This window comes from Ambystoma mexicanum, chromosome 4p (genome assembly GCF_040938575.1).
Source record: "Ambystoma mexicanum isolate Mex_15411 chromosome 4p, UKY_AmexF1_1, whole genome shotgun sequence".
Classification (NCBI taxonomy): Eukaryota; Metazoa; Chordata; class Amphibia; order Caudata; family Ambystomatidae; genus Ambystoma; species Ambystoma mexicanum.
Window position 1 is genome coordinate 1,941,923 of NC_090927.1, and position 72,089 is coordinate 2,014,011.

Here is a 72,089-nt window from a genome sequence, read left to right on the forward strand (position 1 = left end):
CCCATCCTATCTAACTGAATGTTACAGTACAGAATTCCATTTATGTAAGGTACCCATCCCATCTAACAGAATGTTACAGTATAGAATCCCATTCATGTAAGGTACCCATCCCATCTAACAGAATGTTACAGTATAGAATCCCATTCATGTAAGGTACCCATCCCATCTAACAGAAAGTCACAGTATAGAATTCCATTCATGTAAGGTACCCATCCCATCTAGCAGAATGTTACAGTATAGAATCCCATTCATGTAAGGTACACATCCCATCTAACCGAAAGTCACAGTATAGAATTCTATTCATGTAAGGTACCCATCCCATCTAACTGAATGTCACAGTATAGAATTCCTTCATGTAAGGTACCCATCCCATCTAACAGAATGTTACAGTATAGTATCCCATTCATGTAAGGTACCCATCCCATCTAACAGAATGTTACAGTAAAGAATCCCATTCATGTAAGGTACCCTTCCCATCAAACAGAAAGTAACATTATAGAATTCCATTCATGTAAGGTACCCATCCCATCTAACTGAATGTCACAGTATAGAATTCCATTCATGTAAGGTACCCATCCCATCTAACAGAATGTTACAGTATAGAATCCCATTCATGTAAGGTACCCATCCCATCTAACAGAATGTTACAGTATAGTATCCCATTCATGTAAGGTACCCATCCCATCTAACTGAATGTCACAGTATAGAATTCCTTCATGTAAGGTACACATCCCATCTAACAGAAAGTCACAGTATAGAATTATATTCATGTAAGGTACCCATCCCATCTAACTGAATGTCACAGTATAGAATTCCTTCATGTAAGGTACCCATCCCATCTAACAGAATGTTACAGTATAGTATCCCATTCATGTAAGGTACCCATCCCATCTAATAGAATGTAACAGTAAAGAATTCCATTCATCTAAGGTACCCATCCCATCTAGCAGAATGTTACAGTATAGAATCCCATTCATGTAAGGTACACATCCCATCTAACAGAAAGTCACAGTATAGAATTCTATTCATGTAAGGTACCCATCCCATCTAACTGAATGTCACAGAATAGAATTCCTTCATGTAAGGTACCCATCCCATCTAACAGAATGTTACAGTATAGTATCCCATTCATGTAAGGTACCCATCCCATCTAACTGAATGTCACAGTATAGAATTCCTTCATTTAAGGTACCCATCCCATCTAACAGAATGTTACAGTATAGAATCCCATTCATGTAAGGTACCCATCCCATCTAACTGAATGTTACAGTATGGAATTCCATTTATGTAAGGTACCCATCCCATCTAACAGAATGTTACAGTATAGAATCCCATTCATGTAAGGTACCTATCCCATCTAACAGAATGTTACAGTATAGAATCCCATTCATGTAAGGTACCCATCCCATCTAACAGAAAGTCACAGTATAGAATTCCATTCATGTAAGGTACCCATCCCATCTAACTGAATGTCACAGTATAGAATTCCATTCATGTAAGGTACCCATCCCATCTAACAGAATGTTACAGTATAGAATCCCATTCATGTAAGGTACCCATCCCATCTAACTGAATGTCACAGTATAGAATTCCATTCATGTAAGGTACCCATCCCTTCTAACTGAATGTCACAGTATAGAATTCCTTCATGTAAGGTACCCATCCCATCTAACAGAATGTTACAGTATAGTATCCCATTCATGTAAGGTACCCATCCCATCTAACTGAATGTCACAATATAGAATTCCTTCATGTAAGGTACCCATCCCATCTAACAGAATGTTACAGTATAGAATCCCATTCATGTAAGGTACCCATCCTATCTAACTGAATGTTACAGTACAGAATTCCATTTATGTAAGGTACCCATCCCATCTAACAGAATGTTACAGTATAGAATCCCATTCATGTAAGGTACCCATCCCATCTAACAGAATGTTACAGTATAGAATCCCATTCATGTAAGGTACCCATCCCATCTAACAGAAAGTCACAGTATAGAATTCCATTCATGTAAGGTACCCATCCCATCTAGCAGAATGTTACAGTATAGAATCCCATTCATGTAAGGTACACATCCCATCTAACCGAAAGTCACAGTATAGAATTCTATTCATGTAAGGTACCCATCCCATCTAACTGAATGTCACAGTATAGAATTCCTTCATGTAAGGTACCCATCCCATCTAACAGAATGTTACAGTATAGTATCCCATTCATGTAAGGTACCCATCCCATCTAACAGAATGTTACAGTAAAGAATCCCATTCATGTAAGGTACCCTTCCCATCAAACAGAAAGTAACATTATAGAATTCCATTCATGTAAGGTACCCATCCCATCTAACTGAATGTCACAGTATAGAATTCCATTCATGTAAGGTACCCATCCCATCTAACAGAATGTTACAGTATAGAATCCCATTCATGTAAGGTACCCATCCCATCTAACAGAATGTTACAGTATAGTATCCCATTCATGTAAGGTACCCATCCCATCTAACTGAATGTCACAGTATAGAATTCCTTCATGTAAGGTACACATCCCATCTAACAGAAAGTCACAGTATAGAATTCTATTCATGTAAGGTACCCATCCCATCTAACTGAATGTCACAGTATAGAATTCCTTCATGTAAGGTACCCATCCCATCTAACAGAATGTTACAGTATAGTATCCCATTCATGTAAGGTACCCATCCCATCTAACTGAATGTCACAATATAGAATTCCTTCATGTAAGGTACCCATCCCATCTAACAGAATGTTACAGTATAGAATCCCATTCATGTAAGGTACCCATCCCATCTAACTGAATGTCACAGTATAGAATTCCATTCATGTAAGGTACCCATCCCATCTAACAGAATGTTACAGTATAGAATCCCATTCATGTAAGGTACCCATCCCATCTAACTGAATGTCACAGTATAGAATTCCATTCATGTAAGGTACCCATCCCTTCTAACTGAATGTCACAGTATAGAATTCCTTCATGTAAGGTACCCATCCCATCTAACAGAATGTTACAGTATAGTATCCCATTCATGTAAGGTACCCATCCCATCTAACTGAATGTCACAATATAGAATTCCTTCATGTAAGGTACCCATCCCATCTAACAGAATGTTACAGTATAGAATCCCATTCATGTAAGGTACCCATCCTATCTAACTGAATGTTACAGTACAGAATTCCATTTATGTAAGGTACCCATCCCATCTAACAGAATGTTACAGTATAGAATCCCATTCATGTAAGGTACCCATCCCATCTAACAGAATGTTACAGTATAGAATCCCATTCATGTAAGGTACCCATCCCATCTAACAGAAAGTCACAGTATAGAATTCCATTCATGTAAGGTACCCATCCCATCTAGCAGAATGTTACAGTATAGAATCCCATTCATGTAAGGTACACATCCCATCTAACCGAAAGTCACAGTATAGAATTCTATTCATGTAAGGTACCCATCCCATCTAACTGAATGTCACAGTATAGAATTCCTTCATGTAAGGTACCCATCCCATCTAACAGAATGTTACAGTATAGTATCCCATTCATGTAAGGTACCCATCCCATCTAACAGAATGTTACAGTAAAGAATCCCATTCATGTAAGGTACCCTTCCCATCAAACAGAAAGTAACATTATAGAATTCCATTCATGTAAGGTACCCATCCCATCTAACTGAATGTCACAGTATAGAATTCCATTCATGTAAGGTACCCATCCCATCTAACAGAATGTTACAGTATAGAATCCCATTCATGTAAGGTACCCATCCCATCTAACAGAATGTTACAGTATAGTATCCCATTCATGTAAGGTACCCATCCCATCTAACTGAATGTCACAGTATAGAATTCCTTCATGTAAGGTACACATCCCATCTAACAGAAAGTCACAGTATAGAATTCTATTCATGTAAGGTACCCATCCCATCTAACTGAATGTCACAGTATAGAATTCCTTCATGTAAGGTACCCATCCCATCTAACAGAATGTTACAGTATAGTATCCCATTCATGTAAGGTACCCATCCCATCTAACTGAATGTCACAGTATAGAATCCATTCATGTAAGGTACCCATCCCATCTAACAGAATGTTACAGTATAGAATCCCATTCATGTAAGGTACCCATCCCATCTAACTGAATGTTACAGTATAGAATTCCATTTATGTAAGGTACCCATCCCATCTAACAGAATGTTACAGTATAGAATCCCATTCATGTAAGGTACCCATCCCATCTAACAGAATGTTACAGTATAGAATCCCATTCATGTAAGGTACCCATCCCATCTAACAGAAAGTCACAGTATAGAATTCCATTCATGTAAGGTACCCATCCCATCTAACTGAATGTCACAGTATAGAATTCCATTCATGTAAGGTACCCATCCCATCTAACAGAATGTTACAGTATAGAATCCCATTCATCTAAGGTACCCATCCCATCTAACTGAATGTCACAGTATAGAATTCCATTCATGTAAGGTACCCATCCCATCTAACTGAATGTTACAGTATAGAATCCCATTCATGTAAGGTACCCATCCCATCTAACAGAATGTTACAGTATAGAATCCCATTCATGTAAGGTACCCATCCCATCTAACAGAAAGTCACAGTATAGAATTCCATTCATGTAAGGTACCCATCCCATCTAACAGAATGTTACAGTATAGAATCCCATTCATGTAAGGTACCCATCCCATCTAACTGAATGTCACAGTATAGAATTCCATTAATGTAAGGTACCCATCCCATCTAACTGAATGTCACAGTATAGAATTCCATTCATGTAAGGTACCCATCCCATCTAACTGAATGTCACAGTATAGAATTCCATTCATGTAAGGTACCCATCCCATCTAACAGAATGTCACAGTATAGAATTCCATTCATGTAAGTTACCCATCCCATCTAACAGAATGTTACAGTATAGAATCCCATTCATGTAAGGTACCCATCCCATCTAACTGAATGTCACAGTATAGACTTCCATTCATGTAAGGTACCCATCCCATCTAACTGAATGTCACAGTATAGAATTCCATTCATGTAAGGTACCCATCCCATCTAACAGAATGTCACAGTATAGAATCCCATTCATGTAAGGTACCCATCACATCTAACAGAATGTTACAGTAAAGAATCCCATTCATGTAAGGTACCCATCCCATCTAACAGAAAGTAACATTATAGAATTCCATTCATGTAAGGTACCCATCCCATCTAACTGAATGTCACAGTATAGAATTCCATTCATGTAAGGTACCCATCCCATCTAACAGAATATTACAGTATAGAATCCCATTCATGTAAGGTACCCATCCCATCTAACAGAAAGTAACAGTATAGAATTCCATTCATGTAAGGTACCCATCCCATCTAACAGAAAGTAACATTATAGAATTCCATTCATGTAAGGTACCTATCCCATCTAACTGATTGTCACAGTATAGAATTCCATTCATGTAAGGTACCCATCCCATCTAACAGAATATTACAGTATAGAATCCCATTCATGTAAGGTACCCATCCCATCTAACAGAAAGTAACAGTATAGAATTCCATTCATGTAAGGTACCCATCCCATCTAACTGAATGTCACAGAATAGAATTCCATTCATGTAAGGTACCCATCCCATCTAACAGAATGTTACAGTATAGAATCCCATTCATGTAAGGTACCCATCCCATCTAACTGAATGTCACAGTATAGAATTCAATTCATGTAAGGTACCCATCCCAAATAACAGAAAGTAACAGTATAGAATTCCATTCATGTAAGGTACCCATCCCATCTAACAGAATGTCACAGTATAGAATTCCATTCATGTAAGGTACCCATCTCATCTAACAGAATGTTACAGTATAGAATCCCATTCATGTAAGGTACTCATCCCATCTAATAGAATGTAACAGTAAAGAATTCCATTCATCTAAGGTACCCATCCCATCTAGCAGAATGTTACAGTATAGAATCCCATTCATGTAAGGTACACATCCCATCTAACAGAAAGTCACAGTATAGAATTCTATTCATGTAAGGTACCCATCCCATCTAACTGAATGTCACAGAATAGAATTCCTTCATGTAAGGTACCCATCCCATCTAACAGAATGTTACAGTATAGTATCCCATTCATGTAAGGTACCCATCCCATCTAACTGAATGTCACAGTATAGAATTCCTTCATTTAAGGTACCCATCCCATCTAACAGAATGTTACAGTATAGAATCCCATTCATGTAAGGTACCCATCCCATCTAACTGAATGTTACAGTATGGAATTCCATTTATGTAAGGTACCCATCCCATCTAACAGAATGTTACAGTATAGAATCCCATTCATGTAAGGTACCTATCCCATCTAACAGAATGTTACAGTATAGAATCCCATTCATGTAAGGTACCCATCCCATCTAACAGAAAGTCACAGTATAGAATTCCATTCATGTAAGGTACCCATCCCATCTAACTGAATGTCACAGTATAGAATTCCATTCATGTAAGGTACCCATCCCATCTAACAGAATGTTACAGTATAGAATCCCATTCATGTAAGGTACCCATCCCATCTAACTGAATGTCACAGTATAGAATTCCATTCATGTAAGGTACCCATCCCATCTAACTGAATGTCACAGTATAGAATTCCATTTATGTAAGGTACCCATCCCATCTAACAGAATGTTACAGTATAGAATCCCATTAATGTAAGGTACCCATCCCATCTAACAGAATGTTACAGTATAGAATCCCATTCATGTAAGGTACCCATCCCATCTAACAGAAAGTCACAGTATAGAATTCCATTCATGTAAGGTACCCATCCCATCTAACAGAATGTTACAGTATAGAATCCCATTCATGTAAGGTACCCATCCCATCTAACTGAATGTTACAGTATAGAATTCCATTCATGTAAGGTACCCATCCCATCTAACAGAATGTCACAGTATAGAATCCCATTCATGTAAGGTACCCATCCCATCTAACAGAATGTTACAGTAAAGAATCCCATTCATGTAAGGTACCCATCCCATCTAACTGAATGTCACAGTATAGAATTCCATTCATGTAAGGTACCCATCCCATCTAACAGAAAGTCACAGTATAGAATTCCATTCATGTAAGGTACCCATCCCATCTAACAGAATATTACAGTATAGAATCTCATTCATGTAAGGTACCCATCCCATCTAACAGAAAGTAACAGTATAGAATTCCATTCATGTAAGGTACCCATCCCATCTAACTGAATGTCACAGAATAGAATTCCATTCATGTAAGGTACCCATCCCATCTAACAGAATGTTACAGTATAGAATCCCATTCATGTAAGGTACCCATCCCATCTAACTGAATGTCACAGTATAGAATTCCATTCATGTAAGGTACCCATCCCAAATAACAGAAAGTAACAGTATAGAATTCCATTCATGTAAGGTACCCATCCCATCTAACAGAATGTCACAGTATAGAATTCCATTCATGTAAGGTACCCATCTCATCTAACAGAATGTTACAGTATAGAATCCCATTCATGTAAGGTACCCATCCCATCTAACAGAAAGTCACAGTATAGAATTCCATTCATGTAAGGTACCCATCCCATCTAACTGAATGTCACAGTATAGAATTCCATTCATGTAAGGTACCCATCCCATCTAACAGAATGTTACAGTATAGAATCCCATTCATGTAAGGTACCCATCCCATCTAACTGAATGTCACAGTATAGAATTCCATTCATGTAAGGTACCCATCCCATCTAACTGAATGTCACAGTATAGAATTCCATTTATGTAAGGTACCCATCCCATCTAACAGAATGTTACAGTATAGAATCCCATTAATGTAAGGTACCCATCCCATCTAACAGAATGTTACAGTATAGAATCCCATTCATGTAAGGTACCCATCCCATCTAACAGAAAGTCACAGTATAGAATTCCATTCATGTAAGGTACCCATCCCATCTAACAGAATGTTACAGTATAGAATCCCATTCATGTAAGGTACCCATCCCATCTAACTGAATGTTACAGTATAGAATTCCATTCATGTAAGGTACCCATCCCATCTAACAGAATGTCACAGTATAGAATCCCATTCATGTAAGGTACCCATCCCATCTAACAGAATGTTACAGTAAAGAATCCCATTCATGTAAGGTACCCATCCCATCTAACTGAATGTCACAGTATAGAATTCCATTCATGTAAGGTACCCATCCCATCTAACAGAAAGTCACAGTATAGAATTCCATTCATGTAAGGTACCCATCCCATCTAACAGAATATTACAGTATAGAATCTCATTCATGTAAGGTACCCATCCCATCTAACAGAAAGTAACAGTATAGAATTCCATTCATGTAAGGTACCCATCCCATCTAACTGAATGTCACAGAATAGAATTCCATTCATGTAAGGTACCCATCCCATCTAACAGAATGTTACAGTATAGAATCCCATTCATGTAAGGTACCCATCCCATCTAACTGAATGTCACAGTATAGAATTCCATTCATGTAAGGTACCCATCCCAAATAACAGAAAGTAACAGTATAGAATTCCATTCATGTAAGGTACCCATCCCATCTAACAGAATGTCACAGTATAGAATTCCATTCATGTAAGGTACCCATCTCATCTAACAGAATGTTACAGTATAGAATCCCATTCATGTAAGGTACTCATCCCATCTAATAGAATGTAACAGTAAAGAATTCCATTCATGTAAGGTACCCATCCCATCTAGCAGAATGTTACAGTATAGAATCCCATTCATGTAAGGTACACATCCCATCTAACCGAAAGTCACAGTATAGAATTCTATTCATGTAAGGTACCCATCCCTTCTAACTGAATGTCACAGTATAGAATTCCTTCATGTAAGGTACCCATCCCATCTAACAGAATGTTACAGTATAGTATCCCATTCATGTAAGGTACCCATCCCATCTAACTGAATGTCACAGTATAGAATTCCTTCATGTAAGGTACCCATCCCATCTAACAGAATGTTACAGTATAGAATCCCATTCATGTAAGGTACCCATCCCATCTAACTGAATGTTACAGTACAGAATTCCATTTATGTAAGGTACCCATCCCATCTAACAGAATGTTACAGTATAGAATCCCATTCATGTAAGGTACCCATCCCATCTAACAGAATGTTACAGTATAGAATCCCATTCATGTAAGGTACCCATCCCATCTAACAGAAAGTCACAGTATAGAATTCCATTCATGTAAGGTACCCATCCCATCTAGCAGAATGTTACAGTATAGAATCCCATTCATGTAAGGTACACATCCCATCTAACCGAAAGTCACAGTATAGAATTCTATTCATGTAAGGTACCCATCCCATCTAACTGAATGTCACAGTATAGAATTCCTTCATGTAAGGTACCCATCCCATCTAACAGAATGTTACAGTATAGTATCCCATTCATGTAAGGTACCCATCCCATATAACTGAATGTCACAGTATAGAATTCCTTCATGTAAGGTACCCATCCCATCTAACAGAATGTTACAGTATAGAATCCCATTCATGTAAGGTACCCATCCCATCTAACTGAATTTTACAGTACAGAATTCCATTTATGTAAGGTACCCATCCCATCTAACAGAATGTTGCAGTATAGAATCCCATTCATGTAAGGTACCCATCCCATCTAACAGAATGTTACAGTATAGAATCCCATTCATGTAAGGTACCCATCCCATCTAACAGAAAGTCACAGTATAGAATTCCATTCATGTAAGGTACCCATCCCATCTAACTGAATGTCACAGTATAGAATTCCATTCATATAAGGTACCCACCCCATCTAACAGAATGTTACAGTATAGAATCCCATTCATGTAAGGTACCCATCCCATCAAACTGAATGTCACAGTATAGAATTCCATTCATGTAAGGTAACCATCCCATCTAACTGAATGTCACAGTATAGAATTCCATTCATGTAAGGTACCCATCCCATCTAACAGAATGCCACAGTATAGAATCCCATTCATGTAAGGTACCCATCCCATCTAACAGAATGTTACAGTAAAGAATCCCATTCATGTAAGGTACCCTTCCCATCAAACAGAAAGTAACATTATAGAATTCCATTCATGTAAGGTACCCATCCCATCTAACTGAATGTCACAGTATAGAATTCCATTCATGTAAGGTACCCATCCCATCTAACAGAATGTTACAGTATAGAATCCCATTCATGTAAGGTACCCATCCCATCTAACAGAATGTTACAGTATAGTATCCCATTCATGTAAGGTACCCATCCCATCTAACTGAATGTCACAGTATAGAATTCCTTCATGTAAGGTACACATCCCATCTAACAGAAAGTCACAGTATAGAATTCTATTCATGTAAGGTACCCATCCCATCTAACTGAATGTCACAGTATAGAATTCCTTCATGTAAGGTACCCATCCCATCTAACAGAATGTTACAGTATAGTATCCCATTCATGTAAGGTACCCATCCCATCTAACTGAATGTCACAGTATAGAATCCATTCATGTAAGGTACCCATCCCATCTAACAGAATGTTACAGTATAGAATCCCATTCATGTAAGGTACCCATCCCATCTAACTGAATGTTACAGTATAGAATTCCATTTATGTAAGGTACCCATCCCATCTAACAGCATGTTACAGTATAGAATCCCATTCATGTAAGGTACCCATCCCATCTAACAGAATGTTACAGTATAGAATCCCATTCATGTAAGGTACCCATCCCATCTAACAGAAAGTCACAGTATAGAATTCCATTCATGTAAGGTACCCATCCCATCTAACTGAATGTCACAGTATAGAATTCCATTCATGTAAGGTACCCATCCCATCTAACAGAATGTTACAGTATAGAATCCCATTCATCTAAGGTACCCATCCCATCTAACTGAATGTCACAGTATAGAATTCCATTCATGTAAGGTACCCATCCCATCTAACTGAATGTTACAGTATAGAATCCCATTCATGTAAGGTACCCATCCCATCTAACAGAATGTTACAGTATAGAATCCCATTCATGTAAGGTACCCATCCCATCTAACAGAAAGTCACAGTATAGAATTCCATTCATGTAAGGTACCCATCCCATCTAACAGAATGTTACAGTATAGAATCCCATTCATGTAAGGTACCCATCCCATCTAACTGAATGTCACAGTATAGAATTCCATTCATGTAAGGTACCCATCCCATCTAACTGAATGTCACAGTATAGAATTCCATTCATGTAAGGTACCCATCCCATCTAACAGAATGTCACAGTATAGAATCCCATTCATGTAAGGTACCCATCCCATCTAACAGAATGTTACAGTAAAGAATCCCATTCATGTAAGGTACCCTTCCCATCTAACAGAAAGTAACATTATAGAATTCCATTCATGTAAGGTACCCATCCCATCTAACTGAATGTCACAGTATAGAATTCCATTCATGTAAGGTACCCATCCCATCTAACAGAATGTCACAGTATAGAATCCCATTCATGTAAGGTACCCATCCCATCTAACTGAATGTCACAGTATAGAATTCCATTCATGTAAGGTACCCATCCCATCTAACAGAAAGTCACAGTATAGAATTCCATTCATGTAAGGTACCCATCTCATCTAACAGAATGTCACAGTATAGAATTCCATTCATCTATGGTACCCATCCCATCTAACAGAATGTTACAGTATAGAATCCCATTCATGTAAGGTACCCATCCCATCTAACAGAATGTTACAGTATAGAATCCATTTCATGTAAGGTACCCATCTCACCTAACAGAATGTCACAGTATAGAATTCCATTCATGTAAGGTACCCATCCCATCTAACAGAATTTCACAGTATAGAATCCATTCATGGAATGTACCCATCCCATCTAACGGAATGTTACAGTATAGAATCCCATTATCCCATTCATGTAAGGTACCCATCCCATCTAACAGAAAGTCACAGTATAGAATTCCATTCATGTAAGGTACCCATCCCATCTAACTGAATGTCACAGTATAGAATTCCTTCATGTAAGGTACCCATCCCATCTAACAGAATGTTACAGTATAGAATCCCATTCATGTAAGGTACCCATTCCATCTAACTGAATGTCACAGTATAGAATTTCATTCATGTAAGGTACCCATCCCATCTAACAGAATGTTACAGTATAGAATCCCATTCATGTAAGGTACCCATCCCATCTAACAAAATGTTACAGTATAGACTTCCATTCATGTAAGGTACCCATCCCATCTAACAGAAATTCACAGTATAGAATTATATTCATGCAAGGTACCCATCCCATCTAACTGAATGTCACAGTATAGAATTCCATTCGTGTAAGGTACCCATCCCATCTAACAGAATGTTACAGTATAGAATCCCATTCATGTAAGGTACCCATCCCATCTAACGGAATGTTACAGTATAGAATCCCATTATCCCATTCATGTAAGGTACCCATCCCATCTAACAGAAAGTCACAGTATAGAATTCCATTCATGTAAGGTACCCATCCCATCTAACTGAATGTCACAGTATAGAATTCCTTCATGTAAGGTACCCATCCCATCTAACAGAATGTTACAGTATAGAATCTCATTCATGTAAGGTACCCATCCCATCTAACTGAATGTCAGAGTATAGAATTTCATTCATGTAAGGTACCCATCCCATCTAACAGAATGTTACAGTATAGAATCCCATTCATGTAAGGTACCCATCCCATCTAACAAAATGTTACAGTATAGAATTCCATTCATGTAAGGTACCCATCCCATCTAACAGAAAGTCACAGTATAGAATTATATTCATGTAAGGTACCCATCCCATCTAACTGAATGTCACAGTATAGAATTCCATTCGTGTAAGGTACCCATCCCATCTAACAGAATGTTACAGTATAGAATCCCATTCGTGTAAGGTACCCATCCCATCTAACAGAAAGTCACAGTATAGAATTCTATTCATGTAAGGTACCCATCCCATCTAACTGAATGTTACAGTACAGAATTCCATTTATGTAAGGTACCCATCCCATCTAACAGAATGTTACAGTATAGAATCCCATTCATGTAAGGTACCCATCCCATCTAACAGAATGTTACAGTATAGAATCCCATTCATGTAAGGTACCCATCCCATCTAACAGAAAGTCACAGTATAGAATTCCATTCATGTAAGGTACCCATCCCATCTAACTGAATGTCACAGTATAGAATTCCATTCATGTAAGGTACCCATCCCATCTAACAGAATGTTACAGTATAGAATCCCATTCATGTAAGGTACCCATCCCATCTAACTGAATGTCACAGTATAGAATTCCATTCATGTAAGGTACCCATCCCATCTAATTGAATGTCACAGTACAGAATTCCATTTATGTAAGGTACCCATCCCATCTAACAGAATGTTCCAGTATAGAATCCCATTCATGTAAGGTACCCATCCCATCTAACAGAATGTTACAGTATAGAATCCCATTCATGTAAGGTACCCATCCCATCTAACAGAAAGTCACAGTATAGAATTCCATTCATGTAAGGTACCCATCCCATCTAACAGAATGTTACAGTATAGAATCCCATTCATGTAAGGTACACATCCCATCTAACAGAAAGTCACAGTATAGAATTCTATTCATGTAAGGTACCCATCCCATCTAACTGAATGTCACAGTATAGAATTCCTTCATGTAAGGTACCCATCCCATCTAACAGAATGTTACAGTATAGTATCCCATTCATGTAAGGTACCCATCCCATCTAACTGAATGTCACAGTATAGAATCCATTCATGTAAGGTACCCATCCCATCTAACAGAATGTTACAGTATAGAATCCCATTCATGTAAGGTACCCATCCCATCTAACTGAATGTTACAGTATAGAATTCCATTTATGTAAGGTACCCATCCCATCTAACAGAATGTTACAGTATAGAATCCCATTCATGTAAGGTACCCATCCCATCTAACAGAATGTTACAGTATAGAATCCCATTCATGTAAGGTACCCATCCCATCTAACAGAAATTCACAGTATAGAATTCCATTCATGTAAGGTACCCATCCCATCTAACTGAATGTCACAGTATAGAATTCCATTCATGTAAGGTACCCATCCCATCTAACAGAATGTTACAGTATAGAATCCCATTCATCTAAGGTACCCATCCCATCTAACTGAATGTCACAGTATAGAATTCCATTCATGTAAGGTACCCATCCCATCTAACTGAATGTTACAGTATAGAATCCCATTCATGTAAGGTACCCATCCCATCTAACAGAATGTTACAGTATAGAATCCCATTCATGTAAGGTACCCATCCCATCTAACAGAAAGTCACAGTATAGAATTCCATTCATGTAAGGTACCCATCCCATCTAACAGAATGTTACAGTATAGAATCCCATTCATGTAAGGTACCCATCCCATCTAACTGAATGTCACAGTATAGAATTCCATTCATGTAAGGTACCCATCCCATCTAACTGAATGTCACAGTATAGAATTCCATTCATGTAAGGTACCCATCCCATCTAACAGAATGTCACAGTATAGAATCCCATTCATGTAAGGTACCCATCCCATCTAACAGAATGTTACCGTAAAGAATCCCATTCATGTAAGGTACCCTTCCCATCTAACAGAAAGTAACATTATAGAATTCCATTCATGTAAGGTACCCATCCCATCTAACTGAATGTCACAGTATAGAATTCCATTCATGTAAGGTACCCATCCCATCTAACAGAATGTCACAGTATAGAATCCCATTCATGTAAGGTACCCATCCCATCTAACTGAATGTCACAGTATAGAATTCCATTCATGTAAGGTACCCATCCCATCTAACAGAAAGTCACAGTATAGAATTCCATTCATGTAAGGTACCCATCTCATCTAACAGAATGTCACAGTATAGAATTCCATTCATCTATGGTACCCATCCCATCTAACAGAATGTTACAGTATAGAATCCCATTCATGTAAGGTACCCATCCCATCTAACAGAATGTTACAGTATAGAATCCATTTCATGTAAGGTACCCATCTCACCTAACAGAATGTCACAGTATAGAATTCCATTCATGTAAGGTACCCATCCCATCTAACAGAATTTCACAGTATAGAATCCATTCATGGAATGTACCCATCCCATCTAACGGAATGTTACAGTATAGAATCCCATTATCCCATTCATGTAAGGTACCCATCCCATCTAACAGAAAGTCACAGTATAGAATTCCATTCATGTAAGGTACCCATCCCATCTAACTGAATGTCACAGTATAGAATTCCTTCATGTAAGGTACCCATCCCATCTAACAGAATGTTACAGTATAGAATCCCATTCATGTAAGGTACCCATTCCATCTAACTGAATGTCACAGTATAGAATTTCATTCATGTAAGGTACCCATCCCATCTAACAGAATGTTACAGTATAGAATCCCATTCATGTAAGGTACCCATCCCATCTAACAAAATGTTACAGTATAGACTTCCATTCATGTAAGGTACCCATCCCATCTAACAGAAATTCACAGTATAGAATTATATTCATGCAAGGTACCCATCCCATCTAACTGAATGTCACAGTATAGAATTCCATTCGTGTAAGGTACCCATCCCATCTAACAGAATGTTACAGTATAGAATCCCATTCATGTAAGGTACCCATCCCATCTAACGGAATGTTACAGTATAGAATCCCATTATCCCATTCATGTAAGGTACCCATCCCATCTAACAGAAAGTCACAGTATAGAATTCCATTCATGTAAGGTACCCATCCCATCTAACTGAATGTCACAGTATAGAATTCCTTCATGTAAGGTACCCATCCCATCTAACAGAATGTTACAGTATAGAATCTCATTCATGTAAGGTACCCATCCCATCTAACTGAATGTCAGAGTATAGAATTTCATTCATGTAAGGTACCCATCCCATCTAACAGAATGTTACAGTATAGAATCCCATTCATGTAAGGTACCCATCCCATCTAACAAAATGTTACAGTATAGAATTCCATTCATGTAAGGTACCCATCCCATCTAACAGAAAGTCACAGTATAGAATTATATTCATGTAAGGTACCCATCCCATCTAACTGAATGTCACAGTATAGAATTCCATTCGTGTAAGGTACCCATCCCATCTAACAGAATGTTACAGTATAGAATCCCATTCGTGTAAGGTACCCATCCCATCTAACAGAAAGTCACAGTATAGAATTCTATTCATGTAAGGTACCCATCCCATCTAACTGAATGTTACAGTACAGAATTCCATTTATGTAAGGTACCCATCCCATCTAACAGAATGTTACAGTATAGAATCCCATTCATGTAAGGTACCCATCCCATCTAACAGAATGTTACAGTATAGAATCCCATTCATGTAAGGTACCCATCCCATCTAACAGAAAGTCACAGTATAGAATTCCATTCATGTAAGGTACCCATCCCATCTAACTGAATGTCACAGTATAGAATTCCATTCATGTAAGGTACCCATCCCATCTAACAGAATGTTACAGTATAGAATCCCATTCATGTAAGGTACCCATCCCATCTAACTGAATGTCACAGTATAGAATTCCATTCATGTAAGGTACCCATCCCATCTAATTGAATGTCACAGTACAGAATTCCATTTATGTAAGGTACCCATCCCATCTAACAGAATGTTCCAGTATAGAATCCCATTCATGTAAGGTACCCATCCCATCTAACAGAATGTTACAGTATAGAATCCCATTCATGTAAGGTACCCATCCCATCTAACAGAAAGTTACAGTATAGAATTCCATTCATGTAAGGTACCCATCCCATCTAACAGAATGTTACAGTATAGAATCCCATTCATGTAAGGTACCCATCCCATCTAACTGAATGTCACAGTATAGAATTCCATTCATGTAAGGTACCCATCCCATCTAACTGAATGTCACAGTATAGAATTCCATTCATGTAAGGTACCCATCCCATCTAACAGAATGCCACAGTATAGAATCCCATTCATGTAAGGTACCCATCCCATCTAACATAATGTTACAGTAAAGAATCCCATTCATGTAAGGTACCCTTCCCATCTAACAGAAAGTAACATTATAGAATTCCATTCATGTAAGGTACCCATCCCATCTAAATGAATGTCACAGTATAGAATTCCATTCATGTAAGGTACCCATCCCATCTAACAGAATGTTACAGTATAGAATCCCATTCATGTAAGGTACCCATCCCATCTAACAGAATGTTACAGTATAGTATCCCATTCATGTAAGGTACCCATCCCATCTAACTGAATGTCACAGTATAGAATTCCTTCATGTAAGGTACACATCCCATCTAACAGAAAGTCACAGTATAGAATTCTATTCATGTAAAGTACCCATCCCATCTAACTGAATGTCACAGTATAGAATTCCTTCATGTAAGGTACCCATCCCATCTAACAGAATGTTACAGTATAGTATCCCATTCATGTAAGGTACCCATCCCATCTAACTGAATGTCACAGTATAGAATTCCTTAATGTAAGGTACCCATCCCATCTAACAGAATGTTACAGTATAGAATCCCATTCATGTAAGGTACCCATCCCATCTAACTGAATGTTACAGTATAGAATTCCATTTATGTAAGGTACCCATCCCATCTAACAGAATGTTACAGTATAGAATCCCATTCATGTAAGGTACCCATCCCATCTAACAGAATGTTACAGTATAGAATCCCATTCATGTAAGGTACCCATCCCATCTAACAGAAAGTCACAGTATAGAATTCCATTCATGTAAGGTACCCATCCCATCTAACTGAATGTCACAGTATAGAATTCCATTCATTTGAGGTACCCATCCCATCTAACAGAATGTTACAGTATAGAATCCCATTCATCTAAGGTACCCATCCCATCTAACTGAATGTCACAGTATAGAATTCCATTCATGTAAGGTACCCATCCCATCTAACTGAATGTCACAGTATAGAATTCCATTTATGTAAGGTACCCATCCCATCTAACTGAATGTCACAGTATAGAATTCCATTCATGTAAGGTACCCATCCCATCTAACAGAATGCCACAGTATAGAATCCCATTCATGTAAGGTACCCATCCCATCTAACATAATGTTACAGTAAAGAATCCCATTCATGTAAGGTACCCTTCCCATCTAACAGAAAGTAACATTATAGAATTCCATTCATGTAAGGTACCCATCCCATCTAAATGAATGTCACAGTATAGAATTCCATTCATGTAAGGTACCCATCCCATCTAACAGAATGTTACAGTATAGAATCCCATTCATGTAAGGTACCCATCCCATCTAACAGAATGTTACAGTATAGTATCCCATTCATGTAAGGTACCCATCCCATCTAACTGAATGTCACAGTATAGAATTCCTTCATGTAAGGTACACATCCCATCTAACAGAAAGTCACAGTATAGAATTCTATTCATGTAAAGTACCCATCCCATCTAACTGAATGTCACAGTATAGAATTCCTTCATGTAAGGTACCCATCCCATCTAACAGAATGTTACAGTATAGTATCCCATTCATGTAAGGTACCCATCCCATCTAACTGAATGTCACAGTATAGAATTCCTTAATGTAAGGTACCCATCCCATCTAACAGAATGTTACAGTATAGAATCCCATTCATGTAAGGTACCCATCCCATCTAACTGAATGTTACAGTATAGAATTCCATTTATGTAAGGTACCCATCCCATCTAACAGAATGTTACAGTATAGAATCCCATTCATGTAAGGTACCCATCCCATCTAACAGAATGTTACAGTATAGAATCCCATTCATGTAAGGTACCCATCCCATCTAACAGAAAGTCACAGTATAGAATTCCATTCATGTAAGGTACCCATCCCATCTAACTGAATGTCACAGTATAGAATTCCATTCATTTAAGGTACCCATCCCATCTAACAGAATGTTACAGTATAGAATCCCATTCATCTAAGGTACCCATCCCATCTAACTGAATGTCACAGTATAGAATTCCATTCATGTAAGGTACCCATCCCATCTAACTGAATGTCACAGTATAGAATTCCATTTATGTAAGGTACCCATCCCATCTAACAGAATGTTACAGTATAGAATCCCATTCATGTAAGGTACCCATCCCATCTAACAGAATGTTACAGTATAGAATCCCATTCATGTAAGGTACCCATCCCATCTAACAGAAAGTCACAGTATAGAATTCCATTCATGTAAGGTACCCATCCCATCTAACAGAATGTTACAGTATAGAATCCCATTCATGTAAGGTACCCATCCCATCTAACTGAATGTCACAGTATAGAATTCCATTCATGTAAGGTACCCATCCCATCTAACTGAATGTCACAGTATAGAATTCCATTCATGTAAGGTACCCATCCCATCTAACAGAATGTCACAGTATAGAATCCCATTCATGTAAGGTACCCATCCCATCTAACAGAATGTTACAGTAAAGAATCCCATTCATGTAAGGTACCCTTCCCATCTAACAGAAAGTAACATTATAGAATTCCATTCATGTAAGGTACCCATCCCATCTAACTGAATGTCACAGTATAGAATTCCATTCATGTAAGGTACCCATCCCATCTAACAGAATGTCACAGTATAGAATCCCATTCATGTAAGGTACCCATCCCATCTAACTGAATGTCACAGTATAGAATTCCATTCATGTAAGGTACCCATCCCATCTAACAGAAAGTCACAGTATATAATTCCATTCATGTAAGGTACCCATCCCATCTAACAGAATGTCACAGTATAGAATTCCATTCATCTATGGTACCCATCCCATCTAACAGAATGTTACAGCATAGAATCCCATTCATGTAAGGTACCCATCCCGTCTAACAGAATGTTACAGTATAGAATCCCATTCATGTAAGGTACCCATCTCACCTAACGGAATGTCACAGTATAGAATCCCATTCGTGTAAGGTACCCATCCCATCTAACAGAAAGTCACAGTATAGAATTCTATTCATGTAAGGTACCCATCCCATCTAACTGAATGTTACAGTACAGAATTCCATTTATGTAAGGTACCCATCCCATCTAACAGAATGTTACAGTATAGAATCCCATTCATGTAAGGTACCCATCCCATCTAACAGAATGTTACAGTATAGAATCCCATTCATGTAAGGTACCCATCCCATCTAACAGAATGTTACAGTATAGAATCCCATTCATGTAAGGTACCCATCCCATCTAACAGAAAGTCACAGTATAGAATTCCATTCATGTAAGGTACCCATCCCATCTAACAGAATGTTACAGTATAGAATCCCATTCATGTAAGGTACCCATCCCATCTAACTGAATGTCACAGTATAGAATTCCATTCATGTAAGGTACCCATCCCATCTAACTGAATGTCACAGTATAGAATTCCATTCATGTAAGGTACCCATCCCATCTAACATAATGTGACAGTAAAGAATCCCATTCATGTAAGGTACCCTTCCCATCTAACAGAAAGTAACATTATAGAATTCCATTCATGTAAGGTACCCATCCCATCTAACTGAATGTCACAGTATAGAATTCCATTCATGTAAGGTACCCATCCCATCTAACAGAATGTTACAGTATAGAATCCCATTCATGTAAGGTACCCATCCCATCTAACAGAATGTTACAGTATAGTATCCCATTCATGTAAGGTACCCATCCCATCTAACTGAATGTCACAGTATAGAATTCCTTCATGTAAGGTACACATCCCATCTAACAGAATGTCACAGTATAGAATTCTATTCATGTAAGGTACCCATCCCATCTAACTGAATGTCACAGTATAGAATTCCTTCATGTAAGGTACCCATCCCATCTAACAGAATGTTACAGTATAGTATCCCATTCATGTAAGGTACCCATCCCATCTAACTGAATGTCACAGTATAGAATTCCTTACTGTAAGGTACCCATCCCATCTAACAGAATGTTACAGTATAGAATCCCATTCATGTAAGGTACCCATCCCATCTAACTGAATGTTACAGTATAGAATTCCATTCATGTAAGGTACCCATCCCATCTAACAGAATGTTACAGCATAGAATCCCATTCATGTAAGGTACCCATCCCATCTAACAGAATGTTACAGTATAGAATCCCATTCATGTAAGGTACCCATCCGATCTAACAGAAAGTCACAGTATAGAATTCCATTCATGTAAGGTACCCATCCCATGTAACTGAATGTCACAGTATAGAATTCCATTCATGTAAGGAACCCATCCCATCTAACAGAATGTTACAGTATAGAATCCCATTCATCTAAGGTACCCATCCCATCTAACTGAATGTTACAGTATAGAATCCCATTCATCTAAGGTACCCATCCCATCTAACTGAATGTCACAGTATAGAATTCCATTTATGTAAGGTACCCATCCCATCTAACAGAATGTTACAGTATAGAATCCCATTCATGTAAGGTACCCATCCCATCTAACAGAATGTTACAGTATAGAATCCCATTCATGTAAGGTACCCATCCCATCTAACAGAAAGTCACAGTATAGAATTCCATTCATGTAAGGTACCCATCCCATCTAACAGAATGTTACAGTATAGAATCCCATTCATGTAAGGTACCCATCCCATCTAACTGAATGTCACAGTATAGAATTCCATTCATGTAAGGTACCCATCCCATCTAACTGAATGTCACAGTATAGAATCCCATTCATGTAAGGTACCCATCCCATCTAACAGAATGTTACAGTATAGAATCCCATTCATGTAAGGTACCCTTCCCATCTAACAGAAAGTAACATTATAGAAATCCATTCATGTAAGGTACCCATCCCATCTAACTGAATGTCACAGTATAGAATTCCATTCATGTAAGGTACCCATCCCATCTAACAGAATGTCACAGTATAGAATCCCATTCATGTAAGGTACCCATACCATCTAACTGAATGTCACAGTATAGAATTCCATTCATGTAAGGTACCCATCCCATCTAACAGAAAGTCACAGTATAGAATTCCATTCATGTAAGGTACCCATCCCATCTAACAGAATGTCACAGTATAGAATTCCATTCATCTATGGTACCCATCCCATCTAACAGAATGTTACAGTATAGAATCTCATTCATGTAAGGTACCCATCCCGTCTAACAGAATGTTACAGTATAGAATCCCATTCATGTAAGGTACCCATCTCACCTAACGGAATGTCACAGTATATAATTCCATTCATGTAAGGTACCCATCCCATCTAACAGAATTTCACAGTATAGAATCCATTCATGGAATGTACCCATCCCATCTAACGGAATGTTACAGTATAGAATCCCATTATCCCATTCATGTAAGGTACCCATCCCATCTAACAGAAAGTCACAGTATAGAATTCCATTCATGTAAGGTACCCATCCCATCTAACTGAATGTCACAGTATAGAATTCCTTCATGTAAGGTACCCATCCCATCTAACAGAATGTTACAGTATAGAATCCCATTCATGTAAGGTACCCATTCCATCTAACTGAATGTCACAGTATAGAATTTCATTCATGTAAGGTACCCATCCCATCTAACAGAATGTTACAGTATAGAATCCCATTCATGTAAGGTACCCATCCCATCTAACAAAATGTTACAGTATAGACTTCCATTCATGTAAGGTACCCATCCCATCTAACGGAATGTTACAGTATAGAATCCCATTATCCCATTCATGTAAGGTACCCATCCCATCTAACAGAAAGTCACAGTATAGAATTCCATTCATGTAAGGTACCCATCCCATCTAACTGAATGTCACAGTATAGAATTCCTTCATGTAAGGTACCCATCCCATCTAACAGAATGTTACAGTATAGAATCCCATTCATGTAAGGTACCCATCCCATCTAACTGAATGTCAGAGTATAGAATTTCATTCATGTAAGGTACCCATCCCATCTAACAGAATGTTACAGTATAGAATCCCATTCATGTAAGGTACCCATCCCATCTAACAAAATGTTACAGTATAGAATTCCATTCATGTAAGGTACCCATCCCATCTAACAGAAAGTCACAGTATAGAATTATATTCATGTAAGGTACCCATCCCATCTAACTGAATGTCACAGTATAGAATTCCATTTGTGTAAGGTACCCATCCCATCTAACTGAATGTCACAGTATAGAATTCCATTCGTGTAAGGTACCCATCCCATCTAACAGAATGTTACAGTATAGAATCCCATTCGTGTAAGGTACCCATCCCATCTAACAGAAAGTCACAGTATAGAATTCTATTCATGTAAGGTACCCATCCCATCTAACTGAATGTTACAGTATAGAATCCCATTCATGTAAGGTACCCATCCCATCTAACAGAAAGTCACAGTATAGAATTCCATTCATGTAATGTACCCATCCCATCTAACAGAAAGTCACAGTATAGAATTATATTCATGTAAGGTACCCATCCCATCTAACTGAATGTCACAGTATAGAATTCCATTTATGTAAGGTACCCATCCCATCTAACAGAATGTTACAGTATAGAATCCCATTCATGTAAGGTACCCATCCCATCTAACAGAAAGTCACAGTATAGAATTCCATTCATGGAATGTACCCATCCCATCTAACAGAAAGTCACAGTATAGAATTCTATTCATGTAAGGTACCCATCCCATCTAACTGAATGTTACAGTATAGAATCCCATTCATGTAAGGTACCCATCCCATCTAACTGAATGTCACAGTATAGAATTCCATTCATGTAAGGTACCCATCCCATCTAACAGAATGTTACAGTATAGAATACCATTCATGTAAGGTACCCATCCCATCTAACAGAATGTTACAGTATAGAATCCCATTCATGTAAGGTACCCATCCCATCTAACAAAGTCACAGTATAGAATTCCATTCATGTAAGGTACCCATCCCATCTAACTGAATGTCACAGTATAGACTTCCATTCATGTAAGGTACCCATCCCTTCTAACAGAATTTCACAGTATAGAATTCATTCATGGAATGTACCCATCCCATCTAACGGAATGTTACAGTATAGAATCCCATTATCCCATTCATGTAAGGTACCCATCCCATCTAACAGAAAGTCACAGTATAGAATTCCATTCATGTAAGGTACCCATCCCATCTAACTGAATGTCACAGTATAGAATTCCTTCATGTAAGGTACCCATCCCATCTAACAGAATGTTACAGTATAGAATCCCATTCATCTAAGGTACCCATCCCATCTAACTGAATGTCACAGTATAGAATTCCATTCATGTAAGGTACCCATCCCATCTAACTGAATGTCACAGTATAGAATTCCATTTATGTAAGGTACCCATCCCATCTAACTGAATGTCACAGTATAGAATTCCATTCATGTAAGGTACCCATCCCATCTAACAGAATGCCACAGTATAGAATCCCATTCATGTAAGGTACCCATCCCATCTAACATAATGTTACAGTAAAGAATCCCATTCATGTAAGGTACCCTTCCCATCTAACAGAAAGTAACATTATAGAATTCCATTCATGTAAGGTACCCATCCCATCTAAATGAATGTCACAGTATAGAATTCCATTCATGTAAGGTACCCATCCCATCTAACAGAATGTTACAGTATAGAATCCCATTCATGTAAGGTACCCATCCCATCTAACAGAATGTTACAGTATAGTATCCCATTCATGTAAGGTACCCATCCCATCTAACTGAATGTCACAGTATAGAATTCCTTCATGTAAGGTACACATCCCATCTAACAGAAAGTCACAGTATAGAATTCTATTCATGTAAAGTACCCATCCCATCTAACTGAATGTCACAGTATAGAATTCCTTCATGTAAGGTACCCATCCCATCTAACAGAATGTTACAGTATAGTATCCCATTCATGTAAGGTACCCATCCCATCTAACTGAATGTCACAGTATAGAATTCCTTAATGTAAGGTACCCATCCCATCTAACAGAATGTTACAGTATAGAATCCCATTCATGTAAGGTACCCATCCCATCTAACTGAATGTTACAGTATAGAATTCCATTTATGTAAGGTACCCATCCCATCTAACAGAATGTTACAGTATAGAATCCCATTCATGTAAGGTACCCATCCCATCTAACAGAATGTTACAGTATAGAATCCCATTCATGTAAGGTACCCATCCCATCTAACAGAAAGTCACAGTATAGAATTCCATTCATGTAAGGTACCCATCCCATCTAACTGAATGTCACAGTATAGAATTCCATTCATTTAAGGTACCCATCCCATCTAACAGAATGTTACAGTATAGAATCCCATTCATCTAAGGTACCCATCCCATCTAACTGAATGTCACAGTATAGAATTCCATTCATGTAAGGTACCCATCCCATCTAACTGAATGTCACAGTATAGAATTCCATTTATGTAAGGTACCCATCCCATCTAACAGAATGTTACAGTATAGAATCCCATTCATGTAAGGTACCCATCCCATCTAACAGAATGTTACAGTATAGAATCCCATTCATGTAAGGTACCCATCCCATCTAACAGAAAGTCACAGTATAGAATTCCATTCATGTAAGGTACCCATCCCATCTAACAGAATGTTACAGTATAGAATCCCATTCATGTAAGGTACCCATCCCATCTAACTGAATGTCACAGTATAGAATTCCATTCATGTAAGGTACCCATCCCATCTAACTGAATGTCACAGTATAGAATTCCATTCATGTAAGGTACCCATCCCATCTAACAGAATGTCACAGTATAGAATCCCATTCATGTAAGGTACCCATCCCATCTAACAGAATGTTACAGTAAAGAATCCCATTCATGTAAGGTACCCTTCCCATCTAACAGAAAGTAACATTATAGAATTCCATTCATGTAAGGTACCCATCCCATCTAACTGAATGTCACAGTATAGAATTCCATTCATGTAAGGTACCCATCCCATCTAACAGAATGTCACAGTATAGAATCCCATTCATGTAAGGTACCCATCCCATCTAACTGAATGTCACAGTATAGAATTCCATTCATGTAAGGTACCCATCCCATCTAACAGAAAGTCACAGTATATAATTCCATTCATGTAAGGTACCCATCCCATCTAACAGAATGTCACAGTATAGAATTCCATTCATCTATGGTACCCATCCCATCTAACAGAATGTTACAGCATAGAATCCCATTCATGTAAGGTACCCATCCCGTCTAACAGAATGTTACAGTATAGAATCCCATTCATGTAAGGTACCCATCTCACCTAACGGAATGTCACAGTATAGAATCCCATTCGTGTAAGGTACCCATCCCATCTAACAGAAAGTCACAGTATAGAATTCTATTCATGTAAGGTACCCATCCCATCTAACTGAATGTTACAGTACAGAATTCCATTTATGTAAGGTACCCATCCCATCTAACAGAATGTTACAGTATAGAATCCCATTCATGTAAGGTACCCATCCCATCTAACAGAATGTTACAGTATAGAATCCCATTCATGTAAGGTACCCATCCCATCTAACAGAATGTTACAGTATAGAATCCCATTCATGTAAGGTACCCATCCCATCTAACAGAAAGTCACAGTATAGAATTCCATTCATGTAAGGTACCCATCCCATCTAACAGAATGTTACAGTATAGAATCCCATTCATGTAAGGTACCCATCCCATCTAACTGAATGTCACAGTATAGAATTCCATTCATGTAAGGTACCCATCCCATCTAACTGAATGTCACAGTATAGAATTCCATTCATGTAAGGTACCCATCCCATCTAACATAATGTGACAGTAAAGAATCCCATTCATGTAAGGTACCCTTCCCATCTAACAGAAAGTAACATTATAGAATTCCATTCATGTAAGGTACCCATCCCATCTAACTGAATGTCACAGTATAGAATTCCATTCATGTAAGGTACCCATCCCATCTAACAGAATGTTACAGTATAGAATCCCATTCATGTAAGGTACCCATCCCATCTAACAGAATGTTACAGTATAGTATCCCATTCATGTAAGGTACCCATCCCATCTAACTGAATGTCACAGTATAGAATTCCTTCATGTAAGGTACACATCCCATCTAACAGAATGTCACAGTATAGAATTCTATTCATGTAAGGTACCCATCCCATCTAACTGAATGTCACAGTATAGAATTCCTTCATGTAAGGTACCCATCCCATCTAACAGAATGTTACAGTATAGTATCCCATTCATGTAAGGTACCCATCCCATCTAACTGAATGTCACAGTATAGAATTCCTTACTGTAAGGTACCCATCCCATCTAACAGAATGTTACAGTATAGAATCCCATTCATGTAAGGTACCCATCCCATCTAACTGAATGTTACAGTATAGAATTCCATTCATGTAAGGTACCCATCCCATCTAACAGAATGTTACAGCATAGAATCCCATTCATGTAAGGTACCCATCCCATCTAACAGAATGTTACAGTATAGAATCCCATTCATGTAAGGTACCCATCCGATCTAACAGAAAGTCACAGTATAGAATTCCATTCATGTAAGGTACCCATCCCATGTAACTGAATGTCACAGTATAGAATTCCATTCATGTAAGGAACCCATCCCATCTAACAGAATGTTACAGTATAGAATCCCATTCATCTAAGGTACCCATCCCATCTAACTGAATGTTACAGTATAGAATCCCATTCATCTAAGGTACCCATCCCATCTAACTGAATGTCACAGTATAGAATTCCATTTATGTAAGGTACCCATCCCATCTAACAGAATGTTACAGTATAGAATCCCATTCATGTAAGGTACCCATCCCATCTAACAGAATGTTACAGTATAGAATCCCATTCATGTAAGGTACCCATCCCATCTAACAGAAAGTCACAGTATAGAATTCCATTCATGTAAGGTACCCATCCCATCTAACAGAATGTTACAGTATAGAATCCCATTCATGTAAGGTACCCATCCCATCTAACTGAATGTCACAGTATAGAATTCCATTCATGTAAGGTACCCATCCCATCTAACTGAATGTCACAGTATAGAATCCCATTCATGTAAGGTACCCATCCCATCTAACAGAATGTTACAGTATAGAATCCCATTCATGTAAGGTACCCTTCCCATCTAACAGAAAGTAACATTATAGAAATCCATTCATGTAAGGTACCCATCCCATCTAACTGAATGTCACAGTATAGAATTCCATTCATGTAAGGTACCCATCCCATCTAACAGAATGTCACAGTATAGAATCCCATTCATGTAAGGTACCCATACCATCTAACTGAATGTCACAGTATAGAATTCCATTCATGTAAGGTACCCATCCCATCTAACAGAAAGTCACAGTATAGAATTCCATTCATGTAAGGTACCCATCCCATCTAACAGAATGTCACAGTATAGAATTCCATTCATCTATGGTACCCATCCCATCTAACAGAATGTTACAGTATAGAATCTCATTCATGTAAGGTACCCATCCCGTCTAACAGAATGTTACAGTATAGAATCCCATTCATGTAAGGTACCCATCTCACCTAACGGAATGTCACAGTATATAATTCCATTCATGTAAGGTACCCATCCCATCTAACAGAATTTCACAGTATAGAATCCATTCATGGAATGTACCCATCCCATCTAACGGAATGTTACAGTATAGAATCCCATTATCCCATTCATGTAAGGTACCCATCCCATCTAACAGAAAGTCACAGTATAGAATTCCATTCATGTAAGGTACCCATCCCATCTAACTGAATGTCACAGTATAGAATTCCTTCATGTAAGGTACCCATCCCATCTAACAGAATGTTACAGTATAGAATCCCATTCATGTAAGGTACCCATTCCATCTAACTGAATGTCACAGTATAGAATTTCATTCATGTAAGGTACCCATCCCATCTAACAGAATGTTACAGTATAGAATCCCATTCATGTAAGGTACCCATCCCATCTAACAAAATGTTACAGTATAGACTTCCATTCATGTAAGGTACCCATCCCATCTAACGGAATGTTACAGTATAGAATCCCATTATCCCATTCATGTAAGGTACCCATCCCATCTAACAGAAAGTCACAGTATAGAATTCCATTCATGTAAGGTACCCATCCCATCTAACTGAATGTCACAGTATAGAATTCCTTCATGTAAGGTACCCATCCCATCTAACAGAATGTTACAGTATAGAATCCCATTCATGTAAGGTACCCATCCCATCTAACTGAATGTCAGAGTATAGAATTTCATTCATGTAAGGTACCCATCCCATCTAACAGAATGTTACAGTATAGAATCCCATTCATGTAAGGTACCCATCCCATCTAACAAAATGTTACAGTATAGAATTCCATTCATGTAAGGTACCCATCCCATCTAACAGAAAGTCACAGTATAGAATTATATTCATGTAAGGTACCCATCCCATCTAACTGAATGTCACAGTATAGAATTCCATTTGTGTAAGGTACCCATCCCATCTAACTGAATGTCACAGTATAGAATTCCATTCGTGTAAGGTACCCATCCCATCTAACAGAATGTTACAGTATAGAATCCCATTCGTGTAAGGTACCCATCCCATCTAACAGAAAGTCACAGTATAGAATTCTATTCATGTAAGGTACCCATCCCATCTAACTGAATGTTACAGTATAGAATCCCATTCATGTAAGGTACCCATCCCATCTAACAGAAAGTCACAGTATAGAATTCCATTCATGTAATGTACCCATCCCATCTAACAGAAAGTCACAGTATAGAATTATATTCATGTAAGGTACCCATCCCATCTAACTGAATGTCACAGTATAGAATTCCATTTATGTAAGGTACCCATCCCATCTAACAGAATGTTACAGTATAGAATCCCATTCATGTAAGGTACCCATCCCATCTAACAGAAAGTCACAGTATAGAATTCCATTCATGGAATGTACCCATCCCATCTAACAGAAAGTCACAGTATAGAATTCTATTCATGTAAGGTACCCATCCCATCTAACTGAATGTTACAGTATAGAATCCCATTCATGTAAGGTACCCATCCCATCTAACTGAATGTCACAGTATAGAATTCCATTCATGTAAGGTACCCATCCCATCTAACAGAATGTTACAGTATAGAATACCATTCATGTAAGGTACCCATCCCATCTAACAGAATGTTACAGTATAGAATCCCATTCATGTAAGGTACCCATCCCATCTAACAAAGTCACAGTATAGAATTCCATTCATGTAAGGTACCCATCCCATCTAACTGAATGTCACAGTATAGACTTCCATTCATGTAAGGTACCCATCCCTTCTAACAGAATTTCACAGTATAGAATTCATTCATGGAATGTACCCATCCCATCTAACGGAATGTTACAGTATAGAATCCCATTATCCCATTCATGTAAGGTACCCATCCCATCTAACAGAAAGTCACAGTATAGAATTCCATTCATGTAAGGTACCCATCCCATCTAACTGAATGTCACAGTATAGAATTCCTTCATGTAAGGTACCCATCCCATCTAACAGAATGTTACAGTATAGAATCCCATTCATGTAAGGTACCCATTCCATCTAACTGAATGTCACAGTATAGAATTTCATTCATGTAAGGTACCCATCCCATCTAACAGAATGTTACAGTATAGAATCCCATTCATGTAAGGTACCCATCCCATCTAACAAAATGTTACAGTATAGACTTCCATTCATGTAAGGTACCCATCCCATCTAACAGGAAGTCACAGTATAGAATTATATTCATGCAAGGTACCCATCCCATCTAACTGAATGTCACAGTATAGAATTCCATTCGTGTAAGGTACCCATCCCATCTAACAGAATGTTACAGTATAGAATGCCATTCATGTAAGGTACCCATCCCATCTAACGGAATGTTACAGTATAGAATTCCTTCATGTAAGGTACCCATCCCATCTAACAGAATGTTACAGTATAGAATCCCATTCATGTAAGGTACCCATCCCATCTAACTGAATGTCAGAGTATAGAATTTCATTCATGTAAGGTACCCATCCCATCTAACAGAATGTTACAGTATAGAATCCCATTCATGTAAGGTACCCATCCCATCTAACAAAATGTTACAGTATAGAATTCCATTCATGTAAGGTACCCATCCCATCTAACAGAAAGTCACAGTATAGAATTATATTCATGTAAGGTACCCATCCCATCTAACTGAATGTCACAGTATAGAATTCCATTCGTGTAAGGTACCCATCCCATCTAACTGAATGTTACAGTATAGAATCCCATTCATGTAAGGTACCCATCTCACCTAACAGAATGTCACAGTATAGAATTCCATTCATGTAAGGTACCCATCCCATCTAACAGAATTTCACTGTATAGAATCCATTCATGGAATGTACCCATCCCATCTAACGGAATGTTACAGTAAAGAATCCCATTATCCCATTCATGTAAGGTACCCATCCCATCTAACAGAAAGTCACAGTATAGAATTCCATTCATGTAAGGTACCCATCCCATCTAACTGAATGTCACAGTATAGAATTCCTTCATGTAAGGTACCCATCCCATCTAACAGAATGTTACAGTATAGAATCCCATTCATGTAAGGTACCCATTCCATCTAACTGAATGTCACAGTATAGAATTTCATTCATGTAAGGTACCCATCCCATCTAACAGAATGTTACAGTATAGAATCCCATTCATGTAAGGTACCCATCCCATCTAACAAAATGTTACAGTATAGACTTCCATTCATGTAAGGTACCCATCCCATCTAACAGAAAGTCACAGTATAGAATTATATTCATGCAAGGTACCCATCCCATCTAACTGAATGTCACAGTATAGAATTCCATTCGTGTAAGGTACCCATCCCATCTAACAGAATGTTACAGTATAGAATCCCATTCATGTAAGGTACCCATCCCATCTAACGGAATGTTACAGTATAGAATCCCATTATCCCATTCATGTAAGGTACCCATCCCATCTAACAGAAAGTCACAGTATAGAATTCCATTCATGTAAGGTACCCATCCCATCTAACTGAATGTCACAGTATAGAATTCCTTCATGTAAGGTACCCATCCCATCTAACAGAATGTTACAGTATAGAATCCCATTCATGTAAGGTACCCATCCCATCTAACAGAAAGTCACAGTATAGAATTCCATTCATGTAAGGTACCCATCCCATCTAACAGAATGTTACAGTATAGAATCCCATTCATGTAAGGTACCCATCCCATCTAACTGAATGTCACAGTATAGAATTCCATTCATGTAAGGTACCCATCCCATCTAACTGAATGTCACAGTATAGAATTCCATTCATGTAAGGTACCCATCCCATCTAACAGAATGTCACAGTATAGAATCCCATTCATGTAAGGTACCCATCCCATCTAACAGAATGTTACAGTAAAGAATCCCATTCATGTAAGGTACCCTTCCCATCTAACAGAAAATAACATTATAGAATTCCATTCATGTAAGGTACCCATCCCATCTAACTGAATGTCACAGTATAGAATTCCATTCATGTAAGGTACCCATCCCATCTAACAGAATGTCACAGTATAGAATCCCATTCATGTAAGGTACCCATCCCATCTAACTGAATGTCACAGTATAGAATTCCATTCATGTAAGGTACCCATCCCATCTAACAGAAAGTCACAGTATAGAATTCCATTCATGTAAGGTACCCATCCCATCTAACAGAATGTCACAGTATAGAATTCCATTCATCTATGGTACCCATCCCATCTAACAGAATGTTACAGCATAGAATCCCATTCATGTAAGGTATCCATCCCGTCTAACAGAATGTTACAGTATAGAATCCCATTCATGTAAGGTACCCATCTCACCTAACGGAATGTCACAGTATAGAATCCCATTCGTGTAAGGTACCCATCCCATCTAACAGAAAGTCACAGTATAGAATTCTATTCATGTAAGGTACCCATCCCATCTAACTGAATGTTACAGTACAGAATTCCATTTATGTAAGGTACCCATCCCATCTAACAGAATGTTACAGTATAGAATCCCATTCATGTAAGGTACCCATCCCATCTAACAGAATGTTACAGTATAGAATCCCATTCATGTAAGGTACCCATCCCATCTAACAGAATGTTACAGTATAGAATCCCATTCATGTAAGGTACCCATCCCATCTAACAGAAAGTCACAGTATAGAATTCCATTCATGTAAGGTACCCATCCCATCTAACAGAATGTTACAGTATAGAATCCCATTCATGTAAGGTACCCATCCCATCTAACTGAATGTCACAGTATAGAATTCCATTCATGTAAGGTACCCATCCCATCTAACTGAATGTCACAGTATAGAATTCCATTCATGTAAGGTACCCATCCCATCTAACAGAATGCCACAGTATAGAATCCCATTCATGTAAGGTACCCATCCCATCTAACATAATGTGACAGTAAAGAATCCCATTCATGTAAGGTACCCTTCCCATCTAACAGAAAGTAACATTATAGAATTCCATTCATGTAAGGTACCCATCCCATCTAACTGAATGTCACAGTATAGAATTCCATTCATGTAAGGTACCCATCCCATCTAACAGAATGTTACAGTATAGAATCCCATTCATGTAAGGTACCCATCCCATCTAACAGAATGTTACAGTATAGTATCCCATTCATGTAAGGTACCCATCCCATCTAACTGAATGTCACAGTATAGAATTCCTTCATGTAAGGTACACATCCCATCTAACAGAATGTCACAGTATAGAATTCTATTCATGTAAGGTACCCATCCCATCTAACTGAATGTCACAGTATAGAATTCCTTCATGTAAGGTACCCATCCCATCTAACAGAATGTTACAGTATAGTATCCCATTCATGTAAGGTATCCATCCCATCTAACTGAATGTCACAGTATAGAATTCCTTACTGTAAGGTACCCATCCCATCTAACAGAATGTTACAGTATAGAATCCCATTCATGTAAGGTACCCATCCCATCTAACTGAATGTTACAGTATAGAATTCCATTTATGTAAGGTACCCATCCCATCTAACAGAATGTTACAGTATAGAATCCCATTCATGTAAGGTACCCATCCCATCTAACAGAATGTTACAGTATAGAATCCCATTCATGTAAGGTACCCATCCGATCTAACAGAAAGTCACAGTATAGAATTCCATTCATGTAAGGTACCCATCCCATCTAACTGAATGTCACAGTATAGAATTCCATTCATGTAAGGAACCCATCCCATCTAACAGAATGTTACAGTATAGAATCCCATTCATCTAAGGTACCCATCCCATCTAACTGAATGTCACAGTATAGAATTCCATTCATGTAAGGTACCCATCCCATCTAACTGAATGTCACAGTATAGAATTCCATTTATGTAAGGTACCCATCCCATCTAACAGAATGTTACAGTATAGAATCCCATTCATGTAAGGTACCCATCCCATCTAACAGAATGTTACAGTATAGAATCCCATTCATGTAAGGTACCCATCCCATCTAACAGAAAGTCACAGTATAGAATTCCATTCATGTAAGGTACCCATCCCATCTAACAGAATGTTACAGTATAGAATCCCATTATCCCATTCATGTAAGGTACCCATCCCATCTAACAGAAAGTCACAGTATAGAATTCCATTCATGTAAGGTACCCATCCCATCTAACTGAATGTCACAGTATAGAATTCCTTCATGTAAGGTACCCATCCCATCTAACAGAATGTTACAGTATAGAATCCCATTCATGTAAGGTACCCATTCCATCTAACTGAATGTCACAGTATAGAATTTCATTCATGTAAGGTACCCATCCCATCTAACAGAATGTTACAGTATAGAATCCCATTCATGTAAGGTACCCATCCCATCTAACAAAATGTTACAGTATAGACTTCCATTCATGTAAGGTACCCATCCCATCTAACGGAATGTTACAGTATAGAATCCCATTATCCCATTCATGTAAGGTACCCATCCCATCTAACAGAAAGTCACAGTATAGAATTCCATTCATGTAAGGTACCCATCCCATCTAACTGAATGTCACAGTATAGAATTCCTTCATGTAAGGTACCCATCCCATCTAACAGAATGTTACAGTATAGAATCCCATTCATGTAAGGTACCCATCCCATCTAACTGAATGTCAGAGTATAGAATTTCATTCATGTAAGGTACCCATCCCATCTAACAGAATGTTACAGTATAGAATCCCATTCATGTAAGGTACCCATCCCATCTAACAAAATGTTACAGTATAGAATTCCATTCATGTAAGGTACCCATCCCATCTAACAGAAAGTCACAGTATAGAATTATATTCATGTAAGGTACCCATCCCATCTAACTGAATGTCACAGTATAGAATTCCATTTGTGTAAGGTACCCATCCCATCTAACTGAATGTCACAGCATAGAATTCCATTCGTGTAAGGTACCCATCCCATCTAACAGAATGTTACAGTATAGAATCCCATTCGTGTAAGGTACCCATCCCATCTAACAGAAAGTCACAGTATAGAATTCTATTCATGTAAGGTACCCATCCCATCTAACTGAATGTTACAGTATAGAATCCCATTCATGTAAGGTACCCATCCCATCTAACAGAAAGTCACAGTATAGAATTCCATTCATGTAATGTACCCATCCCATCTAACAGAAAGTCACAGTATAGAATTATATTCATGTAAGGTACCCATCCCATCTAACTGAATGTCACAGTATAGAATTCCATTTATGTAAGGTACCCATCCCATCTAACAGAATGTTACAGTATAGAATCCCATTCATGTAAGGTACCCATCCCATCTAACAGAATGTCACAGTATAGAATTCCTTCATGTAAGGTACCCATCCCATCTAACAGAATGTTACAGTATAGAATCCCATTCATGTAAGGTACCCATCCCATCTAACTGAATGTCAGAGTATAGAATTTCATTCATGTAAGGTACCCATCCCATCTAACAGAATGTTACAGTATAGAATCCCATTCATGTAAGGTACCCATCCCATCTAACAAAATGTTACAGTATAGAATTCCATTCATGTAAGGTACCCATCCCATCTAACAGAAAGTCACAGTATAGAATTATATTCATGTAAGGTACCCATCCCATCTAACTGAATGTCACAGTATAGAATTCCATTTGTGTAAGGTACCCATCCCATCTAACTGAATGTCACAGTATAGAATTCCATTCGTGTAAGGTACCCATCCCATCTAACAGAATGTTACAGTATAGAATCCCATTCGTGTAAGGTACCCATCCCATCTAACAGAAAGTCACAGTATAGAATTCTATTCATGTAAGGTACCCATCCCATCTAACTGAATGTTACAGTATAGAATCCCATTCATGTAAGGTACCCATCCCATCTAACAGAAAGTCACAGTATAGAATTCCATTCATGTAATGTACCCATCCCATCTAACAGAAAGTCACAGTATAGAATTATATTCATGTAAGGTACCCATCCCATCTAACTGAATGTCACAGTATAGAATTCCATTTATGTAAGGTACCCATCCCATCTAACAGAATGTTACAGTATAGAATCCCATTCATGTAAGGTACCCATCCCATCTAACAGAAAGTCACAGTATAGAATTCCATTCATGTAATGTACCCATCCCATCTAACAGAAAGTCACAGTATAGAATTCTATTCATGTAAGGTACCCATCCCATCTAACTGAATGTTACAGTATAGAATCCCATTCATGTAAGGTACCCATCCCATCTAACTGAATGTCACAGTATAGAATTCCATTCATGTAAGGTACCCATCCCATCTAACAGAATGTTACAGTATGGAATACCATTCATGTAAGGTACCCATCCCATCTAACAGAATGTTACAGTATAGAATCCAATTCATGTAAGGTACCCATCCCATCTAACAAAGTCACAGTATAGAATTCCATTCATGTAAGGTACCCATCCCATCTAACTGAATGTCACAGTATAGACTTCCATTCATGTAAGGTACCCATCCCTTCTAACAGAATTTCACAGTATAGAATTCATTCATGGAATGTACCCATCCCATCTAACGGAATGTTACAGTATAGAATCCCATTATCCCATTCATGTAAGGTACCCATCCCATCTAACAGAAAGTCACAGTATAGAATTCCATTCATGTAAGGTACCCATCCCATCTAACTGAATGTCACAGTATAGAATTCCTTCATGTAAGGTACCCATCCCATCTAACAGAATGTTACAGTATAGAATCCCATTCATGTAAGGTACCCATTCCATCTAACTGAATGTCACAGTATAGAATTTTATTCATGTAAGGTACCCATCCCATCTAACAGAATGTTACAGTATAGAATCCCATTCATGTAAGGTACCCATCCCATCTAACAAAATGTTACAGTATAGACTTCCATTCATGTAAGGTACCCATCCCATCTAACAGGAAGTCACAGTATAGAATTATATTCATGCAAGGTACCCATCCCATCTAACTGAATGTCACAGTATAGAATTCCATTCGTGTAAGGTACCCATCCCATCTAACAGAATGTTACAGTATAGAATGCCATTCATGTAAGGTACCCATCCCATCTAACGGAATGTTACAGTATAGAATTCCTTCATGTAAGGTACCCATCCCATCTAACAGAATGTTACAGTATAGAATCCCATTCATGTAAGGTACCCATCCCATCTAACTGAATGTCAGAGTATAGAATTTCATTCATGTAAGGTACCCATCCCATCTAACAGAATGTTACAGTATAGAATCCCATTCATGTAAGGTACCCATCCCATCTAACAAAATGTTACAGTATAGAATTCCATTCATGTAAGGTACCCATCCCATCTAACAGAAAGTCACAGTATAGAATTATATTCATGTAAGGTACCCATCCCATCTAACTGAATGTCACAGTATAGAATTCCATTCGTGTAAGGTACCCATCCCATCTAACTGAATGTTACAGTATAGAATCCCATTCATGTAAGGTACCCATCTCACCTAACAGAATGTCACAGTATAGAATTCCATTCATGTAAGGTACCCATCCCATCTAACAGAATTTCACAGTATAGAATCCATTCATGGAATGTACCCATCCCATCTAACGGAATGTTACAGTAAAGAATCCCATTATCCCATTCATGTAAGGTACCCATCCCATCTAACAGAAAGTCACAGTATAGAATTCCATTCATGTAAGGTACCCATCCCATCTAACTGAATGTCACAGTATAGAATTCCTTCATGTAAGGTACCCATCCCATCTAACAGAATGTTACAGTATAGAATCCCATTCATGTAAGGTACCCATTCCATCTAACTGAATGTCACAGTATAGAATTTCATTCATGTAAGGTACCCATCCCATCTAGCAGAATGTTACAGTATAGAATCCCATTCATGTAAGGTACCCATCCCATCTAACAAAATGTTACAGTATAGACTTCCATTCATGTAAGGTACCCATCCCATCTAACAGAAAGTCACAGTATAGAATTATATTCATGCAAGGTACCCATCCCATCTAACTGAATGTCACAGTATAGAATTCCATTCGTGTAAGGTACCCATCCCATCTAACAGAATGTTACAGTATAGAATCCCATTCATGTAAGGTACCCATCCCATCTAACAGAAAGTCACAGTATAGAATTCCATTCATGTAAGGTACCCATCCCATCTAACAGAATGTTACAGTATAGAATCCCATTCATGTAAGGTACCCATCCCATCTAACTGAATGTCACAGTATAGAATTCCATTCATGTAAGGTACCCATCCCATCTAACTGAATGTCACAGTATAGAATTCCATTCATGTAAGGTACCCATCCCATCTAACAGAATGTCACAGTATAGAATCCCATTCATGTAAGGTACCCATCCCATCTAACAGAATGTTACAGTAAAGAATCCCATTCATGTAAGGTACCCTTCCCATCTAACAGAAAGTAACATTATAGAATTCCATTCATGTAAGGTACCCATCCCATCTAACTGAATGTCACAGTATAGAATTCCATTCATGTAAGGTACCCATCCCATCTAACAGAATGTCACAGTATAGAATCCCATTCATGTAAGGTACCCATCCCATCTAACTGAATGTCACAGTATAGAATTCCATTCATGTAAGGTACCCATCCCATCTAACAGAAAGTCACAGTATAGAATTCCATTCATGTAAGGTACCCATCCCATCTAACAGAATGTCACAGTATAGAATTCCATTCATCTATGGTACCCATCCCATCTAACAGAATGTTACAGCATAGAATCCCATTCATGTAAGGTATCCATCCCGTCTAACAGAATGTTACAGTATAGAATCCCATTCATGTAAGGTACCCATCTCACCTAACGGAATGTCACAGTATAGAATCCCATTCGTGTAAGGTACCCATCCCATCTAACAGAAAGTCACAGTATAGAATTCTATTCATGTAAGGTACCCATCCCATCTAACTGAATGTTACAGTACAGAATTCCATTTATGTAAGGTACCCATCCCATCTAACAGAATGTTACAGTATAGAATCCCATTCATGTAAGGTACCCATCCCATCTAACAGAATGTTACAGTATAGAATCCCATTCATGTAAGGTACCCATCCCATCTAACAGAATGTTACAGTATAGAATCCCATTCATGTAAGGTACCCATCCCATCTAACAGAAAGTCACAGTATAGAATTCCATTCATGTAAGGTACCCATCCCATCTAACAGAATGTTACAGTATAGAATCCCATTCATGTAAGGTACCCATCCCATCTAACTGAATGTCACAGTATAGAATTCCATTCATGTAAGGTACCCATCCCATCTAACTGAATGTCACAGTATAGAATTCCATTCATGTAAGGTACCCATCCCATCTAACAGAATGCCACAGTATAGAATCCCATTCATGTAAGGTACCCATCCCATCTAACATAATGTGACAGTAAAGAATCCCATTCATGTAAGGTACCCTTCCCATCTAACAGAAAGTAACATTATAGAATTCCATTCATGTAAGGTACCCATCCCATCTAACTGAATGTCACAGTATAGAATTCCATTCATGTAAGGTACCCATCCCATCTAACAGAATGTTACAGTATAGAATCCCATTCATGTAAGGTACCCATCCCATCTAACAGAATGTTACAGTATAGTATCCCATTCATGTAAGGTACCCATCCCATCTAACTGAATGTCACAGTATAGAATTCCTTCATGTAAGGTACACATCCCATCTAACAGAATGTCACAGTATAGAATTCTATTCATGTAAGGTACCCATCCCATCTAACTGAATGTCACAGTATAGAATTCCTTCATGTAAGGTACCCATCCCATCTAACAGAATGTTACAGTATAGTATCCCATTCATGTAAGGTATCCATCCCATCTAACTGAATGTCACAGTATAGAATTCCTTACTGTAAGGTACCCATCCCATCTAACAGAATGTTACAGTATAGAATCCCATTCATGTAAGGTACCCATCCCATCTAACTGAATGTTACAGTATAGAATTCCATTTATGTAAGGTACCCATCCCATCTAACAGAATGTTACAGTATAGAATCCCATTCATGTAAGGTACCCATCCCATCTAACAGAATGTTACAGTATAGAATCCCATTCATGTAAGGTACCCATCCGATCTAACAGAAAGTCACAGTATAGAATTCCATTCATGTAAGGTACCCATCCCATCTAACTGAATGTCACAGTATAGAATTCCATTCATGTAAGGAACCCATCCCATCTAACAGAATGTTACAGTATAGAATCCCATTCATCTAAGGTACCCATCCCATCTAACTGAATGTCACAGTATAGAATTCCATTCATGTAAGGTACCCATCCCATCTAACTGAATGTCACAGTATAGAATTCCATTTATGTAAGGTACCCATCCCATCTAACAGAATGTTACAGTATAGAATCCCATTCATGTAAGGTACCCATCCCATCTAACAGAATGTTACAGTATAGAATCCCATTCATGTAAGGTACCCATCCCATCTAACAGAAAGTCACAGTATAGAATTCCATTCATGTAAGGTACCCATCCCATCTAACAGAATGTTACAGTATAGAATCCCATTCATGTAAGGTACCGATCCCATCTAACTGAATGTCACAGTATAGAATTCCATTCATGTAAGGTACCCATCCCATCAAACTGAATGTCACAGTATAGAATTCCATTCATGTAAGGTACCCATCCCATCTAACAGAATGTCACAGTATAGAATCCCATTCATGTAAGGTACCCATCCCATCTAACAGAATGTTACAGTAAAGAATCCCATTCATGTAAGGTACCCTTCCCATCTAACAGAAAGTAACATTATAGAAATCCATTCATGTAAGGTACCCATCCCATCTAACTGAATGTCACAGTATAGAATTCCATTCATGTAAGGTACCCATCCCATCTAACAGAATGTCACAGTATAGAATCCCATTCATGTAAGGTACCCATCCCATCTAACTGAATGTCACAGTATAGAATTCCATTCATGTAAGGTACCCATCCCATCTAACAGAAAGTCACAGTATAGAATTCCATTCATGTAAGGTACCCATCCCATCTAACAGAATGTTACAGTATAGAATTCCATTCATGTAAGGTACCCATCCCATCTAACAGAAAGTCACAGTATAGAATTATATTCATGTAAGGTACCCATCCCATCTAACTGAATGTCACAGTATAGAATTCCATTTGTGTAAGGTACCCATCCCATCTAACAGAATGTTACAGTATAGAATCCCATTCGTGTAAGGTACCCATCCCATCTAACAGAAAGTCACAGTATAGAATTCTATTCATGTAAGGTACCCATCCCATCTAACTGAATGTCACAGTATAGAATTCCTTCATGTAAGGTACCCATCCCATCTAACTGAATGTCACAGTATAGAATTCCATTTATGTAAGGTACCCATCCCATCTAACAGAATGTTACAGTATATAATCCCATTCATGTAAGGTACCCATCCCATCTAACAGAAAGTCACAGTATAGAATTCCATTCATGTAATGTACCCATCCCATCTAACAGAAAGTCACAGTATAGAATTCTATTCATGTAAGGTACCCATCCCATCTAACTGAATGTTACAGTATAGAATCCCATTCATGTAAGGTACCCATCCCATCTAACTGAATGTCACAGTATAGAATTCCATTCATGTAAGGTACCCATCCCATCTAACAGAATGTTACAGTATAGAATACCATTCATGTAAGGTACCCATTCCATCTAACAGAATGTTACAGTATAGAATCCCATTCATGTAAGGTACCCATCCCATCTAACTGAATGTCACAGTATAGACTTCCATTTATCTAAGGTACCCATCCCATCTAACAGAATGTTACAGTATAGAATGCCATTCATGTAAGGTACCCATCACATCTAACAGAAAGTCACAGTATAGAATTCCATTCATTAATGTACCCATCCCATCTAACAGAAAGTCACAGTATAGAATTCTATTCATGTAAGGTACCCATCCTATCTAACTGAATGTTACAGTATAGAATCCCATTCATGTAAGGTACCCATCCCATCTAACTGAATGTCACAGTATAGAATTCCATTCATGTAAGGTACCCATCCCATCTAACAGACTGTTACAGTATAGAATACCATTCATGTAAGGTACCCATCCCATCTAACAGAATGTTACAGTATAGAATCCCATTCATGTAAGGTACCCATCCCATCTAACAAAGTCACAGTATAGAATTCCATTCATGTAAGGTACCCATCCCATCTAACTGAATGTCACAGTATAGACTTCCATTCATGTAAGGTACCCATCCCTTCTAACAGAATGTCACAGTATAGAATTCCATTCGTGTAAGGTACCCATCCCATCTAACAGAATATTACAGTATAGAATCCCATTCATGTAAGGTACCCATCCCATCTAACGGAATGTTACAGTATAGAATCCCATTATCCCATTCATGTAAGGTACCCATCCCATCTAACAGAAAGTCACAGTATAGAATTCCATTCATGTAAGGTACCCATCCCATCTAACTGAATGTCACAGTATAGAATTCCTTCATGTAAGGTACCCATCCCATCTAACAGAATGTTACAGTATAGAATCCCATTCATGTAAGGTACCCATCCCATCTAACTGAATGTTACAGTATAGAATCCCATTCATGTAAGGTACCCATCTCACCTAACAGAATGTCACAGTATAGAATTCCATTCATGTAAGGTACCCATCCCATCTAACAGAATTTCACAGTCTAGAATCCATTCATGGAATGTACCCATCCCATCTAACGGAATGTTACAGTATAGAATCCCATTATCCCATTCATGTAAGGTACCCATCCCATCTAACAGAAAGTCACAGTATAGAATTCCATTCATGTAAGGTACCCACCCCATCTAACTGAATGTCACAGTATAGAATTCCTTCATGTAAGGTACCCATCCCATCTAACAGAATGTTACAGTATAGAATCCCATTCATGGAAGGTACCCATTCCATCTAACTGAATGTCACAGTATAGAATTTCATTCATGTAAGGTACCCATCCCATCTAACAGAATGTTACAGTATAGAATCCCATTCATGTAAGGTACCCATCCCATCTAACAAAATGTTACAGTATAGACTTCCATTCATGTAAGGTACCCATCCCATCTAACAGAAAGTCACAGTATAGAATTATATTCATGCAAGGTACCCATCCCATCTAACTGAATGTCACAGTATAGAATTCCATTCGTGTAAGGTACCCGTCCCATCTAACAGAATGTTACAGTATAGAATGCCATTCATGTAAGGTACCCATCCGATCTAACGGAATGTTACAGTATAGAATCCCATTATCCCATTCATGTAAGGTACCCATCCCATCTAACAGAAAGTCACAGTATAGAATTCCATTCATGTAAGGTACCCATCCCATCTAACTGAATGTCACAGTATAGAATTCCTTCATGTAAGGTACCCATCCCATCTAACAGAATGTTACAGTATAGAATCCCAATCATGTAAGGTACCCATCCCATCTAACTGAATGTCAGAGTATAGAATTTCATTCATGTAAGGTACCCATCCCATCTAACAGAATGTTACAGTATAGAATCCCATTCATGTAAGGTACCCATCCCATCTAACAAAATGTTACAGTATAGAATTCCATTCATGTAAGGTACCCATCCCATCTAACAGAAAGTCACAGTATAGAATTATATTCATGTAAGGTACCCATCCCTTCTAACTGAATGTAACAGTATAGAATCCCATTCATGTAAGGTACCCATCCCATCTAACTGAATGTTACAGTATAGAATCCCATTCATGTAAGGTACCCATCTCACCTAACAGAATGTCACAGTATAGAATTCCATTCATGTAAGGTACCCATCCCATCTAACAGAATTTCACAGTATAGAATCCATTCATGGAATGTACCCATCCCATCTAACGGAATGTTACAGTATAGAATCCCATTATCCCATTCATGTAAGGTACCCATCCCATCTAACAGAAAGTCACAGTATAGAATTCCATTCATGTAAGGTACCCATCCCATCTAACTGAATGTCACAGTATAGAATTCCTTCATGTAAGGTACCCATCCCATCTAACAGAATGTTACAGTATAGAATCCCATTCATGTAAGGTACCCATTCCATCTAACTGAATGTCACAGTATAGAATTTCATTCATGTAAGGTACCCATCCCATCTAACAGAATGTTACAGTATAGAATCCCATTCATGTAAGGTACCCATCCCATCTAACAAAATGTTACAGTATAGACTTCCATTCATGTAAGGGACCCATCCCATCTAACAGAAAGTCACAGTATAGAATTATATTCATGCAAGGTACCCATCCCATCTAACTGAATGTCACAGTATAGAATTCCATTCGTGTAAGGTACCCATCCCATCTAACAGAATGTTACAGTATAGAATCCCATTCATGTAAGGTACCCATCCCATCTAACGGAATGTTACAGTATAGAATCCCATTATCCCATTCATGTAAGGTACCCATCCCATATAACAGAAAGTCACAGTATAGAATTCCATTCATGTAAGGTACCCATCCCATCTAACTGAATGTCACAGTATAGAATTCCTTCATGTAAGGTACCCATCCCATCTAACAGAATGTTACAGTATAGAATCCCATTCATGTAAGGTACCCATCCCATCTAACTGAATGTCAGAGTATAGAATTTCATTCATGTAAGGTACCCATCCCATCTAACAGAGTGTTACAGTATAGAATACCATTCATTTAAGGTACCCATCCCATCTAACAAAATGTTACAGTATAGAATTCCATTCATGTAAGGTACCCATCCCATCTAACAGAAAGTCGCAGTATAGAATTCCATTCATGTAAGGTACCCATCCCATCTAACAGAAAGTCACAGTATAGAATTATATTCATGTAAGGTACCCATCCCATCTAACTGAATGTCACAGTATAGAATTCCATTCGTGTAAGGTACCCATCCCATCTAACTGAATGTCACAGTATAGAATTCCATTCGTGTAAGGTACCCATCCCATCTAACAGAATGTTACAGTATAGAATCCCATTCGTGTAAGGTACCCATCCCATCTAACTGAATGTCAGAGTATAGAATTTCATTCATGTAAGGTACCCATCCCATCTAACAGAATGTTACAGTATAGAATCCCATTCATTTAAGGTACCCATCCCATCTAACAAAATGTTACAGTATAGACTTCCATTCATGTAAGGTACCCATCCCATCTAACAGAAAGTCACAGTATAGAATTATATTCATGCAAGGTACCCATCCCATCTAACTGAATGTCACAGTATAGAATTCCATTCGTGTAAGGTACCCATCCCATCTAACAGAATGTTACAGTATAGAATCCCATTCATGTAAGGTACCCATCCCATCTAACGGAATGTTACAGTATAGAATCCCATTATCCCATTCATGTAAGGTACCCATCCCATCTAACAGAAAGTCACAGTATAGAATTCCATTCATGTAAGGTACCCATCCCATCTAACTGAATGTCACAGTATAGAATTCCTTCATGTAAGGTACCCATCCCATCTAACAGAATGTTACAGTATAGAATCCCATTCATGTAAGGTACCCATCCCATCTAACTGAATGTCAGAGTATAGAATTTCATTCATGTAAGGTACCCATCCCATCTAACAGAATGTTACAGTATAGAATCCCATTCGTGTAAGGTACCCATCCCATCTAACAGAAAGTCACAGTATAGAATTCTATTCATGTAAGGTACCCATCCCATCTAACTGAATGTCACAGTATAGAATTCCTTCATGTAAGGTACCCATCCCATCTAACTGAATGTCACAGTATAGAATTCCATTTATGTAAGGTACCCATCCCATCTAACAGAATGTTACAGTATATAATCCCATTCATGTAAGGTACCCATCCCATCTAACAGAAAGTCACAGTATAGAATTCCATTCATGTAATGTACCCATCCCATCTAACAGAAAGTCACAGTATAGAATTCTATTCATGTAAGGTACCCATCCCATCTAACTGAATGTTACAGTATAGAATCCCATTCATGTAAGGTACCCATCCCATCTAACTGAATGTCACAGTATAGAATTCCATTCATGTAAGGTACCCATCCCATCTAACAGAATGTTACAGTATAGAATACCATTCATGTAAGGTACCCATTCCATTAACAGAATGTTACAGTATAGAATCCCATTCATGTAAGGTACCCATCCCATCTAACTGAATGTCACAGTATAGACTTCCATTTATGTAAGGTACCCATCCCATCTAACAGAATGTTACAGTATAGAATGCCATTCATGTAAGGTACCCATCCCATCTAACAGAAAGTCACAGTATAGAATTCCATTCATGTAATGTACCCATCCCATCTAACAGAAAGTCACAGTATAGAATTCTATTCATGTAAGGTACCCATCCTATCTAACTGAATGTTACAGTATAGAATCCCATTCATGTAAGGTACCCATCCCATCTAACTGAATGTCACAGTATAGAATTCCATTCATGTAAGGTACCCATCCCATCTAACAGAATGTTACAGTATAGAATACCATTCATGTAAGGTACCCATCCCATCTAACAGAATGTTACAGTATAGAATCCCATTCATGTAAGGTACCCATCCCATCTAACAAAGTCACAGTATAGAATTCCATTCATGTAAGGTACCCATCCCATCTAACTGAATGTCACAGTATAGACTTCCATTCATGTAAGGTACCCATCCCTTCTAACAGAATGTCACAGTATAGAATTCCATTCGTGTAAGGTACCCATCCCATCTAAGAGAATGTTACAGTATAGAATCCCATTCATGTAAGGTACCCATCCCATCTAACGGAATGTTACAGTATAGAATCCTATTATCCCATTCATGTAAGGTACCCATCCCATCTAACAGAAAGTCACAGTATAGAATTCCATTCATGTAAGGTACCCATCCCATCTAACTGAATGTCACAGTATAGAATTCCTTCATGTAAGGTACCCATCCCATCTAACAGAATGTTACAGTATAGAATCCCATTCATGTAAGGTACCCATCCCATCTAACTGAATGTTACAGTATAGAATCCCATTCATGTAAGGTACCCATCTCACCTAACAGAATGTCACAGTATAGAATTCCATTCATGTAAGGTACCCATCCCATCTAACAGAATTTCACAGTGTAGAATCCATTCATGGAATGTACCCATCCCATCTAACGGAATGTTACAGTATAGAATCCCATTATCCCATTCATGTAAGGTACCCATCCCATCTAACAGAAAGTCACAGTATAGAATTCCATTCATGTAAGGTACCCACCCCATCTAACTGAATGTCACAGTATAGAATTCCTTCATGTAAGGTACCCATCCCATCTAACAGAATGTTACAGTATAGAATCCCATTCATGGAAGGTACCCATTCCATCTAACTGAATGTCACAGTATAGAATTTCATTCATGTAAGGTACCCATCCCATCTAACAGAATGTTACAGTATAGAATCCCATTCATGTAAGGTACCCATCCCATCTAACAAAATGTTACAGTATAGACTTCCATTCATGTAAGGTACCCATCCCATCTAACAGAAAGTCACAGTATAGAATTATATTCATGCAAGGTACCCATCCCATCTAACAGAATGTTACAGTATAGAATTCCATTCATGTAAGGTACCCATCCCATCTAACAGAATGTCACAGTATAGAATCCCATTCATGTAAGGTACCCATCCCATCTAACAGAATGTTACAGTAAAGAATCCCATTCATGTAAGGTACCCTTCCCATCTAACAGAAAGTAACATTATAGAATTCCATTCATGTAAGGTACCCATCCCATCTAACTGAATGTCACAGTATAGAATTCCATTCATGTAAGGTACCCATCCCATCTAACAGAAAGTCACAGTATAGAATTCCATTCATGTAAGGTACCCATCCCATCTAACAGAATGTCACAGTATAGAATTCCATTCATCTATGGTACCCATCCCATCTAACAGAATGTTACAGCATAGAATCCCATTCATGTAAGGTATCCATCCCGTCTAACAGAATGTTACAGTATAGAATCCCATTCATGTAAGGTACCCATCTCACCTAACGGAATGTCACAGTATAGAATCCCATTCGTGTAAGGTACCCATCCCATCTAACAGAAAGTCACAGTATAGAATTCTATTCATGTAAGGTACCCATCCCATCTAACTGAATGTTACAGTGCAGAATTCCATTTATGTAAGGTACCCATCCCATCTAACAGAATGTTACAGTATAGAATCCCATTCATGTAAGGTACCCATCCCATCTAACAGAATGTTACAGTATAGAATCCCATTCATGTAAGGTACCCATCCCATCTAACAGAATGTTACAGTATAGAATCCCATTCATGTAAGGTACCCATCCCATCTAACAGAAAGTCACAGTATAGAATTCCATTCATGTAAGGTACCCATCCCATCTAACAGAATGTTACAGTATAGAATCCCATTCATGTAAGGTACCCATCCCATCTAACTGAATGTCACAGTATAGAATTCCATTCATGTAAGGTACCCATCCCATCTAACTGAATGTCACAGTATAGAATTCCATTCATGTAAGGTACCCATCCCATCTAACAGAATGCCACAGTATAGAATCCCATTCATGTAAGGTACCCATCCCATCTAACATAATGTGACAGTAAAGAATCCCATTCATGTAAGGTACCCTTCCCATCTAACAGAAAGTAACATTATAGAATTCCATTCATGTAAGGTACCCATCCCATCTAACTGAATGTCACAGTATAGAATTCCATTCATGTAAGGTACCCATCCCATCTAACAGAATGTTACAGTATAGAATCCCATTCATGTAAGGTACCCATCCCATCTAACAGAATGTTACAGTATAGTATCCCATTCATGTAAGGTACCCATCCCATCTAACTGAATGTCACAGTATAGAATTCCTTCATGTAAGGTACACATCCCATCTAACAGAATGTCACAGTATAGAATTCTATTCATGTAAGGTACCCATCCCATCTAACTGAATGTCACAGTATAGAATTCCTTCATGTAAGGTACCCATCCCATCTAACAGAATGTTACAGTATAGTATCCCATTCATGTAAGGTATCCATCCCATCTAACTGAATGTCACAGTATAGAATTCCTTACTGTAAGGTACCCATCCCATCTAACAGAATGTTACAGTATAGAATCCCATTCATGTAAGGTACCCATCCCATCTAACTGAATGTTACAGTATAGAATTCCATTTATGTAAGGTACCCATCCCATCTAACAGAATGTTACAGTATAGAATCCCATTCATGTAAGGTACCCATCCCATCTAACAGAATGTTACAGTATAGAATCCCATTCATGTAAGGTACCCATCCGATCTAACAGAAAGTCACAGTATAGAATTCCATTCATGTAAGGTACCCATCCCATCTAACTGAATGTCACAGTATAGAATTCCATTCATGTAAGGAACCCATCCCATCTAACAGAATGTTACAGTATAGAATCCCATTCATCTAAGGTACCCATCCCATCTAACTGAATGTCACAGTATAGAATTCCATTCATGTAAGGTACCCATCCCATCTAACTGAATGTCACAGTATAGAATTCCATTTATGTAAGGTATCCATCCCATCTAACAGAATGTTACAGTATAGAATCCCATTCATGTAAGGTACCCATCCCATCTAACAGAATGTTACAGTATAGAATCCCATTCATGTAAGGTACCCATCCCATCTAACAGAAAGTCACAGTATAGAATTCCATTCATGTAAGGTACCCATCCCATCTAACAGAATGTTACAGTATAGAATCCCATTCATGTAAGGTACCGATCCCATCTAACTGAATGTCACAGTATAGAATTCCATTCATGTAAGGTACCCATCCCATCAAACTGAATGTCACAGTATAGAATTCCATTCATGTAAGGTACCCATCCCATCTAACAGAATGTCACAGTATAGAATCCCATTCATGTAAGGTACCCATCCCATCTAACAGAATGTTACAGTAAAGAATCCCATTCATGTAAGGTACCCTTCCCATCTAACAGAAAGTAACATTATAGAAATCCATTCATGTAAGGTACCCATCCCATCTAACTGAATGTCACAGTATAGAATTCCATTCATGTAAGGTACCCATCCCATCTAACAGAATGTCACAGTATAGAATCCCATTCATGTAAGGTACCCATCCCATCTAACTGAATGTCACAGTATAGAATTCCATTCATGTAAGGTACCCATCCCATCTAACAGAAAGTCACAGTATAGAATTCCATTCATGTAAGGTACCCATCCCATCTAACAGAATGTTACAGTATAGAATTCCATTCATGTAAGGTACCCATCCCATCTAACAGAAAGTCACAGTATAGAATTATATTCATGTAAGGTACCCATCCCATCTAACTGAATGTCACAGTATAGAATTCCATTCGTGTAAGGTACCCATCCCATCTAACAGAATGTTACAGTATAGAATCCCATTCGTGTAAGGTACCCATCCCATCTAACAGAAAGTCACAGTATAGAATTCTATTCATGTAAGGTACCCATCCCATCTAACTGAATGTCACAGTATAGAATTCCTTCATGTAAGGTACCCATCCCATCTAACTGAATGTCACAGTATAGAATTCCATTTATGTAAGGTACCCATCCCATCTAACAGAATGTTACAGTATATAATCCCATTCATGTAAGGTACCCATCCCATCTAACAGAAAGTCACAGTATAGAATTCCATTCATGTAATGTACCCATCCCATCTAACAGAAAGTCACAGTATAGAATTCTATTCATGTAAGGTACCCATCCCATCTAACTGAATGTTACAGTATAGAATCCCATTCATGTAAGGTACCCATCCCATCTAACTGAATGTCACAGTATAGAATTCCATTCATGTAAGGTACCCATCCCATCTAACAGAATGTTACAGTATAGAATACCATTCATGTAAGGTACCCATTCCATCTAACAGAATGTTACAGTATAGAATCCCATTCATGTAAGGTACCCATCCCATCTAACTGAATGTCACAGTATAGACTTCCATTTATCTAAGGTACCCATCCCATCTAACAGAATGTTACAGTATAGAATGCCTTTCATGTAAGGTACCCATCACATCTAACAGAAAGTCACAGTATAGAATTCCATTCATTAATGTACCCATCCCATCTAACAGAAAGTCACAGTATAGAATTCTATTCATGTAAGGTACCCATCCTATCTAACTGAATGTTACAGTATAGAATCCCATTCATGTAAGGTACCCATCCCATCTAACTGAATGTCACAGTATAGAATTCCATTCATGTAAGGTACCCATCCCATCTAACAGAATGTTACAGTATAGAATACCATTCATGTAAGGTACCCATCCCATCTAACAGAATGTTACAGTATAGAATCCCATTCATGTAAGGTACCCATCCCATCTAACAAAGTCACAGTATAGAATTCCATTCATGTAAGGTACCCATCCCATCTAACTGAATGTCACAGTATAGACTTCCATTCATGTAAGGTACCCATCCCTTCTAACAGAATGTCACAGTATAGAATTCCATTTGTGTAAGGTACCCATCCCATCTAACAGAATATTACAGTATAGAATCACATTCATGTAAGGTACCCATCCCATCTAACGGAATGTTACAGTATAGAATCCCATTATCCCATTCATGTAAGGTACCCATCCCATCTAACAGAAAGTCACAGTATAGAATTCCATTCATGTAAGGTACCCATCCCATCTAACTGAACGTCACAGTATAGAATTCCTTCATGTAAGGTACCCATCCCATCTAACAGAATGTTACAGTATAGAATCCCATTCATGTAAGGTACCCATCCCATCTAACTGAATGTTACAGTATAGAATCCCATTCATGTAAGGTACCCATCTCACCTAACAGAATGTCACAGTATAGAATTCCATTCATGTAAGGTACCCATCCCATCTAACAGAATTTCACAGTATAGAATCCATTCATGGAATGTACCCATCCCATCTAACGGAATGTTACAGTATAGAATCCCATTATCCCATTCATGTAAGGTACCCATCCCATCTAACAGAAAGTCACAGTATAGAATTCCATTCATGTAAGGTACCCACCCCATCTAACTGAATGTCACAGTATAGAATTCCTTCATGTAAGGTACCCATCCCATCTAACAGAATGTTACAGTATAGAATCCCATTCATGGAAGGTACCCATTCCATCTAACTGAATGTCACAGTATAGAATTTCATTCATGTAAGGTACCCATCCCATCTAACAGAATGTTACAGTATAGAATCCGATTCATGTAAGGTACCCATCCCATCTAACAAAATGTTACAGTATAGACTTCCATTCATGTAAGGTACCCATCCCATCTAACAGAAAGTCACAGTATAGAATTATATTCATGCAAGGTACCCATCCCATCTAACTGAATGTCACAGTATAGAATTCCATTCGTGTAAGGTACCCGTCCCATCTAACAGAATGTTACAGTATAGAATGCCATTCATGTAAGGTACCCATCCGATCTAACGGAATGTTACAGTATAGAATCCCATTATCCCATTCATGTAAGGTACCCATCCCATCTAACAGAAAGTCACAGTATAGAATTCCATTCATGTAAGGTACCCATCCCATCTAACTGAATGTCACAGTATAGAATTCCTTCATGTAAGGTACCCATCCCATCTAACAGAATGTTACAGTATAGAATCCCAATCATGTAAGGTACCCATCCCATCTAACTGAATGTCAGAGTATAGAATTTCATTCATGTAAGGTACCCATCCCATCTAACAGAATGTTACAGTATAGAATCCCATTCATGTAAGGTACCCATCCCATCTAACAAAATGTTACAGTATAGAATTCCATTCATGTAAGGTACCCATCCCATCTAACAGAAAGTCACAGTATAGAATTATATTCATGTAAGGTACCCATCCCTTCTAACTGAATGTAACAGTATAGAATCCCATTCATGTAAGGTACCCATCCCATCTAACTGAATGTTACAGTATAGAATCCCATTCATGTAAGGTACCCATCTCACCTAACAGAATGTCACAGTATAGAATTCCATTCATGTAAGGTACCCATCCCATCTAACAGAATTTCACAGTATAGAATCCATTCATGGAATGTACCCATCCCATCTAACGGAATGTTACAGTATAGAATCCCATTATCCCATTCATGTAAGGTACCCATCCCATCTAACAGAAAGTCACAGTATAGAATTCCATTCATGTAAGGTACCCATCCCATCTAACTGAATGTCACAGTATAGAATTCCTTCATGTAAGGTACCCATCCCATCTAACAGAATGTTACAGTATAGAATCCCATTCATGTAAGGTACCCATTCCATCTAACTGAATGTCACAGTATAGAATTTCATTCATGTAAGGTACCCATCCCATCTAACAGAATGTTACAGTATAGAATCCCATGCATGTAAGGTACCCATCCCATCTAACAAAATGTTACAGTATAGACTTCCATTCATGTAAGGGACCCATCCCATCTAACAGAAAGTCACAGTATAGAATTATATTCATGCAAGGTACCCATCCCATCTAACTGAATGTCACAGTATAGAATTCCATTCGTGTAAGGTACCCATCCCATCTAACAGAATGTTACAGTATAGAATCCCATTCATGTAAGGTACCCATCCCATCTAACGGAATGTTACAGTATAGAATCCCATTATCCCATTCATGTAAGGTACCCATCCCATATAACAGAAAGTCACAGTATAGAATTCCATTCATGTAAGGTACCCATCCCATCTAACTGAATGTCACAGTATAGAATTCCTTCATGTAAGGTACCCATCCCATCTAACAGAATGTTACAGTATAGAATCCCATTCATGTAAGGTACCCATCCCATCTAACTGAATGTCAGAGTATAGAATTTCATTCATGTAAGGTACCCATCCCATCTAACAGAGTGTTACAGTATAGAATCCCATTCATTTAAGGTACCCATCCCATCTAACAAAATGTTACAGTATAGAATTCCATTCATGTAAGGTACCCATCCCATCTAACAGAAAGTCGCAGTATAGAATTCCATTCATGTAAGGTACCCATCCCATCTAACAGAAAGTCACAGTATAGAATTATATTCATGTAAGGTACCCATCCCATCTAACTGAATGTCACAGTATAGAATTCCATTCGTGTAAGGTACCCATCCCATCTAACTGAATGTCACAGTATAGAATTCCATTCGTGTAAGGTACCCATCCCATCTAACAGAATGTTACAGTATAGAATCCCATTCGTGTAAGGTACCCATCCCATCTAACTGAATGTCAGAGTATAGAATTTCATTCATGTAAGGTACCCATCCCATCTAACAGAATGTTACAGTATAGAATCCCATTCATTTAAGGTACCCATCCCATCTAACAAAATGTTACAGTATAGACTTCCATTCATGTAAGGTACCCATCCCATCTAACAGAAAGTCACAGTATAGAATTATATTCATGCAAGGTACCCATCCCATCTAACTGAATGTCACAGTATAGAATTCCATTCGTGTAAGGTACCCATCCCATCTAACAGAATGTTACAGTATAGAATCCCATTCATGTAAGGTACCCATCCCATCTAACGGAATGTTACAGTATAGAATCCCATTATCCCATTCATGTAAGGTACCCATCCCATCTAACAGAAAGTCACAGTATAGAATTCCATTCATGTAAGGTACCCATCCCATCTAACTGAATGTCACAGTATAGAATTCCTTCATGTAAGGTACCCATCCCATCTAACAGAATGTTACAGTATAGAATCCCATTCATGTAAGGTACCCATCCCATCTAACTGAATGTCAGAGTATAGAATTTCATTCATGTAAGGTACCCATCCCATCTAACAGAATGTTACAGTATAGAATCCCATTCGTGTAAGGTACCCATCCCATCTAACAGAAAGTCACAGTATAGAATTCTATTCATGTAAGGTACCCATCCCATCTAACTGAATGTCACAGTATAGAATTCCTTCATGTAAGGTACCCATCCCATCTAACTGAATGTCACAGTATAGAATTCCATTTATGTAAGGTACCCATCCCATCTAACAGAATGTTACAGTATATAATCCCATTCATGTAAGGTACCCATCCCATCTAACAGAAAGTCACAGTATAGAATTCCATTCATGTAATGTACCCATCCCATCTAACAGAAAGTCACAGTATAGAATTCTATTCATGTAAGGTACCCATCCCATCTAACTGAATGTTACAGTATAGAATCCCATTCATGTAAGGTACCCATCCCATCTAACTGAATGTCACAGTATAGAATTCCATTCATGTAAGGTACCCATCCCATCTAACAGAATGTTACAGTATAGAATACCATTCATGTAAGGTACCCATTCCATCTAACAGAATGTTACAGTATAGAATCCCATTCATGTAAGGTACCCATCCCATCTAACTGAATGTCACAGTATAGACTTCCATTTATGTAAGGTACCCATCCCATCTAACAGAATGTTACAGTATAGAATGCCATTCATGTAAGGTACCCATCCCATCTAACAGAAAGTCACAGTATAGAATTCCATTCATGTAATGTACCCATCCCATCTAACAGAAAGTCACAGTATAGAATTCTATTCATGTAAGGTACCCATCCTATCTAACTGAATGTTACAGTATAGAATCCCATTCATGTAAGGTACCCATCCCATCTAACTGAATGTCACAGTATAGAATTCCATTCATGTAAGGTACCCATCCCATCTAACAGAATGTTACAGTATAGAATACCATTCATGTAAGGTACCCATCCCATCTAACAGAATGTTACAGTATAGAATCCCATTCATGTAAGGTACCCATCTCACCTAACAGAATGTCACAGTATAGAATTCCATTCATGTAAGGTACCCATCCCATCTAACAGAATTTCACAGTGTAGAATCCATTCATGGAATGTACCCATCCCATCTAACGGAATGTTACAGTATAGACTTCCATTCATGTAAGGTACCCATCCCTTCTAACAGAATGTCACAGTATAGAATTCCATTCATGTAAGGTACCCATCCCATCTAACTGAATGTCACAGTATAGACTTCCATTCATGTAAGGTACCCATCCCTTCTAACAGAATGTCACAGTATAGAATTCCATTCGTGTAAGGTACCCATCCCATCTAAGAGAATGTTACAGTATAGAATCCCATTCATGTAAGGTACCCATCCCATCTAACGGAATGTTACAGTATAGAATCCTATTATCCCATTCATGTAAGGTACCCATCCCATCTAACAGAAAGTCACAGTATAGAATTCCATTCATGTAAGGTACCCATCCCATCTAACTGAATGTCACAGTATAGAATTCCTTCATGTAAGGTACCCATCCCATCTAACAGAATGTTACAGTATAGAATCCCATTCATGTAAGGTACCCATCCCATCTAACTGAATGTTACAGTATAGAATCCCATTCATGTAAGGTACCCATCTCACCTAACAGAATGTCACAGTATAGAATTCCATTCATGTAAGGTACCCATCCCATCTAACAGAATTTCACAGTGTAGAATCCATTCATGGAATGTACCCATCCCATCTAACGGAATGTTACAGTATAGAATCCCATTATCCCATTCATGTAAGGTACCCATCCCATCTAACAGAAAGTCACAGTATAGAATTCCATTCATGTAAGGTACCCACCCCATCTAACTGAATGTCACAGTATAGAATTCCTTCATGTAAGGTACCCATCCCATCTAACAGAATGTTACAGTATAGAATCCCATTCATGGAAGGTACCCATTCCATCTAACTGAATGTCACAGTATAGAATTTCATTCATGTAAGGTACCCATCCCATCTAACAGAATGTTACAGTATAGAATCCCATTCATGTAAGGTACCCATCCCATCTAACAAAATGTTACAGTATAGACTTCCATTCATGTAAGGTACCCATCCCATCTAACAGAAAGTCACAGTATAGAATTATATTCATGCAAGGTACCCATCCCATCTAACAGAATGTTACAGTATAGAATGCCATTCATGTAAGGTACCCATCTGATCTAACGGAATGTTACAGTATAGAATCCCATTATCCCATTCATGTAAGGTACCCATCCCATCTAACAGAAAGTCACAGTATAGAATTCCATTCATGTAAGGTACCCATCCCATCTAACTGAATGTCACAGTATAGAATTCCTTCATGTAAGGTACCCATCCCATCTAACAGAATGTTACAGTATAGAATCCCAATCATGTAAGGTACCCATCCCATCTAACTGAATGTCAGAGTATAGAATTTCATTCATGTAAGGTACCCATCCCATCTAACAGAATGTTACAGTATAGAATCCCATTCATGTAAGGTACCCATCCCATCTAACAAAATGTTACAGTATAGAATTCCATTCATGTAAGGTACCCATCCCATCTAACAGAAAGTCACAGTATAGAATTATATTCATGTAAGGTACCCATCCCTTCTAACTGAATGTCACAGTATAGAATCCCATTCATGTAAGGTACCCATCCCATCTAACTGAATGTTACAGTATAGAATCCCATTCATGTAAGGTACCCATCTCACCTAACAGAATGTCACAGTATAGAATTCCATTCATGTAAGGTACCCATCCCATCTAACAGAATTTCACAGTATAGAATCCATTCATGGAATGTACCCATCCCATCTAACGGAATGTTACAGTATAGAATCCCATTATCCCATTCATGTAAGGTACCCATCCCATCTAACAGAAAGTCACAGTATAGAATTCCATTCATGTAAGGTACCCATCCCATCTAACTGAATGTCACAGTATAGAATTCCTTCATGTAAGGTACCCATCCCATCTAACAGAATGTTACAGTATAGAATCCCATTCATGTAAGGTACCCATTCCATCTAACTGAATGTCACAGTATAGAATTTCATTCATGTAAGGTACCCATCCCATCTAACAGAATGTTACAGTATAGAATCCCATTCATGTAAGGTACCCATCCCATCTAACAAAATGTTACAGTATAGACTTCCATTCATGTAAGGGACCCATCCCATCTTACAGAAAGTCACAGTATAGAATTATATTCATGCAAGGTACCCATCCCATCTAACTGAATGTCACAGTATAGAATTCCATTTGTGTAAGGTACCCATCCCATCTAACAGAATGTTACAGTATAGAATCCCATTCATGTAAGGTACCCATCCCATCTAACGGAATGTTACAGTATAGAATCCCATTATCCCATTCATGTAAGGTACCCATCCCATCTAACAGAAAGTCACAGTATAGAATTCCATTCATGTAAGGTACCCATCCCATCTAACTGAATGTCACAGTATAGAATTCCTTCATGTAAGGTACCCATCCCATCTAACAGAATGTTACAGTATAGAATCCCATTCATGTAAGGTACCCATCCCATCTAACTGAATGTCAGAGTATAGAATTTCATTCATGTAAGGTACCCATCCCATCTAACAGAATGTTACAGTATAGAATCCCATTCATTTAAGGTACCCATCCCATCTAACAAAATGTTACAGTATAGAATTCCATTCATGTAAGGTACCCATCCCATCTAACAGAAAGTCGCAGTATAGAATTCCATTCATGTAAGGTACCCATCCCATCTAACAGAAAGTCACAGTATAGAATTATATTCATGTAAGGTACCCATCCCATCTAACTGAATGTCACAGTATAGAATTCCATTCGTGTAAGGTACCCATCCCATCTAACTGAATGTCACAGTATAGAATTCCATTCGTGTAAGGTACCCATCCCATCTAACAGAATGTTACAGTATAGAATCCCATTCGTGTAAGGTACCCATCCCATCTAACTGAATGTCAGAGTATAGAATTTCATTCATGTAAGGTACCCATCCCATCTAACAGAATGTTACAGTATAGAATCCCATTCATTTAAGGTACCCATCCCATCTAACAAAATGTTACAGTATAGACTTCCATTCATGTAAGGTACCCATCCCATCTAACAGAAAGGCACAGTATAGAATTATATTCATGCAAGGTACCCATCCCATCTAACTGAATGTCACAGTATAGAATTCCATTCGTGTAAGGTACCCATCCCATCTAACAGAATGTTACAGTATAGAATCCCATTCATGTAAGGTACCCATCCCATCTAACGGAATGTTACAGTATAGAATCCCATTATCCCATTCATGTAAGGTACCCATCCCATCTAACAGAAAGTCACAGTATAGAATTCCATTCATGTAAGGTACCCATCCCATCTAACTGAATGTCACAGTATAGAATTCCTTCATGTAAGGTACCCATCCCATCTAACAGAATGTTACAGTATAGAATCCCATTCATGTAAGGTACCCATCCCATCTAACTGAATGTCAGAGTATAGAATTTCATTCATGTAAGGTACCCATCCCATCTAACAGAATGTTACAGTATAGAATCCCATTCATTTAAGGTACCCATCCCATCTAACAAAATGTTACAGTATAGAATTCCATTCATGTAAGGTACCCATCCCATCTAACAGAAAGTCACAGTATAGAATTCCATTCATGTAAGGTACCCATCCCATCTAACAGAAAGTCACAGTATAGAATTATATTCATGTAAGGTACCCATCCCATCTAACTGAATGTCACAGTATAGAATTCCATTCGTGTAAGGTACCCATCCCATCTAACAGAATGTTACAGTATAGAATCCCATTCATGTAAGGTACCCATCCCATCTAACTGAATGTCAGAGTATAGAATTTCATTCATGTAAGGTACCCATCCCATCTAACAGAATGTTACAGTATAGAATCCCATTCATGTAAGGTACCCATCCCATCTAACAAAATGTTACAGTATAGAATTCCATTCATGTAAGGTACCCATCCCATCTAACAGAAAGTCACAGTATAGAATTATATTCATGTAAGGTACCCATCCCATCTAACTGAATGTCACAGTATAGAATTCCATTCGTGTAAGGTACCCATCCCATCTAACTGAATGTCACAGTATAGAATTCCATTCGTGTAAGGTACCCATCCCATCTAACAGAATGTTACAGTATAGAATCCCATTCGTGTAAGGTACCCATCCCATCTAACAGAAAGTCACAGTATAGAATTCTATTCATGTAAGGTACCCATCCCATCTAACTGAATGTCACAGTATAGAATTCCTTCATGTAAGGTACCCATCCCATCTAACTGAATGTCACAGTATAGAATTCCATTTATGTAAGGTACCCATCCCATCTAACAGAATGTTACAGTATAGAATCCCATTCATGTAAGGTACCCATCCCATCTAACAGAAAGTCACAGTATAGAATTCCATTCATGTAATGTACCCATCCCATCTAACAGAAAGTCACAGTATAGATTTCTATTCATGTAAGGTACCCATCCCATCTAACTGAATGTTACAGTATAGAATCCCATTCATGTAAGGTACCCATCCCATCTAACTGAATGTCACAGTATAGAATTCCATTCATGTAAGGTACGCATCCCATCTAACAGAATGTTACAGTATAGAATACCATTCATGTAAGGTACCCATCCCATCTAACAGAATGTTACAGTATAGAATCCCATTCATGTAAGATACCCATCCCATCTAACTGAATGTCACAGTATAGAATTCCTTCATGTAAGGTACCCATCCCATCTAACAGAATGTTACAGTATAGAATCCCATTCATGTAAGGTACCCATTCCATCTAACTGAATGTCACAGTATAGAATTTCATTCATGTAAGGTACCCATCCCATCTAACAGAATGTTACAGTATAGAATCCCATTCATGTAAGGTACCCATCCCATCTAACAAAATGTTACAGTAGAGACTTCCATTCATGTAAGGTACCCATCCCATCTAACAGAAAGTCACAGTATAGAATTATATTCATGCAAGGTACCCATCCCATCTAACTGAATGTCACAGTATAGAATTCCATTCGTGTAAGGTACCCGTCCCATCTAACAGAATGTTACAGTATAGAATCCCATTCATGTAAGGTACCCATCCCATCTAACTGAATGTTACAGTATAGAATCCCATTCATGTAAGGTACCCATCTCACCTAACAGAATGTCACAGTATAGAATTCCATTCATGTAAGGTACCCATCCCATCTAACAGAATTTCACAGTATAGAATCCATTCATGGAATGTACCCATCCCATCTAACGGAATGTTACAGTATAGAATCCCATTATCCCATTCATGTAAGGTACCCATCCCATCTAACAGAAAGTCACAGTATAGAATTCCATTCATGTAAGGTACCCATCCCATCTAACTGAATGTCACAGTATAGAATTCCTTCATGTAAGGTACCCATCCCATCTAACAGAATGTTACAGTATAGAATCCCATTCATGTAAGGTACCCATTCCATCTAACTGAATGTCACAGTATAGAATTTCATTCATGTAAGGTACCCATCCCATCTAACAGAATGTTACAGTATAGAATCCCATTCATGTAAGGTACCCATCCCATCTAACAAAATGTTACAGTATAGACTTCCATTCATGTAAGGGACCCATCCCATCTAACAGAAAGTCACAGTATAGAATTATATTCATGCAAGGTACCCATCCCATCTAACTGAATGTCACAGTATAGAATTCCATTCGTGTAAGGTACCCATCCCATCTAACAGAATGTTACAGTATAGAATCCCATTCATGTAAGGTACCCATCCCATCTAACGGAATGTTACAGTATAGAATCCCATTATCCCATTCATGTAAGGTACCCATCCCATCTAACAGAAAGTCACAGTATAGAATTCCATTCATGTAAGGTACCCATCCCATCTAACTGAATGTCACAGTATAGAATTCCTTCATGTAAGGTACCCATCCCATCTAACAGAATGTTACAGTATAGAATCCCATTCATGTAAGGTACCCATCCCATCTAACTGAATGTCAGAGTATAGAATTTCATTCATGTAAGGTACCCATCCCATCTAACAGAATGTTACAGTATAGAATCCCATTCATTTAAGGTACCCATCCCATCTAACAAAATGTTACAGTATAGAATTCCATTCATGTAAGGTACCCATCCCATCTAACAGAAAGTCGCAGTATAGAATTCCATTCATGTAAGGTACCCATCCCATCTAACAGAAAGTCACAGTATAGAATTATATTCATGTAAGGTACCCATCCCATCTAACTGAATGTCACAGTATAGAATTCCATTCGTGTAAGGTACCCATCCCATCTAACTGAATGTCACAGTATAGAATTCCATTCGTGTAAGGTACCCATCCCATCTAACAGAATGTTACAGTATAGAATCCCATTCGTGTAAGGTACCCATCCCATCTAACTGAATGTCAGAGTATAGAATTTCATTCATGTAAGGTACCCATCCCATCTAACAGAATGTTACAGTATAGAATCCCATTCATTTAAGGTACCCATCCCATCTAACAAAATGTTACAGTATAGACTTCCATTCATGTAAGGTACCCATCCCATCTAACAGAAAGTCACAGTATAGAATTATATTCATGCAAGGTACCCATCCCATCTAACTGAATGTCACAGTATAGAATTCCATTCGTGTAAGGTACCCATCCCATCTAACAGAATGTTACAGTATAGAATCCCATTCATGTAAGGTACCCATCCCATCTAACGGAATGTTACAGTATAGAATCCCATTATCCCATTCATGTAAGGTACCCATCCCATCTAACAGAAAGTCACAGTATAGAATTCCATTCATGTAAGGTACCCATCCCATCTAACTGAATGTCACAGTATAGAATTCCTTCATGTAAGGTACCCATCCCATCTAACAGAATGTTACAGTATAGAATCCCATTCATGTAAGGTACCCATCCCATCTAACAGAAAGTCACAGTATAGAATTCCATTCATGTAAGGTACCCATCCCATCTAACAGAAAGTCACAGTATAGAATTATATTCATGTAAGGTACCCATCCCATCTAACTGAATGTCACAGTATAGAATTCCATTCGTGTAAGGTACCCATCCCATCTAACAGAATGTTACAGTATAGAATCCCATTCATGTAAGGTACCCATCCCATCTAACTGAATGTCAGAGTATAGAATTTCATTCATGTAAGGTACCCATCCCATCTAACAGAATGTTACAGTATAGAATCCCATTCATGTAAGGTACCCATCCCATCTAACAAAATGTTACAGTATAGAATTCCATTCATGTAAGGTACCCATCCCATCTAACTGAATGTCACAGTATAGAATTCCTTCATGTAAGGTACCCATCCCATCTAACTGAATGTCACAGTATAGAATTCCATTTATGTAAGGTACCCATCCCATCTAACAGAATGTTACAGTATAGAATCCCATTCATGTAAGGTACCCATCCCATCTAACAGAAAGTCACAGTATAGAATTCCATTCATGTAATGTACCCATCCCATCTAACAGAAAGTCACAGTATAGATTTCTATTCATGTAAGGTACCCATCCCATCTAACTGAATGTTACAGTATAGAATCCCATTCATGTAAGGTACCCATCCCATCTAACTGAATGTCACAGTATAGAATTCCATTCATGTAAGGTACCCATCCCATCTAACAGAATGTTACAGTATAGAATACCATTCATGTAAGGTACCCATCCCATCTAACAGAATGTTACAGTATAGAATCCCATTCATGTAAGGTACCCATCCCATCTAACTGAATGTCACAGTATAGAATTCCTTCATGTAAGGTACCCATCCCATCTAACAGAATGTTACAGTATAGAATCCCATTCATGTAAGGTACCCATTCCATCTAACTGAATGTCACAGTATAGAATTTCATTCATGTAAGGTACCCATCCCATCTAACAGAATGTTACAGTATAGAATCCCATTCATGTAAGGTACCCATCCCATCTAACAAAATGTTACAGTATAGACTTCCATTCATGTAAGGTACCCATCCCATCTAACAGAAAGTCACAGTATAGAATTATATTCATGCAAGGTACCCATCCCATCTAACTGAATGTCACAGTATAGAATTCCATTCGTGTAAGGTACCCGTCCCATCTAACAGAATGTTACAGTATAGAATGCCATTCATGTAAGGTACCCATCCCATCTAACGGAATGTTACAGTATAGAATCCCATTATCCCATTCATGTAAGGTACCCATCCCATCTAACAGAAAGTCACAGTATAGAATTCCATTCATGTAAGGTACCCATCCCATCTAACTGAATGTCACAGTATAGAATTCCTTCATGTAAGGTACCCATCCCATCTAACAGAATGTTACAGTATAGACTCCCAATCATGTAAGGTACCCATCCCATCTAACTGAATGTCAGAGTATAGAATTTCATTCATGTAAGGTACCCATCCCATCTAACAGAATGTTACAGTATAGAATCCCATTCATGTAAGGTACCCATCCCATCTAACAAAATGTTACAGTATAGAATTCCATTCATGTAAGGTACCCATCCCATCTAACAGAAAGTCACAGTATAGAATTATATTCATGTAAGGTACCCATCCCTTCTAACTGAATGTCACAGTATAGAATTCCATTTGTGTAAGGTACCCATCCCATCTAACTGAATGTAACAGTATAGAATCCCATTCATGTAAGGTACCCATCCCATCTAACTGAATGTTACAGTATAGAATCCCATTCATGTAAGGTACCCATCTCACCTAACAGAATGTCACAGTATAGAATTCCATTCATGTAAGGTACCCATCCCATCTAACAGAATTTCACAGTATAGAATCCATTCATGGAATGTACCCATCCCATCTAACGGAATGTTACAGTATAGAATCCCATTATCCCATTCATGTAAGGTACCCATCCCATCTAACAGAAAGTCACAGTATAGAATTCCATTCATGTAAGGTACCCATCACATCTAACTGAATGTCACAGTATAGAATTCCTTCATGTAAGGTACCCATCCCATCTAACAGAATGTTACAGTATAGAATCCCATTAATGTAAGGTACCCATTCCATCTAACTGAATGTCACAGTATAGAATTTCATTCATGTAAGGTACCCATCCCATCTAACAGAATGTTACAGTATAGAATCCCATTCATGTAAGGTACCCATCCCATCTAACAAAATGTTACAGTATAGACTTCCATTCATGTAAGGTACCCATCCCATCTAACAGAAAGTCACAGTATAGAATTATATTCATGCAAGGTACCCATCCCATCTAACTGAATGTCACAGTATAGAATTCCATTCGTGTAAGGTACCCATCCCATCTAACAGAATGTTACAGTATAGAATCCCATTCATGTAAGGTACCCATCCCATCTAACGGAATGTTACAGTATAGAATCCCATTATCCCATTCATGTAAGGTACCCATCCCATCTAACAGAAAGTCACAGTATAGAATTCCATTCATGTAAGGTACCCATCCCATCTAACTGAATGTCACAGTATAGAATTCTATTCATGTAAGGTACCCATCCTATCTAACTGAATGTTACAGTATAGAATCCCATTCATGTAAGGTACCCATCCCATCTAACTGAATGTCACAGTATAGAATTCCATTCATGTAAGGTACCCATCCCATCTAACTGAATGTCACAGTATAGAATTCTATTCATGTAAGGTACCCATCCTATCTAACTGAATGTTACAGTATAGAATCCCATTCATGTAAGGTACCCATCCCATCTAACTGAATGTCACAGTATAGAATTCCATTCATGTAAGGTACCCATCCCATCTAACAGAATGTTACAGTATAGAATACCATTCATGTAAGGTACCCATCCCATCTAACAGAATGTTACAGTATAGAATCCCATTCATGTAAGGTACCCATCCCATCTAACAAAGTCACAGTATAGAATTCCATTCATGTAAGGTACCCATCCCATCTAACTGAATGTCACAGTATAGACTTCCATTCATGTAAGGTACCCATCCCTTCTAACAGAATGTCACAGTATAGAATTCCATTTGTGTAAGGTACCCATCCCATCTAACAGAATATTACAGTATAGAATCCCATTCATGTAAGGTACCCATCCCATCTAACGGAATGTTACAGTATAGAATCCCATTATCCCATTCATGTAAGGTACCCATCCCATCTAACAGAAAGTCACAGTATAGAATTCCATTCATGTAAGGTACCCATCCCATCTAACTGAACGTCACAGTATAGAATTCCTTCATGTAAGGTACCCATCCCATCTAACAGAATGTTACAGTATAGAATCCCATTCATGTAAGGTACCCATCCCATCTAACTGAATGTTACAGTATAGAATCCCATTCATGTAAGGTACCCATCTCACCTAACAGAATGTCACAGTATAGAATTCCATTCATGTAAGGTACCCATCCCATCTAACAGAATTTCACAGTATAGAATCCATTCATGGAATGTACCCATCCCATCTAACGGAATGTTACAGTATAGAATCCCATTATCCCATTCATGTAAGGTACCCATCCCATCTAACAGAAAGTCACAGTATAGAATTCCATTCATGTAAGGTACCCACCCCATCTAACTGAATGTCACAGTATAGAATTCCTTCATGTAAGGTACCCATCCCATCTAACAGAATGTTACAGTATAGAATCCCATTCATGGAAGGTACCCATTCCATCTAACTGAATGTCACAGTATAGAATTTCATTCATGTAAGGTACACATCCCATCTAACAGAATGTTACAGTATAGAATCCGATTCATGTAAGGTACCCATCCCATCTAACAAAATGTTACAGTATAGACTTCCATTCATGTAAGGTACCCATCCCATCTAACAGAAAGTCACAGTATAGAATTATATTCATGCAAGGTACCCATCCCATCTAACTGAATGTCACAGTATAGAATTCCATTCGTGTAAGGTACCCGTCCCATCTAACAGAATGTTACAGTATAGAATGCCATTCATGTAAGGTACCCATCCGATCTAACGGAATGTTACAGTATAGAATCCCATTATCCCATTCATGTAAGGTACCCATCCCATCTAACAGAAAGTCACAGTATAGAATTCCATTCATGTAAGGTACCCATCCCATCTAACTGAATGTCACAGTATAGAATTCCTTCATGTAAGGTACCCATCCCATCTAACAGAATGTTACAGTATAGAATCCCAATCATGTAAGGTACCCATCCCATCTAACTGAATGTCAGAGTATAGAATTTCATTCATGTAAGGTACCCATCCCATCTAACAGAATGTTACAGTATAGAATCCCATTCATGTAAGGTACCCATCCCATCTAACAAAATGTTACAGTATAGAATTCCATTCATGTAAGGTACCCATCCCATCTAACAGAAAGTCACAGTATAGAATTATATTCATGTAAGGTACCCATCCCTTCTAACTGAATGTAACAGTATAGAATCCCATTCATGTAAGGTACCCATCCCATCTAACTGAATGTTACAGTATAGAATCCCATTCATGTAAGGTACCCATCTCACCTAACAGAATGTCACAGTATAGAATTCCATTCATGTAAGGTACCCATCCCATCTAACAGAATTTCACAGTATAGAATCCATTCATGGAATGTACCCATCCCATCTAACGGAATGTTACAGTATAGAATCCCATTATCCCATTCATGTAAGGTACCCATCCCATCTAACAGAAAGTCACAGTATAGAATTCCATTCATGTAAGGTACCCATCCCATCTAACTGAATGTCACAGTATAGAATTCCTTCATGTAAGGTACCCATCCCATCTAACAGAATGTTACAGTATAGAATCCCATTCATGTAAGGTACCCATTCCATCTAACTGAATGTCACAGTATAGAATTTCATTCATGTAAGGTACCCATCCCATCTAACAGAATGTTACAGTATAGAATCCCATGCATGTAAGGTACCCATCCCATCTAACAAAATGTTACAGTATAGACTTCCATTCATGTAAGGGACCCATCCCATCTAACAGAAAGTCACAGTATAGAATTATATTCATGCAAGGTACCCATCCCATCTAACTGAATGTCACAGTATAGAATTCCATTCGTGTAAGGTACCCATCCCATCTAACAGAATGTTACAGTATAGAATCCCATTCATGTAAGGTACCCATCCCATCTAACGGAATGTTACAGTATAGAATCCCATTATCCCATTCATGTAAGGTACCCATCCCATATAACAGAAAGTCACAGTATAGAATTCCATTCATGTAAGGTACCCATCCCATCTAACTGAATGTCACAGTATAGAATTCCTTCATGTAAGGTACCCATCCCATCTAACAGAATGTTACAGTATAGAATCCCATTCATGTAAGGTACCCATCCCATCTAACTGAATGTCAGAGTATAGAATTTCATTCATGTAAGGTACCCATCCCATCTAACAGAGTGTTACAGTATAGAATCCCATTCATTTAAGGTACCCATCCCATCTAACAAAATGTTACAGTATAGAATTCCATTCATGTAAGGTACCCATCCCATCTAACAGAAAGTCGCAGTATAGAATTCCATTCATGTAAGGTACCCATCCCATCTAACAGAAAGTCACAGTATAGAATTATATTCATGTAAGGTACCCATCCCATCTAACTGAATGTCACAGTATAGAATTCCATTCGTGTAAGGTACCCATCCCATCTAACTGAATGTCACAGTATAGAATTCCATTCGTGTAAGGTACCCATCCCATCTAACAGAATGTTACAGTATAGAATCCCATTCGTGTAAGGTACCCATCCCATCTAACTGAATGTCAGAGTATAGAATTTCATTCATGTAAGGTACCCATCCCATCTAACAGAATGTTACAGTATAGAATCCCATTCATTTAAGGTACCCATCCCATCTAACAAAATGTTACAGTATAGACTTCCATTCATGTAAGGTACCCATCCCATCTAACAGAAAGTCACAGTATAGAATTATATTCGTGTAAGGTACCCATCCCATCTAACAGAATGTTACAGTATAGAATCCCATTCATGTAAGGTACCCATCCCATCTAACGGAATGTTACAGTATAGAATCCCATTATCCCATTCATGTAAGGTACCCATCCCATCTAACAGAAAGTCACAGTATAGAATTCCATTCATGTAAGGTACCCATCCCATCTAACTGAATGTCACAGTATAGAATTCCTTCATGTAAGGTACCCATCCCATCTAACAGAATGTTACAGTATAGAATCCCATTCATGTAAGGTACCCATCCCATCTAACGGAATGTTACAGTATAGAATCCCATTATCCCATTCATGTAAGGTACCCATCCCATCTAACAGAAAGTCACAGTATAGAATTCCATTCATGTAAGGTACCCATCCCATCTAACTGAATGTCACAGTATAGAATTCCTTCATGTAAGGTACCCATCCCATCTAACAGAATGTTACAGTATAGAATCCCATTCATGTAAGGTACCCATCCCATCTAACTGAATGTCAGAGTATAGAATTTCATTCATGTAAGGTACCCATCCCATCTAACAGAATGTTACAGTATAGAATCCCATTCGTGTAAGGTACCCATCCCATCTAACAGAAAGTCACAGTATAGAATTCTATTCATGTAAGGTACCCATCCCATCTAACTGAATGTCACAGTATAGAATTCCTTCATGTAAGGTACCCATCCCATCTAACTGAATGTCACAGTATAGAATTCCATTTATGTAAGGTACCCATCCCATCTAACAGAATGTTACAGTATATAATCCCATTCATGTAAGGTACCCATCCCATCTAACAGAAAGTCACAGTATAGAATTCCATTCATGTAATGTACCCATCCCATCTAACAGAAAGTCACAGTATAGAATTCTATTCATGTAAGGTACCCATCCCATCTAACTGAATGTTACAGTATAGAATCCCATTCATGTAAGGTACCCATCCCATCTAACTGAATGTCACAGTATAGAATTCCATTCATGTAAGGTACCCATCCCATCTAACAGAATGTTACAGTATAGAATACCATTCATGTAAGGTACCCATTCCATCTAACAGAATGTTACAGTATAGAATCCCATTCATGTAAGGTACCCATCCCATCTAACTGAATGTCACAGTATAGACTTCCATTTATGTAAGGTACCCATCCCATCTAACAGAATGTTACAGTATAGAATGCCATTCATGTAAGGTACCCATCCCATCTAACAGAAAGTCACAGTATAGAATTCCATTCATGTAATGTACCCATCCCATCTAACAGAAAGTCACAGTATAGAATTCTATTCATGTAAGGTACCCATCCTATCTAACTGAATGTTACAGTATAGAATCCCATTCATGTAAGGTACCCATCCCATCTAACTGAATGTCACAGTATAGAATTCCATTCATGTAAGGTACCCATCCCATCTAACAGAATGTTACAGTATAGAATACCATTCATGTAAGGTACCCATCCCATCTAACAGAATGTTACAGTATAGAATCCCATTCATGTAAGGTACCCATCCCATCTAACAAAGTCACAGTATAGAATTCCATTCATGTAAGGTACCCATCCCATCTAACTGAATGTCACAGTATAGACTTCCATTCATGTAAGGTACCCATCCCTTCTAACAGAATGTCACAGTATAGAATTCCATTCGTGTAAGGTACCCATCCCATCTAAGAGAATGTTACAGTATAGAATCCCATTCATGTAAGGTACCCATCCCATCTAACGGAATGTTACAGTATAGAATCCTATTATCCCATTCATGTAAGGTACCCATCCCATCTAACAGAAAGTCACAGTATAGAATTCCATTCATGTAAGGTACCCATCCCATCTAACTGAATGTCACAGTATAGAATTCCTTCATGTAAGGTACCCATCCCATCTAACAGAATGTTACAGTATAGAATCCCATTCATGTAAGGTACCCATCCCATCTAACTGAATGTTACAGTATAGAATCCCATTCATGTAAGGTACCCATCTCACCTAACAGAATGTCACAGTATAGAATTCCATTCATGTAAGGTACCCATCCCATCTAACAGAATTTCACAGTGTAGAATCCATTCATGGAATGTACCCATCCCATCTAACGGAATGTTACAGTATAGAATCCCATTATCCCATTCATGTAAGGTACCCATCCCATCTAACAGAAAGTCACAGTATAGAATTCCATTCATGTAAGGTACCCACCCCATCTAACTGAATGTCACAGTATAGAATTCCTTCATGTAAGGTACCCATCCCATCTAACAGAATGTTACAGTATAGAATCCCATTCATGGAAGGTACCCATTCCATCTAACTGAATGTCA